General features: G+C 36.6%; 6 protein-coding genes, 2 long non-coding RNA genes and 2 pseudogenes across 15 annotated transcripts; 2 read left to right on the forward strand and 8 right to left on the reverse strand.

Moving 5' to 3' along the window:
* Window positions 1-14,557: 14,557 nt before the first annotated feature.
* LOC147474536 (small ribosomal subunit protein eS8 pseudogene) lies at window positions 14,558-16,912 on the reverse strand (annotated as a pseudogene).
* A 4,171-nt stretch (window positions 16,913-21,083) lies between these two features.
* Window positions 21,084-21,953, reverse strand: LOC147474537 (uncharacterized). The gene is made up of 3 exons (XM_086585110.1): window positions 21,364-21,953; window positions 21,194-21,287; window positions 21,084-21,095 (listed from the first exon to the last, which is right to left on the reverse strand). The coding sequence occupies exons 1-3, from the start codon at window positions 21,951-21,953 to the stop codon at window positions 21,084-21,086; spliced, it is 696 nt and encodes a 231-aa protein (XP_086441236.1).
* Window positions 21,954-23,545: 1,592 nt separating this feature from the next.
* Window positions 23,546-24,483, reverse strand: LOC147474538 (uncharacterized). The gene is made up of 3 exons (XR_015208607.1): window positions 24,267-24,483; window positions 24,125-24,173; window positions 23,546-24,033 (listed from the first exon to the last, which is right to left on the reverse strand). It is a non-coding gene; the product is annotated as an uncharacterized LOC147474538 (long non-coding RNA).
* A 116-nt stretch (window positions 24,484-24,599) lies between these two features.
* Window positions 24,600-27,523, reverse strand: LOC147474539 (uncharacterized). Its single transcript, XR_015208295.1, has 6 exons — window positions 27,442-27,523; window positions 27,043-27,109; window positions 26,698-26,769; window positions 25,718-26,576; window positions 25,490-25,598; window positions 24,600-25,152 (listed from the first exon to the last, which is right to left on the reverse strand). It is a non-coding gene; the product is annotated as an uncharacterized LOC147474539 (long non-coding RNA).
* Window positions 27,524-27,988: 465 nt separating this feature from the next.
* LOC147474540 (uncharacterized) lies at window positions 27,989-29,270 on the reverse strand. The gene is made up of 4 exons (XM_086585111.1): window positions 29,106-29,270; window positions 28,916-29,058; window positions 28,157-28,804; window positions 27,989-28,049 (listed from the first exon to the last, which is right to left on the reverse strand). The coding sequence occupies exons 1-4, from the start codon at window positions 29,268-29,270 to the stop codon at window positions 27,989-27,991; spliced, it is 1,017 nt and encodes a 338-aa protein (XP_086441237.1).
* Window positions 29,271-33,419: 4,149 nt separating this feature from the next.
* Window positions 33,420-35,354, reverse strand: LOC147474541 (Galactose oxidase/kelch repeat superfamily protein). Its single transcript, XM_086583775.1, has 2 exons — window positions 34,984-35,354; window positions 33,420-34,495 (listed from the first exon to the last, which is right to left on the reverse strand). The coding sequence occupies exons 1-2, from the start codon at window positions 35,011-35,013 to the stop codon at window positions 33,539-33,541; spliced, it is 987 nt and encodes a 328-aa protein (XP_086439901.1). The 5' UTR covers window positions 35,014-35,354; the 3' UTR covers window positions 33,420-33,538.
* Window positions 35,355-36,096: 742 nt separating this feature from the next.
* On the reverse strand, window positions 36,097-41,876 carry LOC147474542 (nudix hydrolase 2-like). 2 transcript variants are annotated; one of them, XM_086583776.1, is made up of 8 exons: window positions 41,724-41,876; window positions 40,608-40,673; window positions 40,314-40,451; window positions 38,573-38,650; window positions 38,435-38,485; window positions 38,273-38,307; window positions 37,048-37,156; window positions 36,097-36,504 (listed from the first exon to the last, which is right to left on the reverse strand). In XM_086583776.1, the coding sequence occupies exons 1-8, from the start codon at window positions 41,874-41,876 to the stop codon at window positions 36,316-36,318; spliced, it is 819 nt and encodes a 272-aa protein (XP_086439902.1). In that variant the 3' UTR covers window positions 36,097-36,315. The 2 variants fall into 2 exon arrangements, with proteins under 2 accessions (XP_086439902.1, XP_086439903.1); XM_086583777.1 differs by lacking the exon at window positions 40,314-40,451.
* Window positions 41,877-42,184: 308 nt separating this feature from the next.
* On the forward strand, window positions 42,185-46,446 carry LOC147474543 (uncharacterized). Of its 4 annotated transcripts, none has more exons than XR_015208579.1 (4): window positions 42,185-42,462; window positions 42,526-43,597; window positions 45,341-45,403; window positions 45,787-46,446. XR_015208579.1 is itself a non-coding variant. In XM_086583773.1 (3 exons), the coding sequence occupies exons 1-2, from the start codon at window positions 42,185-42,187 to the stop codon at window positions 43,583-43,585; spliced, it is 1,338 nt and encodes a 445-aa protein (XP_086439899.1). In that variant the 3' UTR covers window positions 43,586-43,597; window positions 45,787-46,446. The 4 variants fall into 4 exon arrangements, 2 of the variants coding, with proteins under 2 accessions (XP_086439899.1, XP_086439900.1); XR_015208580.1 differs by having other exon boundaries at window positions 45,844-45,984; XM_086583773.1 differs by lacking the exon at window positions 45,341-45,403.
* A 790-nt stretch (window positions 46,447-47,236) lies between these two features.
* LOC147474544 (PR5-like receptor kinase) lies at window positions 47,237-50,288 on the reverse strand. 3 transcript variants are annotated; one of them, XM_086584820.1, is made up of 4 exons: window positions 49,882-50,140; window positions 49,644-49,713; window positions 47,732-48,849; window positions 47,237-47,296 (listed from the first exon to the last, which is right to left on the reverse strand). In XM_086584820.1, exon 3 carries the CDS (start codon window positions 48,778-48,780, stop codon window positions 47,791-47,793), a length of 990 nt encoding a protein of 329 aa, XP_086440946.1. In that variant the 5' UTR covers window positions 48,781-48,849; window positions 49,644-49,713; window positions 49,882-50,140; the 3' UTR covers window positions 47,237-47,296; window positions 47,732-47,790. The 3 variants fall into 3 exon arrangements, with proteins under 3 accessions (XP_086440946.1, XP_086440944.1, XP_086440945.1); XM_086584818.1 differs by lacking the exons at window positions 49,644-49,713; window positions 49,882-50,140 and adding an exon at window positions 49,058-49,632; XM_086584819.1 differs by lacking the exons at window positions 47,237-47,296; window positions 49,644-49,713 and having other exon boundaries at window positions 47,745-48,849; window positions 49,882-50,288.
* A 9,631-nt stretch (window positions 50,289-59,919) lies between these two features.
* LOC147474545 (cell division protein FtsZ homolog 2-1, chloroplastic-like) lies at window positions 59,920-66,986 on the forward strand (annotated as a pseudogene). The gene is made up of 6 exons (XR_015207717.1): window positions 59,920-60,596; window positions 60,635-60,977; window positions 61,908-62,209; window positions 63,427-63,501; window positions 65,147-65,201; window positions 66,911-66,986. The product of XR_015207717.1 is annotated as a cell division protein FtsZ homolog 2-1, chloroplastic-like (transcript).
* Window positions 66,987-70,597: the final 3,611 nt, after the last annotated feature.

Genomic DNA, 70,597 nt, shown 5'->3' on the forward strand with positions numbered 1-70,597 from the left:
TTATAAGAAGTAAATTGCTTAGGACATAAGCAGAATCTAACTGAAATAAAAACTTACCTTAACTCCAGCGTTTAAGCATCATCCTCATCCTCTTCAAAGAGATGAGGTTCCTTCGCGTCTTGCCATGCCATGATAATTTGCCAGGCTTCTCGCCATTTATCATCTACAATCGGTAACCTGTCTAGTGCCACTTGGTCGGATGGGGTGTAGGGTGCAACCTGATGAGGTTGTATCCTCCACCCTTGCCAAGTCATTGCATGGAAAGATCGAATAATACAATTGGTGGGTCTCATATTGTCTACCCCAACCCAATCCGTGAAACGGGCACAAAAAATAGGGAAGAAACATAGCATAATATGGCAAACTAACACAGACATAAGTAGGTACTTATGCCTCAGACTCTGGGCTCGTGCTAAACTAGACATTAATGTTTTAGGAAGGTCATATAGTAGGCGTCCCTCAGCTTGAGCAAGGAAAACGTCGCAAGTGGCGTCATTCGCAGAAGAAAAACGCCACACCCTTAATATGTTTAGCATGATAAGGAACATGACCGTGCCCACGTTAAGGGACAAGCTACAATGGGCTACGTTATATGTCCCTTGGTCCTCTACACAGAAAATGCCGGCCCCATAATTCTCATGCAAAAGCTCATAGTTATAGGCAGAGAAATTATCAACTATGTAGCCCCATGGGTCTTGAATCTCAGCAGGCATAGGAAGCTCAACAACAAAAGCCAACAAGAACTTGGTTATTTCCATTGTATCGTCATCAATGTTGATGGAGAACACGTGTTCTTCATCCATCCGATAAAAGAATTTACAATGGTCATAAAAATACGATGTAAGTGCAGGAGAGTAAAGTTCATCAGAACTTACCAGTAAAGATTGTCATCCTGCTTGTATGATTACTTTGCGAAACCACGCACCATAGGTGTCACTTTGGAACAAGTCTTCAAAAGACTATTCCGGTATGATACGAGGGGATGTCATCACAAAATTACTCTCTAGAACAGCTGCAAACGATCCTGGAACAACCTACAAAAAACCAGAATTTTTCGTGCCTACGGATGTCGGAGCGGGGGTGCTCAACTATGCCTTGTATGGGCGCAGGGTGTGCTCTGGCTATGATCGAGTTCCAGGCACTTGGGTGCAGGGTGTGCTCACTTTTAGCCTGGGATGGGCGCGGGGTGCGCTCTGGTCTAAGTTGAGTAACAGGCAGTTCAAGCGCAGGGTGCGCTCACTGAGGCGCGGGGTGCGCTCCGGGTAGCTGGAGTGCTGAAGTGAAGAAGAAAAAAGATAAAAAGTGAGAGTGAAAGGTGAGAGTGCAAGGTTTTTAGTGTGGGTTGTGATTGTAGAATGAAGGAAGTATATATAGGGTTTTGGTTTCTAAAACGGATTAACAAGTTGCCAAAAAGCTTTAAGGCAATTGTCGGAAACAAAATATTTTCAAAACTTAAAACGGAAACAACCCATATTCATTATTCTAAAACAAACCTGGTAGTTTTTAGATTGAATTTAGAATAATAACTTACTAACTCTTTGAAATTTCATCCTACCACAACATCTAATCATAGGCATGCCAATATCGGCAATATTCCTAACAATCACCACAAAACTACTTCTAAAATTGTGGATCATATAAAAATCGTGCTAGAAGAAATAATACCACCCCCAAACAATTCGGGAAGGTGGGATTAACAATAAAATCAACGCACAATTTGAAAAGAACCAAATTAAATTCAAATTCAAATTCAAATACAATTAACTACCAAATTCAAATTTAACTACTGAATTCAACAATTTATCATCCAAACTAATAATAAAAAAATAAAAACAAAAACAAAAACACATCAATTAATAAACTCCCTAAACCACCCACTACCGATTGAAGATGGAGCATGAGATGAAGATGGGTCCTGAGATCCCGATGGGCTCGAGCCATCCGTCTGTCGGCGACGACGCTCGTGCCTTACAGACGCCTCCTCAGAAGAAGAACCCCCATGGGGTGGGAAGCGTTCAAGCATTTCTTCTCAGAACTTGCGCTGTGCTTCCACCTCTGCCTTCATCTTTTCCCAACGCTCATCCTCGCGCTGGGTGATAAGCACCTAAAACTGTGATATTATACCCCATAGAGACATAACAATTTGGTTAATTATGTGTTTAATAATCAGGAAATAATTGTATTTTTGTGCTTTTGTAGGTTAGAGCAACTAACGTAAAAATGATGATAAAGCCAGCATTTAAGCACGAAATAGGGAGTATACAAAAGCTTTCCGATTAAGCCCATGTGAAGCCCAACAAAATCCAGACTAAAGCCCAAAGACTCAAACAGTACATAATCCAGTCAGAAACGGGATTACGTACACAGAAGCGTCAAACTTCCGAAGCTCATATCTCTTGAACCAGGACTCCGAATATGACGAGTGAGCTGCCCTGAAGATCAGTGCGGCGAACTCTACGCATAGGTGGGAAGTTATAAAAATATCAAAAGATCGGACCGCCACTGGACATTGCACATGGACCTACTAGGCGGGCCCACAAGATTTGATGAGTCATCATGCAAGTCAAGACAAAGGTGCAAATAATTGGTGCAAATTTGACACCTTGCATGAAGTTAATGAGTTGGTTGGATTTAGGTGATGATTATTTTAAAAAATAAAAGGTGTCAAATGGGGGTAAGTTGTGGATAAGGCTAAGTCCAATGGTGCGGCAAAACACCAAATTTCACGTAAAATGTGATCCAATGGTACGTTAAAACATTATACCGCCAACGCTATCTTTATAAATTTCTCTATTTATGCAGTCAATTTTAACATTATAGCGTATGCTCTGTACACCATAGCCAGTGGCGGCTAGCAAAAAAAATCCAAATAACTCTGCACGCCATAGCTAGTGGCGGTTAGAAATTTGATTTAATTCAATTAATAACCTACACGCCACTCCCAATGGCGGTTAGAATTCAATTATTATTTTCCACCCGCCACTCCCAATAGCGGTTAGAATTGATTCCTATTTTTTTAATTTTTTTTAATAATTTAATTTATGCAATTACCATTCTATCCTACCCTTTTAAATAATAAAAGTGGATATTATTGTTGCACGCCAGTATCACTGGCGGGTGAAAAACCAAACCATTGGGTTTGATTTCGCTATCCCAATAACGGTATCCACTGTGCTATTGTAGTTTGGTGTTTTGGTGCACCAAACCATTGGACTTAGCCTAAAAGAGAAAAATAAATGAGAGGAGAGTGTTTCATGTGGGAGAAGAGAAAAAGGCTCTCTTATGTAAAGGGGGGCTGATTTTTGGGAGTTGGCTAGCTTTTATTTCATTGACTTTTACTTTTCATTTACTTCCATGTCTTTACTTTTGGTTTTTTAGTTTTTAGTGTTAAGAAAAAAAAAAAAAACTTGTAACTTGTTAATGGGGAACTCTCTTTAGTTTTTAATAAACTCTTTTTCATTTAGGTAAACAGGTTGTAGTTTCTTGTTTCTTGTTTCATTCTCTTTCTCTTTCATTTCACATATCATGAGCTAAAACTCTCCCAATGGGAGGGTTAATGATGCTCATGTGAGGATCAGGCTACAAATTTAGGATTCCAAAAATCACTACTTAAAGACTTAGGTTCTATTTTTCATCCTGTCCCAAAATGACAGAGATTGACCAATATCTGATCAAGTGTTGTAAAATAGAACTAGGAGTTGGAATGATATTTTAGAGATGAAATATCATTTCAATTCCACATGCTAGCATGATATGTTTAGAGATAGATATATTGTATTTGAGAAGAGTTTCTAAAAGACTTGTAGCTAGGCCATGATGAATTCCTTATCTTTTCTCTCTTTATTTAACTATAAAACAACTTACAATTTTTAGATAACTGAGTAGCAAAATCTATCTATCAAAACATCCAAGGTGTGTCCTCCTTATGATCATCATCGAATCTCATAGTTATGATATATAGTACTCCGGAGATCTTCACAAATAGTATTAAGAGAACGCATGCCATGATGAAGCACTCGACATGCGTTATCTCGGCATCAAAACATGTTGTGTCCTCCTCATCATCATCCGAATCAGTCTCTTCTACTACCCTCTCTCCAGGCAAACTCCAAACCTTCTGAACACAGTCCGTATATGCTATGACATTCGTATGCAACTTAATCATAGTACGCTCAGTTCTAGGAATAGCTCTAAAATTCCTCATGATCTTAGTGATCAATACAGGGAAAGGTGCAATACTTTTTCCAACTCCTCTAATCATATTTAATATAAAATCGAGGATGAAGAATTTATACCTCTTCCCCTGCAAAATCCAGAGAATGTGCAGACAGTTCAGACTGATATCGCTGAACTTCTCTTTCCCGATGATGTTCTTACCAACCCACTGAGCTACAACCACCTGGTTGGTTCTCAATGACCGTTGTCAAACGCAATGCGAGGCCGCATTATACTCTCCCTCCATAACAGTGTCTTTCATCAATGCGGGAACTCCAGCATACTGGGATTCCTGCAAGGTGGCTTCGAGACAGCATTCTGGTGTAACGCCTAGAATATAAGCCAACACATCTCTAGAAACTTCGCTCCTCATCCCATTTACCGTCACAAAAATTCTCTGATCTTCCAACTCCCTTTTCTTGTAGAATTGTTGGACCAAATCATCGTGATAAAAGTCATTCGTCGTATACCACAACCCTTTCCACTACCGGTGAATCATCTTGTCACTGTAAAACGGTGCGAAGTGGTCGGCAGTAAAAGCTTGTTCCGTCAAAATTCATCATTTTTAGCCATTGACGATTGTAGACGATTTGTGTAATGAAGACAATGTATGGAGCAAGTTTGAAACCAAACTTACTAAAAATAATGGGAGGTGGCGCGGTGGCTCGAGTTTTTTTCAAAAATTTTACTATTTTAGTGGTTGAAATTGTTGGAGATGGTGGTGGAGGTTTTGTGGATAGTGTTTGGGGTGGGGGAATCCTAACTTGCGTGGTAGTATTTAGGTTTTTTTAATTTTGTTTTATATTTTGGTTAGGGTTTAAAGTTTGATAATGGCAGAAGTTGGAGTGAGGAAGAAGAAGAACACGATGCGTTCGTGGTTCGTATTATTGACTTGGGCCCAAGCCCAATTCGATTTCTGAAATTTTCCGATTTTTCGCACAACTTCAAACTAAAATTGCTGATTCGTTACCGGTCCGATTTTCTCGAATCAGATATGAAAACGATCAGGAGAGAATTTCAAATCCAATGATCCATAAAACACGCTAGTCTAAACGTGGGTGGCATATAAGAAAATGGAAAACGCATCAAAGTGCGTGCGTGACGTAAGTTATGCGAACGAATGAAATCTAAATTGATAGATAATGTCAACCTGAATCGAAATACGATTAAACGGCATAAGCAACATAAATGGAAAGTTTAGCAATTACGGATGGAAAACCCAACACCCCACCCCCAAACAAATTTTTGGCAACGAAGTTTGAAAACTTGTTTTAAAACATGGGTCTTTAAAAGTCAGATTCCCGAGACTTCCTAGATTACTATTTTTATGGTTTTGGTATTTTTTTTTTTTTTCTGAATAAGAGTTAATATAAGAAAAACGAAAAGCAATAAAGACATAATTCACACCATAGATAAACATGACTCAAAAATCGAGAAAACATGCTAGAGTGGAATACGTGAATTATGTTAAACGTGGACTTAGGATCCGGTACTTATAGCCACACACTCCATAGGGAGGTCCCGGTTACCTGAATGGTGCACTTATCACTATATGGAAGTGAAAGGAAGTATACCAACAACAAAGGTCAGTCCTCATAGACAAGGTCCTGTAAAAGGACTTCCTCCACATCAGGGGACATTAACTCATGAAAATATTTTAACCTTTAGCCATTGACTTGAAAGGTACTGTTGTCCTTGGGATTTACCAAGGTGATTGCCCCATAAGGGGTGACTTCAGTAACCAGAAAAGGACCAGACCAACGGGTTTTTAATTTCTCGAGGAAAATATGTAGACGGGAGTTGTAAAGTAAGACCTTTTGACCTTCCACAAACTCTTTACGTAAGATTTGCTTATCATTAACACGTTTCATGTTAGCTTTATAATCCTTTGCGAGATCATAACAATCGCTAAATTTCTTCAAGCTCATTCAATTGCAACTTGCGCTTGACACCCGCCTCATCAAAATTGAAGTTAAGGTTTTTTATAGCCCACATAGCACGGTGCTCCAATTCAACGGGCAAATGACAAGGTTTCCCAAATACAAGTCTAAAGGGTGACATACCTATAGGAGTTTTGAAAGCAGTCATATTCGCCCATAAGGTATCAGTTAGACGCTTCGACCAATCTTTCCTATCATGATTTACAGTTGTTTTAAAGATTTTTCTGATTTTCCTATTAGAAACTTCTACTTGTCCGCTAGTTTGTGGATGATACGAAGTTACTACCTTATGTGTAACTCCATATTTTTTTACTAAGGACGCAACAACTCTGTTGCAAAAGTGTGTTCCACTATCACTAATGATGGCTTTAGGAATGCCAAAACGACAGAAAATGTACTCCTTAACAAAAAAACACCACTGTCTTATGGTCATTGCTACGGCAAGCCATGGCCTCTATCCATTTTGACACGTAGTCCACGACAACTAGAATATATATAAAATCGTGGGAAACAAGAAAAAGATCCATGAAATTAATGCCCCATACGTCAAAAACTTCTACCACCATGATTGGATTTAATGGCATCATATTACACTTCGTGATTTGCCCAAGTTGTTGGCAACGAACACACGTCTTACAATGCACTTGGGCATCTTTAAAGATAGTAGGCCAATAAAACCCACATTGAAGAATTTTAGCAGTTGTTTTCATACCACTAAAATGGCCACCACACTTTTTGTCATGGTAGAATGAGAGAACCTCATTATATTCCCACTGGGGAATACAATGACGAATAATCTAATCTGCATAATACTTAAAAAGGTAGGGCTCATCCTAGTAGTATAGCTTAACTCTGGCCAAGAACTTCTTACGTTCATTTCTTGACCAATCATCAGGAATAGTATCAGATGCTAAATAATTCACAATATCAGCATACCATGGTGCGGAAAAAATAGCATATAGATGCTCATCAGGAAAAGAGTCAGGTATGGACTCGGAATCACTGTCATCGTCATTCGTAAGTCTAGATAAGTGGTCGGCAACAACGTTTTCGACCCCTTTTGTCCTTTATTTCTAATATGAATTCTTGCAGGAGAAGAATCCATCGGATTAATCTCTACTTAGCATCCTTCTTTACGAGAAGGTACCTAAGGGCTGCATGGTCCGTGTAAACTATAATCTTAGAACTAACCAAATAAGGACGAAACTTATCTAAAGCATAAACGACAGCTAAGAATTCTTTTTCAGTAGTTGTATAATTCTTTTGAGCATCGTTTAAAGTTTTACTAGCATAATAAATAACAGTGAACTTATTATCTAGTTTCTTTCCCAAGAAAGCACCAACTGCATAATCACTAGCATCACACATGAGTTCGAAAGGTTTAGACCAATCGGGAAGCTGTAGAATGGGTGCAGAGGTTAAAGCGGCTTTTAAAGTTTCGAAAGCCTGTTTACATATAAAATTAAAATCAAAGATGACATCCTTTAAAAGCAGATTAGTTAAAGGCCTAGCTATTTTTGAAAAATCTTTGATAAAGCGCCTATAAAAACCTATATGGCTAGAAAGGCTCTAATATCATGGACAGTCATTGGTATAGGTAGAGTCGCTATCTTATCTAGTTTGGCCTTATCTACTTCGATGCCATCACTAGATACAATGTGACCTAGCACTATTCCCTTTTTCACCATGAAATGACATTTTTTCCAATTCAAAACCAGACTCTTCTCTTCACACCGTGTCAAAACCTTAGACAGGTTAGATAGGCAGTCAGTGAAAGAGTCTCCATAGATAAAAAAAAATCATCCATGAAAACTTTCATGAAGCGTTCTACCATGTCACTAAATATATGAAGCATACACCATTGGAAGGTACCAGGAGCATTATAAAGGCCAAAAGGCATTCGTTTATAGGCGTATGTTCCAAAAGGACATGTGAAGGTAGTCTTTTCTTGGTCATCAATATCAATAATAATTTGAAAATAGCCATAGTAGTCATCCAAAAAAGTAAAAAACATGACCAGCTAGACGTTCGAGCATCTGATCTATAAAGGGTAAAGGAAAATAATCATTTCATGTCATGGCATTTAAACGTCTATAATCAATATAGATCCTCCATTTCATAGGACCATGCATGGCAACATATTCACCCTTGGCATTACGTACCATGGTAATCCCTGATTTCTTAGGAACCATATGAATGGGACTTACCCATTTGCTATCAGAGATTGGGTATATGATACCCGCATCGAGTAACCATAAAACTTCTTCCCTTACCACCTCTTTCATGGCAGGGTTCAAGTGACGCTGAGGTTCGCGAGAAGTCTTTGCGTTATCCTCCAAATGGATACGATGAGTGCAAACATTATGGTCAATTCCTTTAATGTCGGCTGGGGACCAACCAATCACAGAACGATGTTCCCTAATCACCCTAATCAAACGTGCCTCTTCATCCTTATATAACAGAGAAGATATTATTACCGGGTGACTACCATCCGGATCAAGTTGAATATACTTTAACTCAGAAGGAAGAGATTTAAGCACCGGGGTGGTGGGAATGTCGATAAATGCTTCTGGAGGGTCCTCATCCTGAGTAATGAAGACTTGCTTAGGCAGCAGGTCTTCAAACTCAGTAGATGGAGCAACAAAAGGGTCTACGATAGGTGTAGACTCGAAGATGGTGTTGACTTCCTTTAAGTAGGAGTCATCAGCGAAATCTGAACTTTCAAAAGAAAGGAATTTATGCATCTAGTTTTCTAAAAATGTGTTATTAAAATAATCTTGAGCTAAGCTCTCAATCATGCTAACATCCCCATCTACAGACGAATCTGGTAACTGTTTCATAATTTTAAAAACATTTACCTCAACAAAAGATGGCCAAAAGACAAGGACATCGAACCATTGCGGCAGTTTATGAGCGCGTTGGCAGTAGCCAAGAAGGGACACCCTAAAATGATCGAAAAAGAGTCGTTAGCGACTTCTGTATCAAGGATAACAAAATCAGCAGGATAATAGAAATCTTAAACCTTAACAAGCACATTTTCAACCACCCCTTAGGATACTTAATAAATCGATCCGCTAATTGCAACGTTACTTTAGTAGGTTGCATCTCGTGTAGACCTATTTGTTTGTATAGATAATATGGGAGTAAGTTCACACTTGCCCCCAGGTTTAATAAAGCGGTGGTCGTGTGGGAATCTCTTAAGGTGCATTATACAGTAGGACGACCAGGGTTCTTGTACTTAACAATTCCATTATGTTCTGATAAAGTTGGAAACTGTTCAGTTAGAAAGACATCTTTAGGAATATTTGTCTTATGCCTAGTAGTGCACAACTCTTTAAGAAACTTAGCGTGGTGAGGTAACTTTTTAATCGCTTCAAGAAAAGGAAGGTTTATTGTTAGATTTTTGAAAACTTCCCTAATCTCATCATAATTTGTATCCTTGTTCAACATAGCTAATATCTGGAGAAACGGTGGTTTCTCTCTATATTTAGCGTATGGATCAACTGGATGTCTAACCTTGGCTTTCTATTTCTTAGGTTATGGTTTAACTGGTACCTCTACAGGGGAAGGATCTTTAGTTTCTACATCGGTATCTAGTACAATATCTGGTGTAGGAACCACTGGTGGGGTAACTATAGGCATAGTTACGTTGTTATCAACCACTCTGCTAGTAACAAAGAGTGGTGATGGAATTTAGCTCACCTACGTTTGCATTTTTAGTACTAATATTATCGTTTACCTCAAAGGTTGTGTTTGTTGTTTTAGGATTAGGTATCGCTTGACCTAGAAACACACCTTTGGGTTGTACTTTCTCTTGTGCTAACTGCTGTAAGGAAAGTTGGATAGCTTGTAAAATCTGTTGTTGGGTTTGCATAAAGGCGTCGAAATGATCCGGTTGTGGAGGAGTGTTAGCTATAGATTGTGTGACAGGAACCATGTCACGTTGATTATTAATGGGTAGATTTTGATAGTTATTATTTACCGGAATGATGCCTCTATTAGCATTATAATTATTATTGTTATAATTATTATAATTATTATAATTCCCCTAACCTTGTCCTTGTCGTGGTGGAGCTTGGTTGTTATAATTATTATAATTACCCTAACCTTGTCCTTGACGTGGTGGAGCTTGGTTGTTATAATTAATGGGTGGATTGTAATTGTTTGTTGGCCTAACATTTTGATTATTATACCCTGGAGGTGTTACTTGTTGATTATTTCTCCAACTGAAGTTGGGATGTTGTCTCCAAGGGGCGTTAGGAATAGGGTAACTATTAATTGAGCAAACGTTATCTTGTTGTGATGTTTGTTGTTCATAAGTGAGAGGACAATAGGCGTCGAGATGCTCTGGACTCAAACAAAAATTACATGGATTGGAGTTGACATTCATGATGGGGGTAGGCTTTTGTTGAACAGAAATAGCATCTACCTTTTTAGTGAGAGATTCGATTAAATTTTTAAGCTCAGGATCGGGTTTCATTTCAAACATACCGGTGGCCTTAACTGTTGAAGAAGAACTAGCGGAGAGGGAGATATCGTCACTACCCCCCCCCCCCCCCAGTTATTACGCTTTGTTTGATCTTCTAAAAATTTATAAGCCTCTAAGGCTCCCTTACTGAGGAAAATACCCCCATTCATTATGTCAAGCACCTCTTTGTGGTGTGTAACAGTTCCTTGAAAAAGGCACGAACTAACGTGTCTTTCGTGAGGTTATGGTGTGGACACTCTATAAGAAGATCAGTGAAATGATTCCAAGCCTCTGAAAATGATTCATAAGGATTCTGTCGAAAGAAATGAATCTTGAAAAGCATTTCATCTGTCTTCAGTGGTGGGTAAAAATGTTCCATAAATAGTTGAACAAGTTTGGCCCATGAGTCCATTGTAATTAGGCTTGGCAGCTTAACAAAGGCGCCTTTATCGGCTAAGGTGAAAGGAAACACCCTCGGTTTAATTTGTTCAAGACCAACCGTAGGATGGTGGAATGTAGTAAGGACTTGGTCAATCCTACGCGATAATGCCGATAAGGTTTTTCATGGTCTAACCTATGAAAAGCGGGTAACAAATTAAATATATTTGTGGGATTTGGAAATCCCCCCCGGTCCGATAGAACGATGCAAGATTTTGGGCTATCGTCAAGGCTTTGTAAAAGTCGAGAGAGGAGACTCTCTTTCTTCACCATTATATCGGTGTGGTGTGTGGTATGCTAGCTAGAGGTGTAGTGAGTGGTATACTAGAAACGTGTTTGAAAGCGCTTTGGTTTGTTAGGCATTTTTCTTGACGTTTTAATCTCATGCAAGGCTAAGACCAATCTTTAACGTTAGGCAAAACAATCATGATATGCGAGTTTAAATCTCATGGAGAGGAGGAGTGGAAAACCAATCTGAATAACTAATCACGGCTTATGAACACTCAAAACAATGTTTTAACATAGGTAGAAACACTGAATAAAATGGAAATTTGAACTAATAGGAGATGAAAGGAGTGGAAAAAGAAGTACATGAATGCCTCCTTGCAGGGTGCGCTTTATGAATAGTGTCTTTAGGCACTTTGAGCTCAGTGTGTTTAACAAGGTAGAAACACTGAATAACTTGAAGAAATGAAAATTTGAACTAAATCCGACCCGATCCAAAATCGGGCGGGTTTGGAAGAAAATGGGTGGGATATGGATTATCCATTTTAAGATTCAAATAGCCTAGATATGGATTAGATCCATTTTAAAATTTTGTTAATATATCTTCCAAAAATATGGTTTTCTTGTTTGTCCGACGTGGGGATCCGAGCACTTTGGGCGGTGGGTGTCCGATTAAATTTTAAATGGTTAATATATCTTGCCATTTTGGATAAGAGTCTCCTTGTTGGATGTGCCGTGGTTTTGTATTGAAAAATGGATGTCCGTCGGACCGAATTATCCATTTCAGCCCTGGTCGACTTAGCTGGGTGCACCTTGATTTGGCCTAGGATGGGGCTGGGTGCACTCGTGTGCACCTTGATTTTAGGATCGATGTCCGTGCACGATGTCGTGCACTTCGGTGAGGGGTGTGCTTTCGGTGCATTCTGTGAAAAAAATCAGTTCCGAAGCAAACAGCCATAGTTAGAATCAAACGAGGGTGGGTGGGTTTAATGGGACTTTGGGAAGACTAACAATACTAACAAAAATAATTCTAAAGGGAACTAGGATGGCAGCACGCCATTTGATAACAGTAAAATGATAGTTTTACCTACGAATAAGTAACGAGACTCGAATGCAAGTAAAACTAAACTCTTTTGTGTGCTAATTATCAAAGTTTTCTACACTCTCGATGTTATTGCACTAAGTGGAGTAGAGAATTCGTTCCACTCCTAGTTCTTTAGAATTAGCATTTACTAAGATTATCGGTCCTACTAAAGTCAATGAGAGTAACACGAAAATTATACTACGATGGCAATTCGAATACTAAAATATTAACTACGATAATTCAAACTACGGAAATACTAAGGTTTGAATCTAGATAAAGAATTAGGGAATTTGATTCCACCTTAAATCCAACTTAATAAAATAGCATAGATTGTTGTAATCCAATTCCTACGTTTTTACGATAAGAATTGGTCGTTCTAATCCCTAATCATTCATGGCAATCTCTACCAAATAATAACTAGCATGTGAGGAACTTCAACCCATTCTCATGGCGAATCAACTACCTTCTAGAGTGGAATAGAATCTTACAACCATTTCTACACTACTCAATCAAGTTTCATCAAGGCTTCCTCAAACCCCTCTAATGGAGGTTTAGCCTTGATTCATAAAACTATCATTTCTATATGAATTTAAGCAAGACATGATATAAAGATTATAACTTGACTATATTGATCTAATCAAGAATTCAAATCTAACTTAACAACTAAGAAATGATTAACAACTAAACTGAATTTAGATCTAAGTAATTTAATAAACCAAAACTGAAATTATGAATAACTAACTACTTTTATTGAACTAATGAATAAATAACAATACTGATTCTAGAAATAATAATCTACTTTGTTCTAACTAATTAATTGAATGTAAAGAAAACTAGATCTAAAACTATTGGCTAATGGCTACCTAAAAACTAGAATGCTTAAAAGCTAAGTCTTGTCTCTTCAAATGGAGGAGACCAGATCCACATTTTCGTGCATGGGCTGAGGAGCCATGTTTTGGGCCGGAAATTCGAGCCCAAAACCCAATCTCTTCAGTCCACAGAGCCCTTTTCAGTTAGATTTGACTTCAACAAACTTTTTGTCCACTTTTGCTTCTTTTATTGGGTCAAGGCTTGTACCATTGGAAAGCTCTTTCTGAGCCGGTCGTTTTGACATAAGGTAGGCCCAATTCCGAGGTCTAAGTCCAAATATACGCGGAGGAAGTTTCGCTAACTTTTTGTCTTACTTGTTTCTGCCCGCATTGACTTTGACTTTTCAGCTTTGACCGGGATTTAAAAAGGCTTTTTCTCCTTGAATCTTGGCCTTTAATCACAGAACTTCTTAGCAACCAACTCTTGCTCCTTTATCTCGCAAAAGTAACACATTTCTGCACATAATTGACTCCAATGCCTGAAATACATAAAAGCACGTAATCATCATTAACTCTTATTTATTACTCACATAATTGGTCTAAAAGTATTATTGTTAAAGGGTTAAAACTACAATTTTGGGCTCTTATTATAACTCTTAACCAATAAATATCAACATCCATGTATGTACCTTTATGGAAAATAACAATTTATACTATATAAAATCACATACAATAAGTTTGAAATACTCCCACAATCATATACATAAAGTTTCATACCCAGAGATACAATATGAACTTTTAAATCCAAAAACTCACAAATTGATATTTATCTACTTTTGATTCTCAAAAAAAAATAATCTTAGGAACCATGTCGGTTCCAAATAAAACTACAATCTAAAAGTATGCTACAAACACTATATAAAACACCCAAAAAGAGTTTAAGAGACTCTTAGTTCATTACTATACATATTTCCCAAAACAGGTTCATGCACATAAAGGATAACCCAGTAGGTTTTCTAGGCAACTTGTCAAAGCAATAACTTTTTGAGTTTATGACTATTTAGTATTACATACTTTCATTTTTTTTCCTAAATGGTACCCGTACTTTTTTTCTCGCCTATTAGTACCCCGAACTCTCAATTTGTTTCAATTTAGTACCTCAATCACTTTTCCGTCTCATTCCGTCCAATTTCGCTAACAAATTTACTATTCAAATTAACTATTTTTTTTTAAAGCAGAATGTTGAAAATATCCATAGAATGATTATGTATCAACCATAATATCCGCTACGCAAAAGAAAAACAAAACCATTGCCTAAACATTATGTTGTTGAAATCTTATAGGAAATTAAATGATAACAAAAAACATAATTCTCTGCTTATGTAGCACCAGCACTGCCCTTCTTCCTCTGGAGCTTTTTCATGTAGAATTCCAGCTCTTTTCCCTCTAAGATGTATCCATCAACTCTGCCACACTGACCAGGGCGGGAAGAGATACAGGCCAGCAGCCTCCCACCACCAAACTGCTTTTCAATGTGAGAATCCAGTTTCTGCTCTTTCTTGCACTTCTCTAGTTTCCTAAGCACATGCTGACTCTTCTTAACTTCTTCTACAGCAGCCTCACCCTCCTCGGCACCTTCCTTCATGGCAGTGGATTTCTTATTCCTGCCAATTTCTACCCCATAGTGCTAAAGATACCACTGCCTAAATGGTGTAGCATCTACTTGACTGATGGCGCTCTTCACCAAAGTCTGAGTCCTGACAAGCTCATTGTTGGAGGCATTGTAAGCCACATCAAGAAGACGGGTCTTCCTAGTGACAGCCTCACTACCCCATGAGAAGTTTCGGTGTCAATCGAGAGCCCCTCCACTTAACATTGCCTCCCCTGACATGAATTCTTGTCACAGTTTTGTTGCTGGAGAGCTTAGTGTTAGCAGGTGGTTGACTGAGCTCATACTTTCGTTTCTTCCTCCAACTCGATCTTCTTCTTTCCACCAGTTGCACATCTCTTGTGCAGTGAATCATGAGACGTCTGAAAATGGTGAAATTTCTAAAACCAAACAAAACTGTGATTGTTCTACAAGGCCGATATGCCGGTCGTAAGGCAGCGATTCCTATTGGCAGGAGGAATATGTTGATTGTTTGGTCTGCTTCTTGTGCTTACCATCTTGATTGCTTCACGTGATAATAGATTCTAAAAAACCCACAGACGGCGCCAATTATGTTTCGACAATAACCTGCTTCAACACAACGAGAGCAAATGATAAATAACGCACTAAGAAACAAAAAAAAATTTGATGTTGGGAGAGATGAAACTAAACTAAGATAAATGTTGCTTACGTACCCAAGATCTATTATCTATGGATCAAATTTCAACGTAGTTCACATTATGAGAAAAAATAGTTTTTATATAAATGAATAGATTGAGTCCTAGGAGGACTGTGTTTGTTTGTGTCAAAAGAATTGTTATTACTTTGAACTTCTATCATTATCTTCTACAATAATGAACCTGGACATATTCATAAATAGACCAGTAATTGGATGGGTTAGCAGTCAACATGTGGGCTTAACTGCTGGACAGTACCAGGCCTAGTATTGGGTTAGATTCGTGGGCTTAATGAGCCACAAAGTGGGGGTTTATACATGTAGCATTGAAAAAAAATCTAAACTCAAAATGGCAATAATATTGACAAAACAAAACTTGAATTTGTATCATGTTCCAATTCACATCCTTACCTAGTACAAGCGTTTGCGACAACCCTTAGCTCCACAAAAGCATTGCATGGTTTTTACTTTGCCATCTGGACTTATCACGCTGTCAATAACATAAGCACAATCGTAGGTAAGCTGCTACAATGGAGAAATGCTATCTGCTGAGAAAAGAACTACTCGAGCAAAATGGATATCGTCGGTGGAGCTCAACTATGGTTTATGAACCTGGCTACGCCTCCAACTGTGCCACTATCTATGTAAAACTCAGCATCATTTTCTTTGTTATACGTTTTGTCAATATGAGTACGTAAATGTTTAAGGACCACACCTGACCTGCTCTCTCTCCCACCAAGTCCCTTGATTGTTTGAACACAATCAATTCAAAAATGAACACATTTCCAGCTACCTCATCCACGTCACTGGTCCGCATAAGTGTCCCTGTGTACTCGCAAATAGGTACTCCAGCGGGGATAGAATCCCTTGACCTTATCAGAGGTACGAAACACCTCAAGCCGGTAATTGAGCCCTTCTTGTGATGTTTTGTTTAGACACCGAGTTCCACATCCACCCACATTCATAAACGACATGTTTTGGTTCTATCAGCCTATTAATACCACTAACACGAACATATAGGAAGACAGGGCCATTGAGCCTTGCACAAGCACAAATATTTGGATCAGTGCAAGTGCCATTGCATTAGCAGCGGGCCGGGTGGTAACTTCTGAGTAGCCGGAATCGGAAACTTTTCTTGACCTCCACTTATGTCATCACAGACCTTCCCTTTTAGTTCCGCCAAAGGTCGATCTGCTCTTGCTCGAACATACTGAACCTTCTTTTCGCTTCAGCTTATACTTATAAACAATGAACCCAGATTCTTCTTTCTCGGGCCAACACTTAAGAACATCGTACAAACCATCATATGTGTACAAAATTTCAGTACAGTTAACTTTATGGCCCCTAATAACTCTCATAGGCTGAAACTTGCACACATTGTTTTGGAGAGCTAAATTAGCTCCGGCCATCTTTTGGTCACGCACAAAGTACGACTTACTTGTTTTAAGCACTTTCACCAACAGTGAGACAAGGAAGGCACTGAAGACAATCTCTGTGGTGACATCGTACCATCAATCTTATGGAGATGTTAGGTCCCCATGAGTTCAATGGGGAAGTTAGGGAAACAAATCGTGACATATATTAGGACAATACTTCCGGAATAATCTTGGAAGTGTACGACTGACATCTAGATTAAGGCCAATTACTGATCTGACATAACAAGTGTAATTTGAATAGGATTTGTTTCCTTATAATCAGACTCGCTCTAATCTACAAATTATTATCAATAACATAAACAAATTAAAGATTAAATGATGAAAGCAAAGGGAGTCAAGGAAGAAAGAAGAAATAAAATCAACATTTGCTGTTTCTTAGGGCTACAAATACAGAGTTGTTCCACGTTGTCATATTGTTGTAATTGAAAAATGTCCGGAAGAGTATCTAGTCAGAAGCAGTCTGTTTACGGAAACAGGTTGCATGTCTAGTATATCTGCAACATGATTACATGAGATACACTATAAGAACTAAGATATATAGTATTGATGGCAATGAAAATAGGAACAGCAAAAGTTAATTTTTTGTAACCTCAAATAAAGGTAGTTCAGAAGCTAGGATTAATCCAATATAATCGCCCTGAATGATAATCCACACAGTGGTTGTTCAGCTGCAGAAACCAAATACTTGTCATGTCAGCCTTCTTATTTTTATGGGATATTTAGACTTTGGTACCACTTCTTAGTACGATATCAGGAAATAGTACCACTTTTCAAAAAAATTAGGAAAAAGTACCACTTGTAAGTTGACTATCAGTTGACCGAGTTGACTGAAGTCAAACTGTTTCAATTTGTTTGTATTTTCATAATGCCCACAATACCCTCAATGTGGTTATCACGTGAGTAGGCAAAATATTGTTGAAAAAAACAAAAACACGTGTCAAAATCACAATTTAATCCAACGGTTCAAAGAATAGAGTCGTTGGGGGGGTTTTATGACCCATATAACATCGAGTTCTCCTGCAGGTCATATTCACCCTTCTTCCCTTTTCCTACAAGTCATCTTCTTCCCTTTCTGCAAATCATCTTTAAACAGTATTTTGCCAAATAAACTTATAAACGAAGCCAAATAAACGAAGCCATGGGTGGAGCTCCTATAAGAAGTTTTGTTGCACTTGAGGTATTTGTTAAACTAACTAAACTGTAATGGCAGAATAGTGGTACTAAAGCCTAATTTTCAGTAATACATTGGTACTAAAGCCTAATTCATTTTGATGGTTTCTAATTCATTTTTGGGTTCATTTTTTTCACAGATATGTTAGCTGTGTGAGCAAGAAGGCCACACAGCTCTAGCTTGTGCCTATCTTTATAAGAGATGCAACAGCAGCTCCCCTTATTCTCCCAATAGGTGCAGAGGCATTATGAAATTAAACAAAGGTTCTGATGATTCTGGCAAAATAGTTCAAATGTGGCTTTCATGTGACTGGGTAGGGTGCTTCCATAAGGAAATGATTTACAATGCTCCCAACCAGCCAATGGTGCCTACTGAGAAGAATACTACTCTTGTACTAGATTGTGAAGTGTGTGGTAATCAGCTGTATGTTGTTGATTATCCTAAGTGATGGTGTGTGTTTATGTAAGACCCTTTATGTAATGGTCTCTTTTTTCTAATAATATAAAAGTGAAGTTCCTGCAAACCCTAACAAGATATATCTGCAACAAATTAGAATGCAACATTAACCCCTCAACAGTACCACTACAACACACTGCAACACTGCAACAAATTCAAACACTTCAAACCAATCATATCAACAGCTCAACAGTACCACTGCAACACTAACTATCTTAAACAAACCATAATACTTCAAACCAAACCATAATACTACAACACTAACCATAATACTTCAACGACACATAAACAAACCTAATCATAGGAGTAGCAAACCTGAACCTAGACACATAAACAAACTGGACCTAGCTAGATAACAAAGTAGCAAACCACATAACCAAACCTAATCATTGGACCAAAAGACAGAAACAAGGAACCCCAGAAACAAGCTAATAAACATAGAAGTCCCTACAATTTAAGCTGAAGCATCCCTTAAACCTTGCACCACGACTCTAATTGCAGCCTTCTTGTTCTTCTCCAGCAAAGCAGCCTTGCTCTTCTTATTCTTCTCCAAAGCAATCTTGCTTTTCTCCAATGCAGCTTTGCTTTTCTCTAAAACAGCTTTACTCTTCTCTAAAGCCTTACTCCCTTCCACAGCACTTAAATATTGGTGGACCTCATCTTGTGTGCAGCCTGGATGTTCATCTATGAAGTCCTTGCAGATCTTTCTTCCTTGAGCCCCAAAGTTGTTATACCCACTTTTATATAAATGAGGATAAGGTGTAGGTGACTCTACTGCAATTTCTTTTCCCTTCCACATGGATGTTTGCTTTCTCCTAGCCATTTTAGTCTTCAGTATTGATGCTTTGTACTTGAGTCTTGTGTCTGGAAGACTAAGTGTTTAGGGCTGTGATTTTATAGGCTAAATCATTTAATGAGTTGGTTGAAGAAGGTTTAACTAGGGTAACTTAAATACTGGGTCTTAAAGACTAGGGTACCCTAAAGACTACAACTAGGCAGACTTAAAGACTACAACTACCAAGACATAAGAGGATATACTGCTAGAATCCAAGGTGTACTTTTCAAACAAATAAGGACTTCAAAGTACAAGGACTGGATATTCAAACAAGTGCATATGTAAACAAAAAGTAGTAATTTTCATGCTATGTATCACATAAAACTCTAGCTTCTTTAGCACAGAAAGTAGGAGTTATAAAAATAATGTGAAGTTTACTCATAAAAACTCCATTTTGATGCTACAGAAAACCCCCCATTAAAACAACTAGATATTAACAACTACAATGGTTATATTACTTTTATATAGGTCCCTCCACAGTATATAAAAACCCCCCATTTCATATCATCACATTATATCATATATATCAAGTACAGTAGAACATTAGAAATAAATCAATTCAAATAATAATATTTACCACTTTAGTCCATGGGTAGTATCAAGTTGGTTATGTTCTTAACCTTCCTAGCTATATAATAATGCATTTTAAAGTAACAAGCAAAATTAAATGAAATGAGTTAAGCATTTGTTACCAGGCGTCCATCTCGTATACAGGACAGAAGTATAATCACTACGAAATGTGTCCCTTTTTTCTCTACTTGCATTCTTCTTGTTTTCTCTTTGGTTTCTTCATTGTGTCTTAAATACTGGATTCCATTAAAATAGATGGGGACACACAAACACAAGTACTGGATTCCATAACACATAAGGGACATAAACACATAACACAAGTACTGGATTACAATAACACATAAGGTACACATAACACAACCATTTGTTTCTGACATCATATCCCATTTGTTTTTGACATCATAAGCATAACCATGATCCAAAACAAGCAAAACATGCAAAAAACACCAAAATATGTAAGCAATAACTGACCAACTACTGTGTCTGGCTAAGTGGCTCTTGTGCTGATGCTGATGTACTTGCATTTATTGGAGGAGTTGAAGGTGTTTCTCCTCCTCCTCTAACTCCTATCTCTCCCCTAATCCTTGCTCCTCTCTCTTTTCCCTGGTCCTTGCTCCTCCTCTCCCTCTTTGCACTGGGGCTGCTACTTGCTCTTGAACTAGTTCTTGTTGCTGTTGTGCTACTCTTCCTCCTCTGACCTTACCTCTTGATCCTCTTCTCCCTATTTGCACTGGGGCTGCTGCTTGCTCTTGAACTTGTTCTTGTTGCTATTGTGTTGCTCTTCCTCTGGGACTTGGAGGTTGTTGTTGCACTGGGGCTTCTTGTTGTTGCACTGGTACTTGATGTCCAGATGTTGCTTCATCTTGCACTGAGACAGTTCAATTAATATAACATATACATCCACAAAACATTGAATTAAACTTACCCTTCCTTTTCTTAGAGTTCTTTCCATATTGGCCATTCTGTCTTAGTGCACATGTGATTGCATTGTGACCAAGTTCTCCACATTTTTTGCATTTCCTTTTTGTTTTGGTTGGTTCATCTTCTCCCCTGATTCTCTATTTTCTTGGCCTTCCTGACTTTCTAGTTAGTTCAGGAGGTAGGACCAACTCTTAAGGATCCTCCTGTTAAGAGAAATAGTACCAACATCAATATTAAGTTATCAAGTGTACTTATAATAAAGGGTAAAGAGTACATAAATTAGGGAATCTAGTTGACTTACTATTTCTGGCCATTCCTCAATGTTATCAAGTGGGTAAACATAATTTGAATAAGTTTGTCTAAAAGCCTCAACACTGAAGTATGGACTACAATATCTGCCAACATAGTAAATAGTAAATTAATGTAAACATTGTAAATAGTAAATTATTTAATTAAAAGAGAAAAACTTACCTAGCCCACTTATCCCCTCTCCTTTGTCTGATGACAACAATTCCATATACACAAGGTACTCCAGACAGTTGCCACTCAATACATGTGCATTCAAGCTTCACTAAGTCAACTGAGTACCTTGACCCTTTCTTGGTATTCACTACTAAGTATTCAATATCACTTACAACCCTTACCTCATACCAATTGTACCTCATCTCCCTTTTCTTTATCATGAATAATACATTTGGAACAATATCACCCTCAAGTAACTCCATAGAAAGCTCTCTTCTGGTATACATCAAATTCAATAAATCTAGGTTGTATTGGTCAATAAAAGCGGAATGGGGTTTATCTCTTATGTGAAGTATCCATGAATTGAAAGACTCACTAAAATTGTTTGTCAATTGATCACACTTTGCTGTCCAATCAAAGTGTGCCCTAGCCCAACAACTCCTTGGCTCCCTATCCAACCAATCCAAAGCTTTGCTATCAGTTTTGTTAATGACACCCAATATCCTTGTAAATTCTTGTACCTTGTATGCCTCTGCTGCTCCCCAAGCCAGATTATCCCACAACTCACCACGGAAAGTTTTTTTAAAGTTCTGGTACATGTGTCTAAAGCAGTATCTACAACAACATATGCACCAATCAGTCAAACTTCACATCATATGTATTAAGACATCAGCCACATCATAAAACTATGTATCAAACTCCATATATGTATCAAACTTCACATCAGTCAAACTAGGGGTGGGCAATGGGCCGGGTCAGGCTAGCCCGGCCCTAAAGTCCCCATAGGGCTGGGTCGGACCGGGTCATACGTCTAAATTTCAAGCCCTGACCCTACCCTAAGCCCTCTTTAGCAATTTAGGGCCGGATCGGGCCGGGCCTATATATTTTCTTCTTTTTACTGCATCAGCTTTAAAACTCATTTATATTACAAAAAAAATTCAAAGATTTGCAAACTCAAAGTCCCACCACTTTGAAATTTGAATAACAACCAATCTAGTAATAATTCTTGATAAGTCCAACAATTTAAAATGCATATCCACAATCTAATAAACTGAAGTACATAGAGACTCATATTTATATTTCAAAATTACAGTTAAAATGCACAAGACACATTTTGGAATGAGTTTTCACTGATATAAATCCGTTATTTCTTGTACTCAAATCTCACCAAAATTATATTTAATATTGAAGAACGCAAAGACAATTCAAATAAGAGTATGGAATATAATAAGTTTTTACTGACGTCAACCTATTTTTCATTAGGCTAGTGCCCAGTGCTCATTATTGTTCTTGGCGACTAGGTTAGACGGGGAGTTGTGAGGTGTACGTGAGTTGTGAGATATAAACAATTAGGTTTACAAGTTTTTATGATATAAGACAAGTTATTAGAAGTACTCATACGGTAAGTGATAAATTACAAAGGATAGTGTTATTTTAATTGAAAATATGTAACAAGGAGTTGGATAGTTTTAGTTGTGTATTTTATAGTGAAATTATAACTAGGGCTTGGTTAGGGCTTAGTTAGGGTCGGGCCTATGTTTCAGAACCTTAGCCCTGACCCTGCCTTAGAAGGCATTAGGGCCGGGTCGGCCCTGCCCTAAACTCTGTGAGGGCTTTATAGGGCTTAGGGTCGGGTCGGTCAGGGCCGGGTTAGGGTCGTTAGGGCCAAATTCCCACCCCTAAGTCAAACTATGTCAATATTATAAAACTTTACATCATAAAACATCACTACACCAAAACAGCTTTTTTGTGACGCCTATTTGGCGTCCCAAATATTATTTGTGTTGCCAATGTGACGTCACAATTTAGGCGTCTCAATTTGCATCACAAAAATTTCTGACGGCATTATGGCGTCAGTAATTTGTGACGGCATTATGGCGTCAGTAATTTTGTGATGGTATTTTGAATTTGTGACAGCATTGTGGCGTCAGTAATTTTGTGACGGTATTTTGAATTTGTAACGGCATTTTGGCGTCAGTAATGTTGTAACGGCATTATGGCGTCAGTAATGTTGTGACGGTATTTTGAATTTGTGACGGTATTATGGCGTCACTAATCATATTTTTGTTTTGCTTTTTAAAAAAACATAATAATGCACCTGCTGCCATATATTTAGAAACTACCCCAAGTGCTCTAATCACTACTATACAATTGTTTCCATTCATCCATCCACATCTGATTACCACACAAATAAAATAAGAAATCTTGTATTAAAAATATTTAATATATATAACATTGTATTCTCAACAAACAATATAATTGTAACCCTGCTACATGCGTAGTCCCACATAGTAAATTTCACTCAACAATTGTATTAACACGCCTACACTTACAAAGAACCAGTTCTAACACTTACAAGGAACCAATGGACAACAACTTATAAAATGACAAGAAAGACCAGCCCACCATAGTTTGTCTTCATAGCCTTCTTTTGAACTTCTCTCAGCCAAGCTTAATGCAGACTCACTGCAGAATCTAACATTAAAGAATTGACTCTATACATACTTCCTTGTAACAAACTTGAATTGCTCCTTGTAACAAACTTGAATTAATTGCAGAAGAAGCTTTACAGATCGAAGCTTCTCTCTTTTACGGTTGATGAATGAGACTGCATCAAAATGGTGATATCTCTCGAACTTCCCATGAAAGCATATATGAGCAATGGAACAAAGCTAGAATCTGTAATCCTCAGACAACAAAAGCAAAATTTCTATCAGACTATGGTATATAATACAATGATGTAAGATGTTGATAAAGAATAGTAACTCACATAGACCGTATTGTGCAGGCAAATTTGCAAGCGTTGCGTACCCAATGTCCTAATACAATAGAGAATATGTAGATTTTAGTTTCGGACATGGGGAGGAATGGATCTCAATTGACTATTTTCTATTCTGAATTATATTATCTACCTGAGGAATGTAGAGACTTGCAATTGTGAGGCCTACTATGAGATCTCCCTTAAATTTACTAAAGTTATAGTTTCGCCCCTACATTGTGCTTCAGATCCACATCGCATACTCTGCAGAAACGGTTGCCAGAAACAATAAGGCCATCATGACTTAAGTACCAAAGGATTTTGATACTTAGCCTTTCATAGAACTAAACACCAAGGGCACCAGCAGGTCCATGGCAAAGCAAAGCAGCAGCACCACCGGCAGGAAGAACAACACCCAAAGAAGAAGCTAGGCACCAAGAGGGCACCGATTGGCTAAAGAACAACCCAAAGAAGAACAAGCGGTATTAATGTAGTTTCCCAGTCATTGCATAGTACATATTAGGAAATATATATATGAAGGGTTAAAAGTCCAAAATACTAACTTCGAAAAGTCATAATGTTTTGTATTGGTATATTTGCTCGAGGCAGAAAGACATGACACACAATTTCTAATCTTTTTCTTGGTTTTTTCTCTCCAAAATCCCAAACCAAAAAAAGGTGAAACTCATACAGTTCAGCTACTCATTATTTAAAACTCAGCATTATAGCTTAAACTCACCCTTGCACCAACTTTCCTCCAAAATCCCATAAGGTAATATTGATAATTTGCTTCACCATATATATATGATCAACCACACACAGTTATTTCTCATGGTAACTGATTATCATTTTAAGCATTTCAAAAATAGTATAAATGTGATAATACTGACATGTATGCACAGTACGATGCAAAAGTCCATGATGAAACCCACTTGGGAATGATAAAGGTCTTGTAGCCAACATGCTTACAGAATTCCTCCCCAAGTCATCTAGAGCAATGGCTAATTTTGGGTATCTTTGCAAGAGATCCAAAGCAATATCTGTACAAAATTAAGCCTTACTCGTGAGTATCCCAAAGTAGCAGCTTCATAATGCAAAACATAAGCCAAAGTACAAATGTAAAAATATCCAACTTTTAGTGAATATCAACTTCTACATAAAGCAACTACTTGTAGTATCCCATATATCCAATCCCCACCAATTCAAGATAAATCATTAGATCCGCCAATATCTACTGACAAATCAAACATCAACCACATCCTGAGGCAATTCATGGATGAACTATCTGTTTTCTTTTCCTGTTTTCTATTCTTTTTTTTTTCTCCTTACTGCAACTAAAATAGACTTCTATAAATGCAATGAAAAAAAAGGCCTCACCAAATACCTCAAACTGCAATTCCTTAGAATGGATCCCAGTTCACCAGAATCTTCTAGTCACTGCTCGTTTCATCCCAGACACACGACGCAAAAGCAAGGGGACTTTAGTCTGCAATCAAGAAAAGGATAAGTTGAGGTATCACAATTCACAAACCAAAATCAATGTGCTATCTAGAATTGAAATACATACAACACTTAATTAAGTAAAATTAACTGAAAATTACTGACCTGCCTATGTTGAGCTTGTGAAATTTAGCTTCATGGTCATCTGATCACTTGGTTGCACAAGAATAGTGATAGTTTGCAAGCAAGTCAATGACTATATCAAGAAAAAGGTATAGGTACTAGAAATAGGTGGTCCGTGGTGGACTGATATGTTTCCTTCCCTCACTATCACCTTATACTAAATTTGTGTGGTTCAAAATGCCTAAGCTTCATGGTTGTTGTTTTTTTGGTTTCACATTAACGATTATAAAGTAGTTGTGGTGGGCTTTGTCCTTTTCGTTCAAAAGTGACTATCTGAGCAGCCACTTGTTAGAGAATGTTTATTTACTGATGTAGTGGGGTTGGTGATCAGTCCACGTAACCTATCTATGTCTTGTGGCCTTGCACATAATATTTAGAAACACTGATACATGATGACCAATGCATATCACTGTGCTTGATTGTACCCGACGGAATACTCAAAAATGGTAACACATAGGAAGAGACTGATACTAGTGGCATTTTTTGCAGAACCAAACACCCTACACATATCCCCCCTTTTTTTTTTCTAGTACTTAATTAAATGAAAGTCCATAAATCTTCATCACTACTATAAGGCAAAAGAAAATGTATGCACAACACGGCTTTGTTAATTTGTGCTAAGCCAATTATGCGATATTGCTTGGAATAATTCAATGTTGAATTATCTAACCAAATATTAAAAAAGATTTAGTAATTATTAAAAAACATACCTCAAAAAATCCAACATAGATCGCATAATGAGGGTTTAGCGAACCAAAGATGGAGCCAAGAATAATTCAACGTTGTGCAACCCTAACACGAAAATCAATTTCTCAGTACCGCTCAACCATGTTTTTGAACTCTAACCCACAAAAAAAAATAAAAAAATAAAATAAAATAAACTAGTACATAGAATGAACATCCATCCATATCCCATATTTAAATACAATAACAAAATCAAGTTTTAATGCAAGAATGACTACCTTGGTCGAGGGCTGCGACTTCTTGACCTGCCTCTTGGGTTTGGAGAGGTTTCTATCACTCTTCCTTTCTTACTATTGAAAGAAAAAACACAAAAAGTAAAATTTAGAGTGCTACTTATGACATAAAAGTAAAGATTATAGATATCTATGCAGTCACAGTGACACTTGGCACCAGGGTTAAGCCTTAGGAGCATAGCGTGAGCCTAGGCATGCCCTGGTGTGTAGACACGCCATACACAAGTACACTATTCACGAGATGACTCAACTTAATAGTTTAGCTTTGGATTGGTTATCATGAATTTAAATTCAATTACGAAAATAATCAAGCATAAATCAGTAACTTACATTGGTTCGGCATTTGGACCGTACTTAGCAAATTGAACCATGATATCTCTACCATCAACATTCCTTCCTGAAACAATAACACCAAAATATATATATATATATATATATACAAGAAATATATTTGTACATAAATGCTTACTAAAACAACGCAAACAAATTAAACTCCCAGAATCCCTCGCTACTTTACAAAGTGAGCAAGGCAAGTGTTTTTATCCGTCTCCCTATAAACAATAAATGAGACCTTAGTTGTTCCTCACCATTGTGGTTAAATAAGAAGTGATCCTAACATGTAATTTAAACCTGCTTTGTCCTAACTAAGGCACAGTGCACAATATAATACTTGTAAAAAAATCTAAACTTTAAGCAACAAAAGCTATTTAATGATAATAAGAAGATTACCATCAAGCCTTTCAACAACTTTTTGAGCCTCTTTGCCATACTTGTACTGAACAAACGCAAATCCACGTGAATCTCCAGTCCTAATTCTCACAAAAAACAAAATTAAATTAACAACAAATTCAGAAAAGGAAAAAAGAGTAAAGAAAAATCGTACCTTAAAGCCTTAGGAAGGAGATGAAGAACACTGATCCAAGGTGAGGAAGAGATATGGAGCAAGATTGAATATTTTGGTGAAGACAAGGGTTTCTGGAGCTGGTCGAATTGAAATGTTTTTTCGAATAGATCGAAATATCAAATAACAGGTGGAATTCGAATAGATCGAGAAAGGTGGAGAAGAAGGGTTTCTCATTTGGTGTTCTTAGTTCTTGCATTGAGGGTTGAGGTTGAGAAGAAATCGAAGTCTTTAAATTTGGACATTGTTTTGTGTTGACGCCTCGTCCTGTCGCACATGCCCAACACGTGTGTTGGTAAATTAAATTCTTTAACACCACCTTGCCGTTAGTATATTTTCTAAAAATTTCTTAAAGAAATTAAATGAATTATTTGATTAATTGTGACAGCAAAACCCACACAATGACGCCATAATGGCATCACGAATTTTCTGACGCCTATTTGGTGTCATAAAACGAAAAAAGCCCCTGTCACAAAAAAAGCTGTTATGGTGTAGTGCATGTATTAAAACTTCACATCATATGTATTAAGAGCATGTACGTACCTGTGATTTGAGTCTGGAAAGTACTCAGCCACACTAGCTAATAATCCCTTTTGTCTGTCACTCATGAATGTCAGCTTGTCCTTATGCATGTCTAAATGTGACTTCATCTCACATAAAAATTGCCTCCATATATCATTGTTCTCTGCTTTGCATATGTAGATACCAAGAGGGAAAATTTCATTCATGGCATCAAGTCCTATAGTTGTCAAACAATACCCTCCATACTTGTCTTTGAGAAAACAACCATCAAGACCAACTATTGGCCTACACCCATTCCTCCACCCATCTAGTGAAGCCTTGAATGTAACCAGAACACCAATCAAATTATGATTGTCTTGGTTCACAAAATATTTGGAAATACTACCTGGGTTTCTTCTCATAATCTGCTTACACATTTCTGGGACTAGTTTGTAACCATTCTCATAATTTCCATGGATTGCTTCAAGCATTTGCATTCTAGCATTCCAAGCATTCCAGTAGGATATGTTAATTCCAAACTGTGAAAACATCTCCTTCATTATATCCTTTGGCCTGTAATCAAGATGGTCTCTCATTCTTTCTAAAAGTGCTTTAGCAACCCATGGTGCTCTAGCCTGTGTGTTCAGGTTCTTCTCATCTGCTTGACATGTATGTTCATCATTATAACTCCTGAGGATGAATGTGTGATTATCTTTTTTAGTAACACTAGCTATTATAGCTCAATCATAGTCAGGAACTTTGCACTTCAACTCAAGTCTAAGTCCGTCATTTCTCACTTGCTTGGTACTAAACTTATGCTTGATTGCCATTGTTTTGAAGAAGTCCCTACAAACCTCAACAGTAGCCCATGACATCCTAGGCTTCAACTCACATATCCCAAACTCTTCCACCACTGGGTCTGCAACCTTTGCCATCTCCTCTACCTCATAAATGTTTCTATTTAACTTCACAACATTGCCCAACTCAGTACCTTGTATTTTTCTTCCAAATTCTTAACTTCTTCATCCACCACAATTTGATCAATGTCTTTATCTAACTCATTATCTGAGCAATCACTACCTGTAGGAATGTAATCATAATCTGCACCATCACTTTCACAACTATTATAGTCTGTATCCTTCTTATTGCCAAACATAGGTCCAAACCTATCACCATACTCATACTAATCATCTTCAGTGTCACTTCCCCTATCACCATACTCATACTGATCATCTTTAGTATCACTTCCCCTATCACCACCAACATCCAGGTTCTTTAGTATATCATTTCCCCCATCACCAACATTTAAATCCTCAATTACATCACTATTATCAAGGGTATTATCAACCATATGATCTTCTACATGAGCCTCCAATTCTTCAATATAGGCATGAATATTCTGAGTACAGAAGTCATGATCTATGGGATCTAACTGAGACTCTATCACATTACTATCTGGCATCACAACATCTTCTTCACTATTGCCTTCATGAACAACATCTTCTAAGATAGGGTCCTCTGAGATATTTACTTCATCATGAGCATCTTCTTCACTCTTGTCATCATCAGAAATCTCAAGGACCATTGGCTTTCCATTAGGTCCTAACACTGGTTTAGTAATTAGTATGTTAAGGCTTGCAGACCTTCTTACAGGTTTAGGTTTTATTTTCTGAGTGCCAACTGGTTTAGTCTTTTGAGTGGGAGTTGATTTATGGTTTTGAGAGGGAACTGAAGTAGTGGGAATTGATTTGGGGTTTACGGATTTCTGTTTTGGGTGTTGGAGGTTGAGACACATATAAATGGTATTTCTTGTCTTTCTCAGGCTGAAGCTCATCTCATACATGCGTCATATGTGTATCATGTGTTATCCTACATATAAACCCATCAATTATACAATCAATCAGGTATATAACTCCTTCACCAACCAATTCTTCCACATCCGTCTTCAAATATTCCAAACAAAATTCATGCCCATCCATTTCGATTTCCACTTTCTCACCACCATTGTAATCACTGCCCCTAATTTCACCAGTTTTGAGTTTTCCCCAACCACCATCATAATGAATGACAAATTCTTTCAAGCCTAACACCAATTTAGGATCACCCATAGTTCACTGCAAAACAAAGGGTTATACACATACAATCACAAACAGAACCCCCAAATTCCAAATGCTGCTAATTATCAATTAGGTTATAGTCATACTTTTTAATGTAAATTTAGTTTTTAATACAAATTTATGAAGCATGCAACAAGAGTGCAACAACATGCATGCAACAAACAAGGAAAGTTGTGGAAGCATTGATTAACAAACAAAGGGAAGTAATGTGTCCCTTTACTTTATACATGTGTAGGAGTTTTAGTGAATGAAATGAAATCTAACATACGTGATTCAAATAAAAATGCGATTTTTCATCTTACATTATGCAATTTCATATAAAAACATGATTTTTTTTACCAAAACAACTAAAAAGCTAAGCATTAAAACTAACCTAACCTTTAACAACGACAAATAATGGATATCCAACGATCAAGACCCACGATCAGTTCAAATATCACCATGATTAGTTATGTTCAACGGTTTGTGAAGCCCACGATAACCATCCTCAAAATTGACGACGAAATTGAAATTTGAAGAGGGATAATGATGGGAGACTAAGTGTTAGAGAGTGAATGAATGAGAAGTGTTATAGACTAAATGTTAGAGAGTGAGTGAATGAGTGAGAGAGAGACGACGAAGATGTTTACTGATAGAGTGGTACCAAAGCCTAACTAACACATTTTATGTCCAGTGGGAGTTTCCCTCCTTAATTCATCGGGATCAATGAAAAACCAAATTAACGGTCAAGATTACAATACATCGCGCAACCACTAAAATTGTAACACGTGGTGTCTGGGACACCTTCAAAAGTGGTACCAAAACCTAATTACATCAAACATGTGAGAGGCACGAGAGGGATAATATCGCCATATTGAAAATACTACTAGTTTGACCGTGGTCAACTTGGTCAACTAACGGTCAAGAAAAAAAGTGGTACTATTTCCTAATTTTTTTGAAAAATGGTACTATTTCCTAATATCGTACTAAGAAGTGGTACCAAAGTCTAAATTTCCCTATTTTTTTTCCTTCACCGCTCACCTACCATCCATAATTCAGTTGTCAACTGAAGAGTAGTTTTAGCAGCTCAATTGTCAACACTAGGCATACACAAAACTCATCATTGTGCTAGAACAACATTCTATAGAATTCCTATTTGGTGCACACATGAAGATCCATCTGGACCAAAAATCTAATATTGCAATATCACTTGCATTGTTAGAATTTCCCAAGAATTTAAATTTTGTTTTGGAACGCAAGAAGATATTCATATTGGAACAAATCAAGCATAGAAAACTCTTGTTTCAGAAGAGATGCATAACACCCAGAAACTGCCATCACTTCCCAAAAAAAATAGATAAACCTGCTCCAACAAATTCCATAAACAAGGAGTTCCTTCCACATATAGTTGAAGAATATTTGTGGCGTAAGGCATGATTTATACTACTAGTCTGTCAGTCTAGTTAAGCCGTGCCGAAGGTTAACATCATGGGAGCTGGAAACTGTTTGCTGCATGGATCAACAAGCAGCTGCGGTGGTTGATGCTTATTATACATACCCAATGCAAATTTTGTAGTTTGCAGTTGGGTCAAACCTGGTTTTTCATTTCCCACTTATTACCCGTTTATGTTAGCCTTGTAAACGAATAACTGTACGCTACTTTTAGGTGTGAGCATAAGGAGGACTTAATGGAAACACAAAAAATATCCAAGTGATCTGCAGTTGTCTGACTGATGAAACTTCAGTTAATATTCAACCATATATTTCGAACCCAAAGGCTGTAAATTCTCAAATGGAACTCGGACATGAAGATGCAATCAAAAGTTAAAGTAGTGCATTATAAAGTGATGGCGATGGCGATAGTAAAAGAATGGGTCCAGACCAAGCTGTTCTCAAGTAGATGGAGAACTTAAAAACTCCTACCTTGTAATATGTAAGACCAAATTAAATTTCTTAGTGCATGACTAGGAACCCTCCTCCACCTGGAGTGCATAACAACAAATTCCCGTTACTTCGTTAGTAATAACCAGCAAATAGATGTCCTGGGCTCTTGGCAAATAGCGAACGAAATTGTTTTACATAAGGTTTGCCTAGTTGTAAGTATGTTATATTAAATTTCATTTGTTCTGCACACAGTAGGTCAGTAGGAGCATTCAGACCGATTGCAATTCAATTTAAAGCTACAGTAAATCCTGGAAAAGCAGAACATATATACAGCAAGGAAAAGAAATCTGTCAGAGGACCGTCCCCTGTCAAATCCAATGTGATTATTTAGCACCATGGCACAATATTGTGTATTTCTACTTAATTAATTTTCTGAAACGGTCGTGTCCTTGCGTTGTTATAATGAAGGGTTGGATAGTTTACTTGAGCAATTCATTCATTCAGAGTTTTTAGTCTGGTTCTCAATTTTTATTGCCATATGTTGCATTTTTAATACTGTTTTCTCATTTTTGGGTTTCTTTGTACATCTTTGCCCGGCTATAAATTAACTATTTTTGCTACTAAAAGCACAAACTTTTGTATCAGTAATTCTGTATCATATTTGGCTCCTTAGCCGAGTCAAGTTAAAATAGAATAAGAACAACATCAAGCACTGTCATCCAGTTTTGAGGTCCATCTTATAATTCACGAAGAGCCACCAACATGAACAGAGGGGAGGTACTTAGTAGCACAATTCATGACTAGTAAGACTGCATGTATCCTGACCCCGATGTATGGTAGTAAAATGAATCAGGTAGCATAAAAGGAAGGAAGGGTCATGGATACAGTGTGATCTAAGATATTTATCTAGATTGGCACCTATAAGCTAGCTTACTAGTCATCTTTGAGGGTCATACAGGTACGCACTAGGTAGTTTTTCAAATCAGGGGAGACAAAAACAGCACACAAGAAGGGTGATCGCACTGCCATCCAGTTTTGATCTCCAACAAGGGTTGTAGCATATCTAGCAAGACTATCTGCTGCAAAATTAGCCTCACAATAGATCCATTTTACTCTGACATGCCTAGAGTCGCTCTTGGATGTCTTGTAAAATCATGCTAATCGATGCAGGAATCACCTTATAAACTTCCGTTGTTGTTTCATTAAGAGGGTACTAAACAAAGTAGTCTTGAGCATGACTTTTTTAGTATCTTGCAAACTGAAATTTAAGCAACATTTTCCTAAAAACTGATCAGCATGTATACTAAAAGGTACACTGCGTACAATTGCTAAGAAGAAGAAATTTTTATCACTGTCAGCACCAAACAAAGCAAGTTTACTCAGCCACATTATGCCAGGATTGTTATTTATTTCCATAATACACATCATTCAGCATCAAACCTGACTAATTTCCATCAAAGTAGGGAGTGAAGAAGAAAATATCATCAAGCCTATCGTTGCTGGGTGAATTCCCACCGTACACCAACAGTCCATCTTTTCCATTTAAGTAACCACTTGAATAAGCACACCATCCACGCGGCCCAGGGTGATCAGCCAGATCATCAGATGTATCTTCAAATCGTCGCCATACACCAGTCTCTGTATCCAATGCGTATCCATCCCCAGCAAATTTCCCAGCACCAAGATGTCCCAGATCACTTGGGTCAATTTCTCCACCATACACTATTATGTATCGTCCGATCCCAACCGTTGAGAATACACTCCTTGGTGTCGGCTTGTCACCACTTGTGTCTACCTGAGTCCACACCCCATTGACCGGGTCAAAACAATGTACATCATCCGTCTCTTGACCCGCAAACCCATAAACGACCCAGACTTTTCCGTTCAAGGATGAAACTGTTAGTCCTGGCCCACCTCTACCTTTGAGGTTGTCACCAGGTAAAGGATATTGTACCCAAGTATGATCCACAACGTCAAAAGACCACAGATCATTCAAACGGCCGTTGACGCCACAGCCACCAAAGACATAGATTTTCTTGTCGTCGGATGTCATTGAGTGGTAGCTCCGGTTGGCGGGACCGGAAGGCAGTAGTGTCCACTTGTTTGTAGACGTGTCGAAAGAGTAGAACTCATTTAGTTCCTTGTGTGTACTATCTCTTCCACCAAATGAGTAGATAGTGTCCTTAACAGCAGCCAATGTGACACCAACACGTGGTGGAGGGATATCACCAGTGGCATCAGCAACCGCCCACGTGTGAGCCTCAAGGTCATAGACATGAAGATTGTTGTCAACGGGGACACGTGGAGAGAATTCACCACCGAAGACGTAAGCTTTGTGTCCAACCACAGCTATGGCGTGTGAGCTTCGAGCACCAGGTCCAGTTCCTTTCTTCTGTCCAAGCTGAAAACAAAAGTAAAAACAAGATGCAGTTGGGAGCAACAGACATTTTTAGTCAAGATCAACACAAGAAGTTTCATATCTTCCTTAAATTTTTATACATGAATCATACAATTCTTGGGTGGTTTTGTTACAGTCTTGTACCCTTCCTCAATCTATGCCTTCAATCAGTTAATCACAAAATTTTATATTACGTACTTGCTACTACCTTAAATTAGTTTGTTAGTACTACTTGTTACTTGATCATTTTATTAAAAGTTAACGGAAATACATAATATCTGTGAGTATTTCTGCCGAAATACAACCCCCATTTCTACAAAAAAATAACATCAATAACAACAACAACTAGAGGAATAAGGACATACAAATAACTTATCCCTTCATCAATAACAGCAACTAGAGTAATGAAAAATATGCTAAAAAATTCAAGAAAATCAAAAGTACTGTGCAGAAGACAATAGGTAAAATTAGCGGAAGGATAAGCATCAAACCTTGGCCCATTTGCCACCCGTGATAGCCATGATCCAAAGTTCGTGTTGAGTGTGATTATGAGGATACCTATGCTTATAACATGCCAAACGTTTGCATTTAAGTTTCTTTTTTAGTCAACTACATAAGGACATCCTTCTTACCTAATATATAAGCACCTATTAAAATTCTTTTGAGGTACCCAATAATTTGTCAACAAAGATTCTTTATTGGTTGATTGAAATTTTTTAAGTAACACAATTTTGGACAGGTCTTGGGTTTTATATTGCCCTGCCGAATCAAAATTTTGTGCATTTTCGAATTTTAATTAAGAATAATAGTTGGGGTGGTAGGCTAGCACCTGAGTTGATTGTTTATTAATTTTAGATGCCTCACACAAGGCATGGTTTGTGCCATTCTGTTAGCAGAAGTTTGCATGGGGTTTGGCCCGGGGAAGGTAGATTCCTGGGAAGGCATGGTTTGTGCGGTATTTCACAGTTCCCACTTAAGAGTGTGCCTAAACAAGGAGTAAACCATATGCCACCGTTTCAAATGAAAGTTGGAATGATACTTGAGCAAACATGAAAACTAAACAGAAAATTATGATTTGGGACATTCCTGCATCCTCTTCTTTACCACTGTCCAACTCTCATCTAACTATAAGCTTAAGTCGAAATGGTATGGGTACTGTTTAAATTTGGAGAACTAAACCGACAAGGCTACAACTAGGAACATGTTTCAACTAGCAGGGGTATATGATCGCCACCATACCAACCCTACAGATCAAGTGGTTCTGAACTTCTGATCACCTGATTCTGACAGTAGACCAGTATTAATGTAGTATATTATCTCCAAGTCTTCAACTCTTAATTTGGAGCCAGACGTTTTAAAAACTTCTTGTTTATAATCCTTCCATGTTACAGGATATCTTGCACAAACCAAAATCATCACAAAAGTTAAGGCCCCTAACATGAAACTAGTTCCTGACAATATAAAGGACTGCAGATTAATATTTTTCATCCATTATTCATCTCCTCTCTGACACTGTCAGAAATCGAACTATAGTTATTCTCATGCAGTACAGTACTACAGTACATGCGTATAACACATATTCAAGTACTTATTTTACCCAGATGAAGCACTAAATGCTGATACATATCACGAGAACTCAAATGTGATGATAACAACTAATACAAATATAACAAAAGAATTAAATAATAACACAAGCTCAAGCTTGCATTCTAAAAAATAATTAACTTCCGTATCTACATATATTCTTGCGATATCTGAGACACGAATCTGGCTTATTAAAAATAACCAATTTTCTTTAATAGGGGTGCTTTACCAGAACTTTGTTACTTGCTCAAATCCTTGCAGTTCAAGTACAAGTAGCTCTGGTTGCTAGAAAAGGCTGATGAAGTAGGAACTGGTGAGAATCCTGCATACCCTTTATCTACTTTTGCTAACCCAATGTCAATGATGTACTTTAACAACTCGTGTTTTTGGACAATAGGTTGGGCTGCATATTCTTCAATTGGCATCCACTGAAGAAAAAAAAAACAGAAAGTGCACCAATGTAAGGATTTAATTATAACTTGCGACCCCTATGCTTTTAGAAATATACCTATGAGTCAGAATGCATAGCCTAATGAATATTTGAAATAAATCAGTTAAGGAATTCTAGCTAATTTTTATGACAAACTCCTCGAAATAAAAATCACCCCAACAAATGATCAGTCGTTCTAAACTTTCTCACCCTAACAGAAATGGTCTAATACTTAAAGAATATCATACAATCATTAGCAGCTAACATGAGGATCACATTAAAGTAAGGGTTGAAATTTTAGATTCAACTGGTCTTTGTAGGGGTATATATCTGGTATCAGTTTAAATCAAGGGGGAGTTTGCCTCCCTCCCAGTGATTGAAAGAATCCCTTGCTATGTTAATAATCAGATAGAAATATCCCACGCCTAAAAGGATTCACTCTGTCACAAATATTTTGAAGTTATCTCATTTGAGATAAACTATTTTTTGCGTGAACTCTGAACATTATGATTCATAAACCATCAATGCTACCAAAGATTACCTCGGCTGCCTCAATCTCTAATTCTTGCTTCTGAATTTCAAAAGTAAGGGGCCGCAACATGCACACAAAGAACAAATCTGACTTGCCGAAGAATGCTTTATGACTCTGCCTGTAATTTAAGTTGGTTTAGAGTTTGAGGAGTGCAAAGGAGATAATGTACACTATGATAACTAGAACATGAGTACAGACAGAATCATCATAAATTGTGGTGAAATGAGCAGTTGAGGACATCTTATCGCATTAATTTTGACCAAAAAAGTTTCTTCCAAACCGTTGAATATTAATACAAACATGAGGCATTATTGTTTGGTAATGACAAAAAAATCACATAATTTCTAGATTGTAATTCAGTATCTTTAATGTAAGGGTTCTCAGATTTTACGTTCATAATATGAGAGTATCTAATTGATTTTTTATAGATGGTACTAACTCTATACAAACACACCAAAATTTAAGATTGTAACTCAAAATAAACTTAAAACTTTCTAGGAACAGCATGTAATTCCAATAACTATGAATTTAGAATTTAGAAATTCCAATAACTAAGAATTTTGGATTTACAATATCAATAAAAGTAGAAATATAATAGTCAAAATCCATCGTGGTCATTGCCCACATTCCTCTTGTCAAATTTCTTTTTTTAGCACCTTTGTATATCTACATCTTTTAAGAAAGTAGAGATGTGCCCAGTAACTTCTATAATGGCATCTTTGGAACTTCAATCTATATAACATTTAGTAACGTAAGATAAAAAGAAACTCCTTTAACAAAATATGAGATAGCCTGTAACTAAAATGAAAAACATAAAGGTATGCGGCCTAAAATTATTATATTTTGAAAAGTTGTGTAACAACATTTCAAATGGCGACAATATGAATTTGGTATTAAGAAACATCAAGATCGTATGCCTAATTCTTTTCTCGTTTAAATTCAGTTTATTTTCTTTCTTTCACTGAGTCTTGTGCTAATTATAGGATCCTCCTTTCTACATTTTGCTCCTTTACTTTCTCTGCCTACTATGTACATACTACGTAAGGCAATTGTAGAAAATACTGTGTCTAGAGGGTCCCATACACAAGACTGAAACTAATGCAGTTAAGTTTGATTCAAAGGCTAAGATTCAAATCGTAATACAGTGATATTAACAGCACTAGCAGAGTAGCAGTATATGCATACACAACACAACTATCTGCATATAGATGGTACTGTTGAGCAGATTTCATACCTGAATGCGAGAACTTGAACAAATTCTGTGTCAATCTGCCACATGAGAAAAGTAGAGACTATGGTTATCTACACAATAGCTATATATAAAGATATACAATAAGCCTTAGGCATGCAAAATTGCAGCTTGGTTTCAACTGTAAGCAGAAAACTTATCACATACTCCAGTCTCTTCTTTGACTTCCCTTACTGCCCCTATACATATATCCTCACCCTGCACATGAAAGAGTTTAGTGGACAGTGACAAGCTCCAACATAGTTTTTGACAAATGAAGTCTTTCCTCAATCAGGTGGCAATTACCTCGTTAACTACTCCAGTAGGGATCTTCCAGAAACCTGTTCCCCGAAACTTTCCACTCTTTTCCTGAACTAGTAGAATCTACGAAGTAGTAATTTGGATATCAATACCATTGACACAGGTTAAAACCAAAGAGAGAGATATGTTACCGAAAAAACAATAGAGATCTATGCCATACAAGTATACAACCAGTCTAATGATACCAAGCCAAAGCTTCCATGAGAATATGTTATAGTCTGTACTTCTGTTAACAAGTTCAAAGCAGAAAAAATAAAATAAATAAATAATGTAGTAGGGAACGATATAGACCAATGTTTTAAACAGGTAAGCGACATATATAACTATATAAGAACAAACCTAAAACATATATAAGCTCTGGCAGTTTTCTAGGCTCCAAGGACGTTTAGATCCTTTCCACCCCTCTTTCTCTCTTCAATCAATTTTTTTTTTTAATTAGTCTCTTCCTGCAGGCAACCACCATATACTCCCCAACAGGGAGAGGTCACTTTACAACCAGATTTAGGTGGTTTGGTTTAAAACCCTTCTCCTCTGAACCAAAAGCTGGAGCAGCAGGGAAGGCATCCAAGCTCCAAAACAAGGGAATTTCTGTCCCATAGAGCTCAAGGAGATGGTGTTATAGCAGATTCACAGTCAAGGAGCTCCCTCTTTAAGTAGAGCAAGTCCAAATTAAAACCTAATCTTAATTTATATTGCCCTGATGTTATGGATAGGGTTGCTGAAATTTCCTTGAGTAACAGAGTGGAGGAACTACCTTGTGGGGTTTTTCTTTGGGAGAAGGCTTTCTTTGCCCCTCACTTAAGGAAACTCTCCTCAAGGAATGGAGAACCAAGGGACTACCTACACAGATCTCTTCTATTTGATGTTAATTAATGGGGAAGAAAGATTGTTAACAGCGATGTACTTTGTGTAGGTGCATGTAGTAAGTAGAGGGGTGTAACTGTTTAAGCTGGTTTAATTAAAACCACTACTATAATATTTTGTATACATTAACATAGTATTACTAATTAGTAATTATGTGCACGAGTTGCACATGGTTACACAGATAGTATATAAATGCTAACATAGGCAAACGGTTCTTGAAGGTGAACCTCTTTCCATAGCAGTGAGTGTCTTTGTACTCAGACCTTGGTCTGAAGAGGTAGACTTTAAAGTATGGATATCATGTATGACGTTACCTAAGGGTTAAGGGTCATGACTCAGCGAGCCACTCGACTTTTCACTTTATAATATAAGCACATATACAAAGCTTTATTATTTATCTGTCACTAATCATTATTGATTCTATGCTATATCTATTGGAGACAGGGCCATATTTATGTGTGGCAAAGTTATACCACTAGAGCTTTCCTTCAAATAAATTTTCAAGATACGATGGACAGAAAAAATTGAGCACCTTGCCATTTGTAACCACGGTTAGAATAAAATATCATATGTTTAAACCCAATCTAGATGGTTAATAGTTCACTATATTTGCTTACCGTCAGATATAAGACAAAAGATCAGATGCTTAAGATTATCTGAGCAGGACTTTCTCTACATTAACTTCTGTAATTAACACCAGCTGAAGATGGCAATACATTGTCATTTTTATTAGTAATCCCATTACTTTGCCGAGAAGTATATGTGAATTGGATGAAAGGTGGGATTGTTTGTCTACTGTGATTGTTTCACTTAGTCTGTGGTTTATAGTAGCCAGAATTACATCAAACAGCAATGGTAGTACCTCTCTTTTATCATTCATCACAAAAGCACCAATGCCCACACGGTGGGTAGCATTTGCAGGAATTGTGTTAACAGTTTCAGGAATCCAATATACGAGCATCAAGTATTTTGGTTCCGCATGGTGGTACCCAAATCCTTCCTAAAAATAAAAATAACACATTATGACTCATAATCAGAGGCCAATACGAAAGATCGACTGGAAGCAATGGAAAGACATGTTGTAGAGTTTAATTACTCGATTCCATTGACATCCAAAGTCTACAAACGATTCTATGGATATGGAAAATAAAGTTACCTTCACAGCAGCTTCAACAAGATTTACAAGTTCAATTGGCAATTTGATCCAAACGCCCTTCTTTCCCTGCAAGACATAATTAGTGCAATGAAAAGGTTAGAAGCTACATAAGAAAAGGGACACATCAGGACTTTTAAAGGACAAACTCTTTGAAAACTCACAAGAAACATCCTTAAATTGCCTTGATGGTTTAAGTTCAACATGATTGATCTACAGTAATTAGTACAAGTTTTTGTCTTTGGAAACAATAACATTGAACTTAACCTTAGTTGAACTGTTGTCCCTATTATTTTTTTTAGCATCACAACGCTTACCCTGCCGTCAAACTTTGTTCAGATGCACCAAACCTTTTACCAAATTCCGGAAGCATATAAAGATATTGCCGTGGTGGTGGGGTACTCTTGAGCATGCAGGTTTTCCATTTTCCCAAGGAAACCAAAGGCCCAAAGTTCTTGGACCATTCGTCGCATACTGAGCGGAATATAAAGTAATTATATTCCTAAGGTTAAGTTGCACACTGTAGCTACTTGGAGGAAAACCTACGGGTATATGGTTAAACCTTTATACTGACGGGGTTTTCCTAAGGGATACCGACCCAAGAACGAATGGAGGAAATCTATAAGAGACATGTTAGCCACTTACAAATTATCTTTCCGTGTTGCGTGGAGGAGAGATTTGCTTTGTTGGAAGCAAAGTAACACTGACAGGGTAGGTACTTCAGTGACCTAAGCTGCAGCGAGTACAAAGTGTCCAACACGGCATCATGAAGTACTTGGCCACATCTGCCTTAATAATCTATGTTCAGGCTAGCTGATCCGAGTTCCTGTTATCCATTTTTATAAAGTTGTTTACGTCTCCAGACAAGTTTCCCACAGTTTTCTCTATATTAAACCCAAACAATTTTCTCTATATGTGAGAATTTCCTATGTTTTCTTTCACTCTATCTCCTCTCTACTTCCAAACGTAACTATACCAAGGAAAAGGTGTCTTTCTCGTGTCCCTCCTAGTTTCTCACTTGTTTGTCTTTGTTTTTAGGGTTAAAAATCGAACCTGAAATACTAAACATAAGAATAAGGAATGAAAAGAAAAAGAAAAAGAAAAATTAGGAAGATATACTTGCAACCTCCAGTGAGATAGTGATGCTCTAAGTGAGGAAGCAAATTGTTGAGTATTCATAGGCTCCTTGAGATCTAGTACAGTTACACCTCCATGGTCATCTTCAATTCCAGTAAGTAATTCAACTTGACAACTTAATGACGACACCGACATGGAACTATGTATACCTCAATCAATCAAATATATATTATTATGACCATAGTAATAATATGTCATCTATTTCATTCATTTATATCAAAAAAACAAATCATTATGATCTACACTTGGAATCCCCTTAAAATTACACAAAACACGCTGGACATAGAACACATTCAGGGTAGTTCTGTCTTTGCCAAAAACTGTCTAGTGAGGTTAAAAAATCGACACGTAACCATAATTCCATACATAGATAAGGTCAACTGACAGTAATAAATAAAAAAATTTATCTTTTTCTCTTATTACTGCCGGCGAGGAAAAAAAAAATGACCCTAGCTGATTTCAGTGACCAAATTATCTCCCCATTTCCAGATACCACCTCAAATATGATGTTGTACAGTGAACAAGAAGTTGACACGTCATCATCATCACCTGCCCGTAAACTTCGGCCTATTAGAGGAGCTGGCAGCAGCACTACTACTTCAGACAATAATAATAATTCTCAAGTGGCCCCACCTCCTCCTCCTCTACAAAACCCGTGGCCAGTTGAAAACCCTTACCTTAGTAGTCAAACTCCTCTTCTTGATTGGGACATTGTGGCCAAGTAAGTTGTTTTTTTTTTATGTTGGTTAATTGGTAAATTATTAACTGTTAAAATAATTTACAGGAAACTTGAAGAAATGGGATACCAATGTAGTAAAGAAAGTATCAAGGAGATATGTAAAGAGAACAAGGATGGGATTCCTACACCGGATTCTGTTGAGCTTGCCAATACGCTGGTTGCGCTACAGACTAGTTCCACTGACTTCGCAGCGTCTTCTGGCCATTATAATGACGACAATGATGAGGTTAACAATCCTACTCATAAGAATAATGGACTACTAGACAAGGAGGAGGAGGAGGAGCTGGGAGACAAGGTTGGGTTTGTGGAACGTTTGAGTAAGAAGAGGAAGAGGAATACTTGTACGGAGATCGAGCTTTTTTTGTTGAGTATGGTGGATAAAGTTATGGAGAAACAAGAGGAAATGCATAGGAAGTTGATTGAGGTGGTGGATAGGCACGAGAGGGAAAGGATTGCGAGGGAGGAAGCTTGGAGGAAATGTGAGATGGAGAGGCAGAAAAGAGATAAGGAAATGAGGGAACAAGAAGCTTCTCGACATCTAGCTCTTATTTCTTACCTTGAGAAGATGCTTGGGCAGGCAATTAAAGCTCCTCTGTTTCCGGAAACCCCGCACCCGCACGTGGAAAAGGACAAGGGAGGGAAACGTGTGAAAACAGAATATGTGTTTGATTCGATGACAAAGAGGTGGCCGATGCCTGAAGTACAAGCCCTTATCAGACTCCGAATGGAAATGGCTAATAGATTTCGCACTTCAGACTCCAAAATTTCTATATGGGAAGAGATATCACAGCAAATGGCTTCCATGGGATATACTCGGGATGCAAAAAAATGTAAAGAGAAATGGGAGAATATGAACAAGTACTACAAAACAAAGCTCGCAAGTGGTAACAAACAGCCCAAAGGCGCAAAGGGATGCCCATACTACCAAGAGTTGGATAATTTGTACAGAAACCGATTGCTAGATTCTGGATGCACTCCTGTTGAAATGAAAAATGATGGTGGGTGCTGTCAGCAGATGGCAAATACGAAAGCTCACGTTGGTGACTGCTTCTCAATGTCAGAGACCTTAAAGCTAGAAGAAAGTTCAGTTTTGTATTCCCGCTAACCCCTTCCAAAGGTAGCCATTCAACCAGTCGCTCCCAAAGTATATATTTTAGTTTCCTTTTGCATCGTTTTGACTAATTTTGTCATCATAAGCTTCTTGTCCTTGTTATATGTTTTGGTGAGTAGCGAGATCTAGAGGACAAATTATGTCTTGCAATAGAGTGGACATGTTTTTTATGCTGAAACTTTTGAAATACAGCCGTTCTAGCCAACCCAAAAGTATAATTTATTTAGCTAGGTCTTAGATGGAGACATGGAGTATTGTGTACGAAGTCGTATTCTCATTTTCTTGACTCAACAGCATCCCATCATTTCTTTTTGTAGTTGGAATGTAATCGTCTGTGTGAGTGATACTGGAAATACAATGGAGTCAGATGAGGGACCATATGTAAACAGATGATTTTTATTTTTATTTTTATTTTGCTATGTAAAACATATGAAAATTAGTATTAAATGTTTTCCATTTCAGCTCCTTTTTTTTCATTTTTCCTTTCCCATTTGTTTTGATATAAGTTTCAAGCACACAAAAATGAGAAAAACGTTTATTTAGAAGAGTAAACTCTTATTGAAATTATTCTCGATGCCTCAGGTTACTTTTTTTCTTTTGGTTTCTTTTTTCACTCACAGTGGGAGAACCGCTGTGTTTTAGCTGTAATTAAGGAACACTGTAGACGGGGGGGGTGCGTGCTATACAATATAAATTAAGAAACACTGCAGACTCACACCTGCATGTACAAGTATTTCTTATGTGGGCAGCTGTTTTTATGCTCGTCTAGAACAAGTGCAACTCCAAGGAGACTCAATTGGAGATCTTATGGACCATAGTTCTTGGTGGTTGTTTTTGTTGCACATGTACAGCATGGGAATAAGACCAGCCTGTCCGTATTAGTTGATGTAAAAGAAGTTGTCTCTAGACTGCTTTGCAGCCTCCAGATTTCCATTTGGCCAAGGATATCAAATGAAAGATCACGATGTATAAACAGTGAAAATTGGTCCATTGTTTCATGTGCTTTTTTATCTACTAAATCTCCTAAGCTAGGATACCTTTTATCTTCTTTAGTTTAGGAGCTAAGACCATAACAGGGTTTTCTATAACTTGTTCTCCCCATGCTTCTTCTACTATAATCTTAAAAGAAGGGTGTAGTGTCCATGCATTGTGTAATCTAAAAGTGTGAGTGAGTCTTAAGATATTGATGAACCAAGTTAAGATCATAGGTGCGTGATCAGACACTCCATTTGCTTCTCGTAATTGACTGAAAAAATAAAACATTCTTCGTTTTTGCTTCTGTTTTACAGGGAAGAAAAGTAGACTTTATATTTAATTTAATTGAACATTTTACACAACATAGAGTTATTCGGTACGAATGCAATTTCAGCCCATTGCCAATCTTCAAGAGTACACATTTTGGTGACTCGACAAAGCATGATAACCCCTATCGACTCAACATTGGTCTCACAGAGTAGTTACTGTTCATCGGATTAGTTTTGAACAAGCTTGTATCACAACGATCTAAATATTAAATTCATTTACGTGATTATTTATCTTTGACATTGTATAAGTATTCTCACGCACATTTAGTTAACATAAAGCTGCTTATCAATTATTGGCTTTGTTAATTCTACAGAGTATTGCAATGGGATTGATGATTCCGTCCCCACTATTGTTATGTCCAATTCTTACGTTATTTTTCCTTAGTAGTGCATATTCCATAACTTTCACATGAGGTTCAATTTATTCATGTCACTAACTGTGCAGCGGTGGCAGCGCTTTACATGTGGGCTTTTGGGTTCTTGAAACAGACAGAACTGTCTCATTTGGGTGAGATACAACTTTTGGGAATCTCTTTTTTGGGTGTATAACAGTAAATATCCCCTAGTAATAAAATTGAATGCCAGTTTTCTTCCAATTTCCACTTAGACAGTACTACAGTACACACTTTGGGATACTTAAGACTTAAGAGGCTCATGTACTAGGTTTAGCTAGCAAGTCTAACTAGATTATGGATATGGCTTCATTAGAGGTTAAAGTTGTTTGAAGTTGTTTAAAGTATGTTCCTTGGTTTTCCGTCTTTCCCACCTGATGCCGCACATAACTGCTCCTGCTACACTATCTTATACCAGGGTTTTGGCATGATATGTGTTGCTCAGTATCTCCTGAATGGTTTTGAACTTATTTGCGAATTATTTCCAATGGTCCGACAGGGACTTTTGAGCTTTTGGACTTTTGGTGGTGACAGATTCTTCATTCTATAATGGCAGTTGGCAAAGGTCACAAACTCCAAATGCTTGTCAGTTGTCAAAGTTTTTCTTCACTCTCCTTTGACAGGAGGATGGCTTCATTTTTCTTTATAAAGAAAAGCAGCGCTCTATTCTCACTCGGCTGGCATTGGGTGCGGATTTGGCTGTTGGAAAGCTAAAACCTTCATCATTTGCAGTATTTTCAAGGAGTCCAGCCTCCACCACGGTCGAATGTAGCTGTCGGGTGGGGGGGATTAAGAACTTAAATGTCGCAAAGGACAGTTTGTATAACTTACTGGCTCTTTGGATCCTGTTTTTCAGACTGGGACTATTGTTCTCAGTACGGTAATGTTGTCTGATCCAAGTTTGAGTGCCTTATTTAATATGCCTAGCCACCAAGTAATATTGCAGCCGATCATCTTGCAGAGTTGGGGCTTTTGAGGAATCATGTTTTTTGGGTGGGGAGGTTCGTCAATCATTTTAGGCCTATGTAACAACTAACAGATGACTGAATCAGTTTTGTATTCTCCACTGATGGCCTTTAGCCCCGTTGCATATTTCTGATTGATCCACCCTTTATTTTTTGTTGCTAAATGATTATTGAACTGCAGATTATTCTAGAAATTTGCATTGTTTTTAATAACTGATAATTTGGGTTTAAGCCAAATTCAGGCATACATCTCTAGGCGCAAGTTTGGAAAGTCATTCGTATATATTTTGAGCTAAACAGTAATTTGAGGCTGATCACCATCGTCGTAGAACCAATGTAGAACAGTAGAAGTGCTCTTGAGCTGAAAGTATATGAGGCGTCAGGTGAGTGGTGGATACGGTAGGGGTTCCAAATTTCCAATAGATTGGCTCCTCACTTGGCTTCATCTCTGCAAATTTCTAGAAGCCAATGATTGTGTCTGGAAACGTTAAACAAAACTAATAAATTCCAGACTAAATTAAAATTCCAAATCAATTTTTTTTCGAATGAACTGAGTTTTACGATCCTACCAAAAGAATAACTTGAGCTGACGCGTCACTGATGGTTCCTTCAGCACTTATAGACGCATTTCCTTCGTGCAAACTGGCAAAAACAGAAAACGCTTCCCCACCTCTTTAAGTTTTAACTGTTGTCGAACACTCTTGCATGCCCCTCCCATTCCAAAAGAAAAACTGTAACACCATAATCAAAGAAGTTCCATAACGGAAAATTTCCCTCCATCTTCACTTCCCCAGTTTCTATATTCTCTTCATGAATCAGCAATTTAAGACAGTTTATTACTGTAAAGGGTGCGTTTGCAGAATTAGAATTAATCTGTCTACTCATATGTTGCTAATATACTAGAGGTCAAGATTGTTGGTAAAGATGATGTCACCCTAGATTTTGGAATCTAATAATTTGATGGTCTAGGAATCATGAAAAATATTTTAAATTCTGCCCGATGAATATTTAACAAAAAAATCACGCGAAATGCTTGCATGCACACTTACAGAGTAGAGGTCAAACGGATATGTTTGGTAAATCCAAAAATTTATGATATCGAACGAATCCGATGGATATTAAAAAATTATCCGAATCCGATTTTGGATATCGAAAACGGATATCCGATAATCTAGGATCATGAAAATAAAAATTAGTTAAAATTTTATTTGCTTTGAATAATTCATTTTACCACTATAAAAACTAGTATAAATATATATATTTGTCATTTATTATTATTATTTTGTTATTATAGTTTTATATTATTAGTTTATGATTTTATATAATATTTTATACAATAAAAATAAATAAATAAATTATATATAAAAATTATTAAATCGGATATTATCGGACGCGGATAAAGATCCAAACCGATTCGGAAAAAAAAATATTGCAATCCGAATGCAAATAATCTAATTTAATCGGACAATATTTGGATACTTACAGAGTAGCAGAGTTTAATGCACATTGTACATGATATATGAATAATTGCTAAATATTTAATCAAGTCGTGAATGGGAAGGTCCACTAATTTTCGTGGAACTACCTCCCCGTATGCTTGTGCTTGAAGAGACACTGCATAGATATTGCGGATCGGGAGGTGATGGAAGTTGTATTTTCTCCTTAAGTACCTGCACTACATCACTCATCGTTGGCCTGTCCTCAGGCCTATACTGAGTACACCATAACGCGGTCGTACATAATATCTTTGCTTTCACTTTATCCTCGTCCTTGATGACACAATACTCCATAACTTCATCTAGATGTCCTTTCTTGAATTTTTCCCAAACTATTCCAGGAAGCCAATCTTCACCATCAAAATTCCTCCTCCCCAAAACTTCAAATAACATCATTCCAAAACTGTAAGTATCGCTTTTAGGAGTAGGAGCCACTGGCATTTGCATACACATTTCTGGGGCAGCAAAGCTACGTGTCCCCCGAAACTCAATCGCAGAGATATGACTTGAGTCCCTCTGATAAATCTTAGCCACTCCAAAATCTGCAACTTTAGGAGAAAGTTTTGAGTTAAGGAGCACATTACCGGGCTTTACGTCGTAGTGAATTATTTCCTCATCGCAACCTTCATGCAAATAGGACAGCCCAATTGCAATTTCATATAGACTCTCCCACTGTAAATTAAGGTGATTCTCGTATAAAACCTTATCCAAAGATCCATTCTCTAAGCACTCATACACAAGTGCTTTCATATTGACCTCAAAACAATACCCAAAAAGCCTAACTAAGTGTCGATGCAAAGTACTACTCATTGTTCCCACTTCAGCCATGAATGTGTGTTCCATGACATTTACGGCGTTGTCTCTTAGTTTCTTCACGGCTACTTGCACACCATTAGGAAATTTACCTTTAAAGACATCTCCATAAGCACCAGAGCCTACTTGACTAGTGAAATTTTCTGTAATTCTTGCAAGTTCGCCACTTGAATATTGTTGCATTTTCTTTCTTTCTAGTTCACCTAAAACCATTTTCATTGAACTTGGGCTACCATTGGCTCCTTCCACTGGAGATTTCTCCTGGGGCTCATCAGAACCTCTTGAAACCTGTAAGAAATATGCAACGTTTGTATAAGCATTAAGCTGAACATCTCATGGCAATTATTTAAATGATATCACCAAACACTAGAATTGACAGGGAAAAAAAAATGAGAGGAAAAAAAGATCAAACAGTCCAAAGGTCCTAAACAATTACAACAATATATAATCAGAAGCTCAAAACTACTCTAGGATAACGAAGCCCTTAGAAACGAACCTTCTCCAGATCCTTGGGAGGTTGAGGTGAAGACACATAAACATCGTTCAACTTCCATTCCTCAATTATATTCCCAACCTCCTTATTGAACTGATCAAAACCCGACTTCTGTAAACTAAAGATTTTATGAATACTAGTAAAATCACAATCGAATCCCACCTCCATTATTAAACAAATTATTACAATGTACAATTAATCCCATATGGCATATGACTGTACAAACAAATTACTACCATTTCTTTTGCAGTAGAAGCCTAAATGACCAGCCAACTTCAACTTGTCCAGGACTTACACCAAAAGAGCACTAAATTGAATTCCATCACCCATCCAAAATGGCTCTTTCATTTGAAACAACAATATAAACTGATACTTAACATCAAGGGACTACTGCCCTTTAGATCAACCCTGCGGAGCTTCTTCATCTCTCTTTGGTGACATAAGGGATTTATATTATATTTTAAAGCGTTTGCGAATATGAATTATATGAACTGGCACTCTGAGAGAAACGAGGCATTATTGATTCTACTTAATCATTTAAATGTGAAATATTAAATATTAGACAATGTCTCAGAAAAGGAAATCATACATATTTGATTTATTTAGCTGCACGCCTCTTGGAGTCATATCTCCTATCCACGTACACGCTATCAACATTGCTGCAAAATGATACATTTTAAGAAAAAGGTGCACATGCTGGACGAAAAAGAAGTGTATCAGGTAATCTCTGTTGTTGAGGGTCCCAATATTTCAAAAACAGTTCCCTTGCACGCTGAAAACAAACAAAATGTAAACACTCCAAAATAGGATCTCAACAACTACTATACCTGATTACCACCTCTTTGTAGAGCTTCAACTTCTTGAGATGTAAACTTTGCCATAGATGCAGATTTTAATATATGACGCATTTTGCTTGAAAGAGAAGAGAAGGTAACGAATGTTTTTGAAAACAGCTCGATCACTTCTTAGTCTTCTTCTTCCATTATTGCTTTCTCTCTCGCTCTTTAATTCCAGCACAGAGCTCAACGGACTTGTTTTATTTTATTTTAATTCAGCCAGAGCCAAAAGTTGCCCAAGTCACCGAAAGTATACTTAATGTCGCCGAGGACAGTTTGTATATCTTTCTGGCTCTTTGAGTAATTGTTGAATTCTATATTACTGGTTAGTTGTGACATTGATATGTTAGAGAAATCAATAATAAGAACTGAGAAGACTAGAGATTAATTAGGGTTGGAATAGAGTCTGAGAGAAATTGTTCTCTACCCAGAGTTTACCTAGTTAGGGTCTTATAAGGCCATGTGTTATGTGTTATAAGATGGTCTTATATAGTGGTTTGTTTTTCATTTTAAGTTCCTCTTATAAGCACTTGTAAAAATAGAAAAAACAAATACATGACATCTTATAGATGTTTATTTGACAAATATAATCCTACTTTACATCACATTTAACTTGAATAGATTAATTTGAAACAAACGTATAGTTTGATTTTCAGTTTCAAATCAATTTTGATAATTAGAATATCGATTTTAAAAAACTATCTTAATTGGCGGTGGTGGTGGTAGTAGTGGAGGTGATGATATTAGTTTAATAGCGCGGTGGTGGTGGTGGTAGTAGAAGTGGTGGATGTCTTAATAGCACGGTGGTGGTAGTGGTGATAGTCTTAATAGTATGGTGGTGGTGGTAGTGGTAGTGGAGGTGATAATATTGGTCTTAATAACACGGTCGTAGTGATGGTGGTGGTGGTGGTAGTGGAAGTGGTGGTGATTTTAATAGCACGGTGGTGGTGGTGGTGATAGTCTTAATAGTACGGTAGTAGTGGAGGTGATGATGGTGGTGGTGGTGGTGGTGGTGGTGGTGGTGGTGGTGGTGGTGATGGTGATGGTGGTGGTGGTAGTGGCGGCAGCCGGTGGTGGCTAGGGCAATGAAGTTATTTGGAGAATAATATAATGAAAAGGGAAGAAAAGATAAATGAGGCTAGGAGTATATGGATGATGGCGTTTGAGTCATTTTTCAAGTTATAAGACTTATAGAATTTAAGTAGATCCAATTTTGGTACTTATAGAATTGGAGCCTCTTATAAGATATTTCTAGTAGAATGCCTCTTATAAGAGGCAAAAAACAAAAAAAAAATGTTCAAAATCACTGGGCCACATCTTATAAGAGGTTATAAGACCTCAAGGTCTTATAAGAGGCAAAAACAAATGGCCCCTTATACTAACCTAAAATATGATAATAAAAACTACTAGATATGGATGCCCACACTTATAGAAACGTGAGACTTTTCATATAGGACATATAGACATATACTAATACTAACATATTCTAACACTCCCCCTCAAGCTGTAATTACGCAAACTATGCAAATTATAACTTGGATTACAAAAGATAAAAGATAAGAATACTGCTCCCCCTTTCGCATAGAACTATCTTTAGTTGAAAAACTCGAACAACTATTGAAACGTTCTTGAGGTGAAACTGTCGGTGTAGGCAATGACCTAACTCGAATCATGAAGGTGTACCACGATCATCCAAACCGGAAATCATAAACACCGGTTTAGTGGCGTGCTACTTGGCTACTACTCACTTCATTTGTTGTTATGGATGTCATAATATAATTGAAAACAATAACACCGATTTGATGCGCTTCTTGGCTGCTACTATCAATATCACTGTTATTGTCAACAAAATACTATTATGGGTACTCCTGAATACTGAATACGGGTGCGGTTATAACTTGATTGCTACTGAAATATTCACTTGCAGTTTAGGCTTGACTGCTACCTAAAACATACTTGCCGTTTAGACGTGACTGCTACCTGAAACATACTAGCAGTTTAGGCTTGACTGCTACCTTAAACATACTGGCAGTTTTGGCATGATTGCTACCTAAAACATACTGGCAGTTTTGGCATGACTGCTACCTAAAACATACTGAAAACTTAATAGTGGAGATGTCATACTGAAGACTAAATAGTAGATATGCCTTGTCATGAAGAGTTCGTTAAGGCATGCTGGAATATGGAGACATGAATAGTCTTTCTCATAGTCTCCATATTCTCTTTCCCTCATATACTACTAAATGTCTTCATATCTCCATATTCCCCCTCTCAAGTTGGAATATACAAGGCTGAGTAAGAACATACAAAGGCTTGTCTATTCCGACTTGAACTTGAAATAGAGAAAACCAAATACTAACTTATACAACCAACCAATGCTCACTTCAAAAAACAATACTGCATACTCCAATATACAAAAAAAAAATCTAACAGAACATGCATCAAACAATACTCATTATAGAGGGTGGAGGGTGGGTCGCGTCTTTTTATAACTGCGAACTTCTGGAACAGTAGAAAATGGAAAGAATAATTCCTCATGAGATAGAGGTCATGTGCCCCTATAATACTTCAAACAAACAACTTAATCATGTTCTAGAAACTGAGACAGAAGACGGCATCAATACCAACTGCGCGGAAGCAAGAAACCCAAACATCCATAACGACATACAAACTATACTACCCCTCCAATCCTGAATGAGAGTGCAAACTACCTTCCAAAGGCTTGATACTTCAAAAATCTCGAAAACTGATGTGTGGAGGCATGGGCGCGGACGCGCTCAAACTGGTCTGTGGAAGGGCGCGGTCGCGCTCTTGTTTGATGAGAGTTCCAGTGTTTTGAGGGCAGGCACACTCAAACTTTAGGCAAAATAGGGCGTGGCGGTGCTTTCCGGCTTTTCCAACTTCCAACTTTCAGACGCCGACGCCTCGGGCAAGGTTATACTTGAGGATGCCTGCCTTCTCTCGAATACAAAACGAACAATACTAAAAACAACTTTTGGCATGCGGACTGAATGCGTGCGCGTCTCGTCCAATACTAACTTCAAAGACTCCGGGATACAGAGAGGTTGTGCCCCTCTTATCAGTACTAAGACAGAGAGATTGCAGAAGACATAGATTGCGGAAGCGAAACAATACTGATAAACCAATACTGAGAAACTTCGGATCTCTCTCCTAGCATTCTTCAAACAAACTTTAAACACTAGCAGAATCTTGAAAACTTACTTTAACATGACGCTGAACAGTACTGGTGAATAGTGACGATGAACAATACCGGTGAACAATACTTGTTAATAGGGCCGGTGAACAGTAAATCCTTCCAAAGAAAGATTGAAACTTGAATTGAGATATAAGAACTTCTTCTCATGAGAAATCATTTTTCTTCTTGAAACTTGACTTAAATACTATACTGAAAAAATTAAATAAACTTGATTTTTTTCGGTTAACAGTCAAAGGACTCAATCAGAAGACCAAAGATGGAGACTCTTATTTCAAATTATGAAGACTTATCCCTAAACCTACCTTGGTCAAGAAGGCACCCATAAAGCAAAAGCAAAAACAAAAGTGAAAGGGGTACGGTGAGGTGTCTAGTTTAGAATGGATGAAGTCAAATCTATAAATGGCAAAAGTAAGAGTATATAATCAAAAAGCAAAGGAGAGAGAACTCATCCATTGTCTTAGGATCCAAACCATTTGGTTTGTTTATTTTCTTGTCTTGTTTTTAATTTATTGTTATTTCATTTCCTTTATTTCAATCAACTTGTTATTTCATTTCTTTTATTTCAATCAACTTGTTACTTGCTCTTTATTTCAATCTTCATCTTGTTTGCTTGTTTCATTTCAATGTTTTAATCAATCTTCCTTTCATGTTTTCAAGTCATTTTAATATACAATCAAAGCTCTCAAGTTCATTAGCTTAGAACCATTCTAAGATTCAAGAGTCTACCTTTCTTCTTCTATCTCCCTCACTCAAACTCTAAACAATTTAGGATGAACTTCAACTTCTAAACTCTTTTGAAGTATACTTCCACCACTACTAAAGCTTCACATATCTATATTACTAACTAAAACCACGTATACAGGAATATAATTACCCCAAGGGTATATTACCTACACCTTGTGCCATAATTATTGATAAAAAAATGAAAATTTAAATTTAAACACACACACACACACACCTTATACTCTAATGAGATTTCAAACGACACCTTAGAGCAAATACTAAATATGAGCTCCGTAGTAGATAAACTAAACCCAACTATTCACATACCTGATACATGAATAATGCCAAGTGAAATTAATCTATTGACTAAAATAGTAAAGGAACCAATTCCAATAGATGAATAAGTAGAAACTAAAACTCAAAGGGCCATCTTAAATAAGATATTTTTCGTCATGCATTTGGGAATCAGACACATGTATGTAGTACCAGTATGGAAGGATGCCCTTTGCATAAAGATAGTTTACAGATGATCAGAGCTAAATCGTTGTTGATACCTTTAAGTTACATGTTTTGCAAGTCACACTTCAATCGGTGACGTGTTTTGCACATCAGGCTTCAATCTTATTTTCCTTCCATATATTTTACTGGTTGTAACTAAGAAGCCTGAACAAATAAAAGTAAATATTAGTTAGTTAAATTATATGCTTATGCATCACATCTTCAATGTGTTTTTCTAACATGGAAAGATACCAACTATACCAAATCTGAAAAGGAGATGACCCCATTTTTGTAACGCAAGAAAAAAATATAGCAAGACAAATAGTTCCTTTTTCATAATAAAAAAATATTGGAAAGTAACCTTATATAAATTACAATATTAGCAATCCACAATCCACATGATTAGTGAAAAAGCTTGAAGCAACTAAAACTAAAATAGTAGAGAGCTTTATCCATAAGAGGCGGAAAAAATAACAAAATCACACTATTATAAATTGCAAGCAAGACAACACATACAAAATAAATAAAAAATGGTGTCCTAAATGCAATCGGTCAAAAGTGTCACTCCAATTAATTATTTTGACTAGATATTATTATTACCTAAATTCTGAAGATAAGGGGTTGGAAATTGTGATTGTTAAAATTTCCCTCATACGTAACTCATCACAGCCTGTAATAATGCAGTTTTACATGAATGTTGCAGTAGCAAAGTTGGTAAAATATTTAGGTGATGATACCAGAGGTTTGGTTCGGACCCCACCGCATCAATGAGTTACTGATCTCGTTTAAAAACAGGTTTGCCAATAAAAAAAAATGTGGCAGTGTCGATGGTGGCCTTTAGCAATCGAATGAGCATACAATTTCGTGGTGTACAAACCATGGACCAAAATATCGCCGATATATATCGGTATTTTGGTACACCGACATCGATATTTCCGACATATATCCACCGAATATAGAACCTTTTTTTCCCGATATATATCGAAATTTCCGATATAAAACTTTATATCGCCGATATAATCGATATATCCGATATTTACGATATATATCGGTTGACTTTTTGACCATTTTTTAATATAAATCTGATATTTTACAATATATTTCCGATATTTCCGATATTATATGTCCGATATTTCTGATATTTCCGATATTTTAAATAGTTTGGAATAGTCACCAAAATAATGGATATATCCGATATATTCAATATATCCGATATATATCGGTTTTTGGGTACACCGATATATTGATCGATATCGATATTTTGGGCCTTGGTACAAACCACGAATTGATAGCTCAAAACAACAACGTTACGAACAAAACAGAGAAATAAAAGAGAACAATGCTTGTTTAAGCAACATTACGCCTTTAATTAATGGAATGCGATACGCTTATATGTACAAACTGATTCTTAAGAGTTAAATTTGTCGTGGTTCCTCTTAAAGGCAATTTTTAATAGGGCATAAAGCATGTTCTAATTACAAACATAAAATATATAAAAAAAAAAGTATGAAATCATATCAAGAAGTGAATTTTTACTTTGTTGATATGCAAAATGCCCAAAAATAGTAATTTGAGGTCACCTGGGATATTACAAAACATGTGTAATAAACTGATTAGATGATATGGAACTGTAAGAAAACAACTACATTGCATGTTTGGCGTAAATCGACCTTGGATTTAAGTTTTCTCAACACCTGTGCGAAAAATGTAAATAGTTTAAGATAACACACAAGTTGTAATCCCCTAAATGAATTGAGCCCAATAAGTTCCATACTTATATAAGTTCATCTCCTTTTCTTGACCTTGCAGTACTCTCTGCAGCATTTTTCTGGAAACATCCTATCTTCAAAATTACTCTTTGGTAAGTGATTATTGTTATGGATTATGTTTTTACTCGTCAATAAGCAATTTTCTTTGCTTTGAATGTTGCCTGATATTGTGGTTGTAGAAAGTCTTCCCATTAGGGTTTTATGCTGTTATAAGGTATGCCTATATTCTTTGTAATGTTTTCTATTCACCAAGATTGCTCATGAGTTACAACATCTGCTCATTTATATGAACTCACTTTCCAATGAATGACAATGCTGCAATGTTATGTTTCTATTCCTATGTTGTGGCATCGGGAGGAAACCCACCACCGAAAAAGTCAAAACTGGTTGCTAACCCATCCTCGTAGGTCCACACTCAAGCTTATGTTGTACTTCGACAGAAGGAAAAAAATGTGAAAAAAGGACCAAATGAGAGTTGGAGCAACAAGGGTTACTTCCTTTATGGAGTCCACTTATACTTATAGGACTAGTCATGTGAAGAGTTTGTATTTACACTGTGGCACTACACCAGAAAAGGGGTTTAATTAGTAACAGTTATTACGGTTATTAATATTTTTACTAACGGTTATGTCTGGGGTGTTACACTCATTTGCATCAAAATGAGTAACGGATATATATGTTACGAATACATATCTAACGGTTCTTAAATGGTTGTTGATTTGTCACCTGTAAGATTTGTAACGTCTATAATCATTACTAACTACGGATGAATCGGAAAAAAAAAATTAAATCGTTTTGGTCCCAATTTTTTTTTGGGATACCCGCACCAGCCTTTGCGTCTAGCATTATTTATGCCCCACGTATTACACAATCTATCCATCCCATTCAAGGCCTACGTACATACACTTGGTTACAAAAAAAAAACAAAACAAAAACAAAACAAAACTTGACCAAACGTATCCCATTCAAGGCCTACGTACATACACTTGGTTACAAAAAAAAACAAAACAAAACTTGACCAAACGTATTCCATTCACCCATTAGCTACCTATATATTAAAATTCATCCATAAGTTGCAAAAGTTGTAACCAAAATCACATTTTATTAAACCATGAGATAATATCCAATAATATAATAATAACTAGAAAATCATCTACTGTTAATTCTTAAAACCAAATACATCGAGTAAACAAGTCCTAGCTCTCAAACGAAAAATTTCATCTCTTATGTCGTCCTTGCTCTAGCAATCATGAAAGTCGTGTTGGGTTGTGGAACCGTCGAGCGAAGCTCCGGTGTCTCACCAGCAAGCTTGGACAACGTCGAAGCATCGATGTTACGAAGCCTCTACGACCTGCCAAGGTCATTTGAGAATGATGCTCTTGGAAATAGCTTGAACGACATGTGGGCATCGTGTGGGAAGAGAGCCAAACGACTTGGCGAAGTCGTTTGGGAAAAGCACTGAGCGGTCTACGTGCACCATTTGGCAGTAATGTTGCTGGCTTACCTCCCAACGACCTGATGGTGTCGTTTGAAACTAAAGTTCTGAAACTTTCCAGAATTTCGACAGTTTAACGAAATTTCAGCTCAAAGCCCATTTTCTCACCTTTTTTCTATGTACACCTATATAAAGGAAATAGATTAGGGTTTTGAGACAACTTTTGAGAGATTCATTTCTTGGGTATTGTGGGAGCTCTATTGAGCTAGGGTTTGAGTGAGGCCTCTTGTTCTTGATTCTTGATTCTTGATATCTCTTGTAAACTCTCAAATCTTTGCTATAAAGGAAACTCGGCTCTTGTGTGGATGTAGGTAACATTTACCGAACCACCTAAATCTTTGTGTCTCTTTGCATTATTTACTTCCTTATTTATTATTTGCTTATTATGGGTGATGATAAATTAGTGGTTTTGCTTATTTGAGTTTGTTGTGATAACTACCAAAGTCTTGGGTGTGTGATTTTCTTGGTGTGAGCTTCAAGTTGAAATCATTTGGGATAGAAAGTAGCTTGATTGAGGTGTGACTTTCTAGTGAAATCTCCCAACAAGTCGTAATGCGCGAACCAGCCCAATGACATCAAAAGAAAAGTAAGAAAAAGGGAAAGGCCGAGATACATAATAAGTAAAACTTGTCTATACGCTAGATTCAAAAAAATAGGAAATTAAGAAACTAAAAAGGAAGCCTAATTATAACCAAAATTGTCAAAGCTAGAATTACAAAAACTCAAAGAAATCTAAATTTATGAGTATGACCGACCGCACACATTATCACTACCTTGAAATTTGTTTGAGTACGAAAATATCATGGCAATGAAGCTATATGCCTATATCCTAGGAGTGAAAAAAGATGTAGTAAGATTTATCCTTCTTCAAAACAAATTTCAAAGGCTTTCACTTTTCAAGGAAGAGGAAGAGGTACGGAAGTTATCTCAATTAGTAGAGTATACCATAATTAACATGGACATTTAAATTGGACCAACTTTTTTTCTACCATGAAATACCCTTGGATAAAATATTAAAATCAATTATTCAATGCCTTTAAGAAGGACTACTTAGTCATTTCAAAATTTACTACCATCTATACCCTTAAGATTATATAGTAATTTAAGGACGTATGTGTGAATTCAGGTTGGAAATCCCCTATTCAATTGTTCACGACTTACCCTTCATTAATTGCCAAATAATTACCTTTTATACGGAAATTAAATTCAAGAAACCAACCGTCTCTCTCTTGTCTTCTTTTGTTTTATGTCCTTTTATTTTTATTTAAAAAATGTAAATAAATGATTTTTTTTTTAATTTTTAATGATAAATTAGAAAAAATATTTTTGAGAAATTGTTTGTTTGGGGTTTTGTTATTTGATGTAATAACTGTTAATTTGATATGGATTGTTTAGTTTAGTGAGTTGAATTGTGGTTAGGGTTTTATTTTTATTTAAATTGAATAGATAGGACTAATTTTGGGTATATGATGTGTTTTTTTGATAGGGTAGTATTGTGTTTTAGTGACTTGTGGATGTGAAGTTGAAGAAAAGTGGAAAAGGAAGTAAATTTATTGGATTTAGTGGTTAAATATATTGAAAAATGGGACTGTTATGTAATAACCCTACAATATAGGGACAATCATGTAATTACCGTAAAGATTAGGGAATGTTATGTAGTTTATATAAAATATAGGGACCTAAAAGTATATAAAAAAACAAAAAAAAACTAAGAAATGATGAAAATGCCCTTATGACGGATTTTCTATTCATCAACCCCACATTTTTCTAATATAGTAAGATATCTCAATTAGTAGAGTATACCATAATTAACATGGACATTTAAATTGGACCAACATTTTTTCTACCATGAAATACCCTTGGATAAAATATTAAAATTAATTATTCAATGCCTTTAAGAAGGACTACTTAGTCATTTCAAAATTTACTACTATCTATACCCTTAAGATTATATAGTAACTTAAGGATGTATGTGTAAATTCAGGTCGGAAATCAACTATACGCCTATATTCAATTGTTCGCGACTTACCCTTCATTAATTGCCAAATAATTACCTTTTATACGGAAATTAAATTAAAGAAACCAACCGTCTCTCTTCTTTTTCTCTTCCAATCAGGTATTTACTTCTCCCTCTTCGTCCTCTATTGATAAAAAAAGATAAACTCTTTGTTGCCTTCCTTTTCTCTTGATTTCTTCCAGTTTTGAAGAAAGCAAAGCAAGTAGGAGAATACCGACTTTAAGAAGGGTGGGAAGAGAATTGAAAGCAGGGAAAGGAGTGAGAGCGCGAACGATGATATCAAGGGCATTAGTCAGAATGGTGAGTTTTTTTCATTTGCAATAAAATTTAAATTTTGGAGTGCTTGGTCTGATTTCCTGATTTTAGTGGGTTGTATGTTGTTACTTTAAATGGGTTATGTTGTGAAAATGTTCATTTAGAGTTAACATGAACCCTCAAATCTCCCCTCAAATTTTTGAAAGTTGTCATGGCTCTGTCGTTTGGAGGTAGTGGTCTGCGCTGATAGCATTTACCAAAAAAAATTCGTCTCCTCCTAAGATCAGCTTTAAAGCATGAATTCTCTATCCAAACAGTTCATTATGTGGTATATCATTTCATTACAGACTTATTGACATATATTTAACACTCACAAGTAACAAAGTCATACTCTTATGTGGTCTAACGATTTTCCTAGTGGATGTAATCTGATCTTCATATCTACTATTAGTATTATGATCGCTTGTGTTTTTGAGTTTCCCCATTTTGTTGTCATGGCTACTACACCGCACAGTTCGGTGGGAGTGTTAACTGTTCTTGGAGGGAGACTTTCAATGGATAATCGTATGGGTGGTGTTAGTTCAGTGAAGATGTTTGATGAGAGGAATGGAGTTTTTCGTCACAGTGGACAATTTAGATGCATGGCTGGTGGTTCGCACAATGTTAAACAATATCACAGTAGTAAAGACTCTTTCTTGAATCTACATCCCGAAGTCTCGATGCTTAGAGGAAGTGAGGTGAATGACAAGATAGATATCGGTCCGAGAAAGGAGAGCTCGGCCCAAAGATTGTCACCGACAACTTAAAAGACCCATCCGGTTCCAACAGCTTATAACGAAACCAAAATTAAAGTGGTTGGGCTTGGGGTGGAGGTTCCAATGCTGTAAATAGAATGATTGAAAGTTCCATGAAGGACGCCGAAGTTCGGATAGTTAATAACGGATGTTCAAGCCTTGAGGATGTCACCAAGTATATTCAGAAAACCGATTGCAAATCGGGTCCGAAATGACTAAGGGGGCTTGGTGTGGTGGAAACCCGGATATTGGCATGAATCTTTGCCAAGGAAAGCAGAGAATCTATTGAGGAAGCAGTTGATGGTGCCGACATGGTTTTAAATCCGAAGTTTAGCCACCGTTATTTTAAATACAGGAAATCTTTATAGGGACATATTTTAAATTCAGCTGAGATAACCTCGCCACATTTTATATACATGCTCCTCTGTCTTACAGCAATTGTATTAGTTAGCAGCTTGGTTATAACATGGTTTTCACTGAGGATGTTGAATTTCCGTGTTTCTCAAATCTGTCCTCAGTTCGTACTACCTGAACTGTTAGATTTTTTTTTTTTTTTTCATTTTGCTTTGGTTTGTATTTTTTCTTTTATTTCTAAGTACTTGTAGGTTGATGGAAAATCTATTATACTTTGCAATAAACCATCTGATTAGTAAGTCACTTTCCTGTTTCCTTATGTGGGAACATTGTTGGGTGCTTATACTGATATACATTACGAGATAAACTTGAGACACTCTAGGTATAACATATAGATGTTTAGATTGACATGGTCATATACTATATCATTAATACTCATTTGTAAAATTTATTTTTAATCCTCCCTCTCATTTGTCTCAATATCCCAATATTGAAATACTGCTTTACTAATCTATGAAAATGTTCTTTCTTCATTTCCCAATATTTTATCTCATCAATCATAGCTGGCCAGATTGTTGTCTTAAAAATTCACCTTGAATATGACTCAAATGTATTGATCCCATGGCACACTCAAATCACACCTATATCCAGTCGTTGTTTTGTGGGCAACATGCTCCTTGATCTCCTCATCCTTACGATAATAAAACCAAACTATTGAAATGGTCATATCTAGGAGTTTAGATCAACTCTCACCAGAATATTATCTCTGGTAAGGGAGAATTTTTACATGTTTCTGTTTTTTTTAATGCATTTATGGGTAAACTAGGAACAACTTGCGACTGTATGTCATATATTGTTTCAACTTCCATATTTATTTCCCCCAAACTATCTCATATGTGCAGGCTGGAACGGGCGGAGGAACTGCACCGGTGGGGCCCCAATAATTGTCGGAGTTGCAAAGGCAATGGGTATCTTGATGTTGGTATTGTCACAACCCGTTATCTTCGAGGGGCGAGAAGGGCAGTTCAAGCCACGGAAGGTGTTTGCGGCTTTAAGAGAGAATGTTGACACACTAATTGTCATTCCAAATGACAAGTTGTTGACAGCTAGTTTCGATCTACCACATGAATCGATGCTTTTAACTTGGTCGATGATATACGCCGACAAGGTGTCCGTGGTATCTCCGATATAATTACGGTAAAAAATCACCCACAATGTCTTGTAGTGAGATTCCCAGTTCTATTTCGTATTTTTAGGTATTAATCGAAAAATTGTTGGCTGAGAGATCATTCAATTCAAATTAATATAGTTTCATTATTTAACCAATTCGATAATTAGTTAGTACATTTCTTTTTTTGAGAAATGAAAGAAAAATATAAATTAACTGTAAGGAAAACAAAGTGGGGTATACTACAATGCGACATACACCTACATCTGTTGCTGCTCATTGATGAGTAGTATGCAAACAAGATTTTTGGAGCTGAACCACCTTAATGTATATTACTTTTTTGGCCAGTACACCACAGTTTGATTTGAAGTTCATGCACATATACTCAGCTGAAGGCTCAGTAGCCATCAAATTTCTGTAGATCCTCTCCATCTACTACTCTAATTTTCTTTTAGATAAGTTTGATAATAAACCCCACCTTCTCCAGTGTTCACATAGATAAGATTAAAGATAATTAATGTCTTGCGCCTATATGCTATTTCTCTTGTGCTATTGTGCATGAACATATGGAAAGCATGTGATAAATGTAACCTATATGGCTATATCTATCACTCTTTTTTTCATACATATGTTAATGGCCATCAAAAAATTGTTCGACCTTAGGCATAGTGTAGAGGAAAGAGGGGGCATTCTGTGAGCAGTGAGCAGGGGCCGCTCAAGAAAACTTGAGGCCCTAGGCAAATTCCCATAGAAGGCCTTTATAATATGAGTTTTATCTGTGAAAGTAAAGATTTCTCTATATCTATGAGGTTTTTATTTTTTTGGTAAGATGGTCCATGATTCCTGTTTGGACCAACAACATGACATCTACGAGTAAATAATTATTATAAGAAAATGTGAACATTGAAAACAGAATCACAGAAAAAACTCATTTGGTTTAATTTAAAAAACAAACATAAGAAGGAACATTGGTCTGGCTCACCTGGCTATAGGGTGAGTTGGCCCTGTCTGAGTTGGGTTTCCTTTATTACTTTGGTTTTTTTCTATTCAAGTGAAATTACAAGAAAGTTAAGATTAGAACAGTACATCCGTGTCCTTACAGTTGTACAAATGGATGCCTGTTGATGTCCTTTGTCTATATATAAGTATATGAACAAACTGGAGTTTATATGCTTATATTGTTTTTGCGATGTTAGTGTTCTCCTCTCTTTTCGTTTTCTAATTGTGGTGGCTTAATCAATTGCAGGTTCCTGGTCTGGTTAATGTTTATTTTGCTGATGTCCGAGCTATTATGGCAAATGCAGGATCATTTGCAGAGAAGGTGTAGCTATTGTTTTTCGTTTCGGTCTCAATAAAAAGAAACACCAGGTGTGGCGTACCATTCGGTGTTTGTTGAATCTTTCATGTGTGGTGTAGTATTACTTTCTTCAATTGATTCTTTTTCCTTGCATAGTTCTTCAAGCTACACCTTTCTCGCAAATAGTTATTGTGGATGTTGGGTTGGGGAAGAATAGTCACTTTTTTGCCTAGCTTTGACATGTATGAAGTCATAAAAAAAAATGGAGTTGTAGGCATAATACGTGAGCTCACTGCTTCTACCCTGCTTAAGTTATCTGTTCTAAGTGTTGTGCACGAATGAAATTTTAAGGCTTAATTTATCTATTCTAAGTGTGATTTTAGTTATACAGCGTAATTGTTGTGCACTTGGCTGAATCATTTTTTTATTACGACTTAAAAAAAGTGATTGAGCATACTAAGCACTTGATTATGGTGTATGATATTAGTCTCTAAAGTAGTGACAGGTCTAGGTGTATATGGTATATTGTATATGAATTTCTCGGAAGGGTTTCTGCTTTATCTTGCCAATTCACTGCACATTCATTCTAAAAGGATTGTTGAGTACCTTTGAAAACAAAAGCGAGGATTAAGTGTCTTGGTATGCTTGATGAGAAATAGTTATATACTTGATATGTGGTGCACTAATTGTTATGTAGGAAAATTATCAATATCTCATACTCAAATGGGAGTTATTTTAGCATCATAAGATTGCGCCCATCAGCTTTATTACCTTAATGAAATTAGTCAAAAGGCATTGGGTTATGTACACCTTTGCTCTATTTGCACATGCAATTTCTAAATAATTTGCACATGCTCAACATTTTTGCACATGCTTGGTTTTTTGTTTTTTGATTTTACATATACTCTGAATGCCTAAATGGTCGTTTGCATGTTTGATCCTTTCTAAAAGATAGTATGTCTATTTTTTTTTCAATTCTCTAAATCAATAACTTTTTTTTTAATGGACTAGTTCTTCTAATTTGTTGTTTCATTATGTTCATTTTATGTAAATTCTCCGATTTTTTTTTTCTACATCGCTTTTGGGGTGCAGATTGAAAAGAAACATTATCATTCGATTTACATTCATTTTTGGTGTTTACCTTATGATAGTGATTGTTTGAGAAAAATGAGTACCTTAAATTTTAGCAACTTTCTATTTCAAAATCTTTTGTTATTATAATGTGTTTAATTAGGAGCATGAGTTGGGCTAAGGCATGGGACCATGCATTCAATTGGGATTACCTTACTGCAAATCTAGGCACCTCAAGACTATCCTCAAAAAAATGCAAGGTTTGTTTTAGCTAACCAGGTTACTACACCATACACTTTTAACTTGATATCCCGTAACCTTTTCCATTAGCTAACCAGGTTACTACATCGTACCGTACTAAAGCATCGCGTGTTCTAATTATATAGAAATCTACTAAAACACATAAATGATGCACTTCTGACGAACGTTGGAAATATATTTGATAGGAATTTCTGGATTTTCTAGATCTAGATATATCGATTCCATTTTTAAGTTTTATGATTTCCAAAAGTTTTTTGTCTTTGAGGCAGAGGTATTATGTAAAATTTCAATTATAGTTCTTTGACCTGCTAATATTTTTGTTGTCTTGATTGTCTAGAGGCCAATGTATTATATTTCAAAGACATGCTATTGCATGATGGACTTGAATAGAGGTAACTCTGATGTGCACCCTCAGAACTTTTATGCATTTCATGTGTCATTTTCATTTTTATTTCATGGTATTATATATAACATTTCTCTATTTCCTTTATAAGTTATCGATTAAACGTGTTTGCATCCACTTCTTTACACGAAATAGTGCAACAGAGAATAGTCCAACCAGACATGATTGGAGAAACAGAGTTTAGAAAGCGGTATATGATTTTGTTTGTTAAGTTTATGATTTTAAGCAATGCATGATAAAATGTAATATATTGGTCCATTCCCTCCCCCCCCCCCCGGGTAGTTTCTACATGTATAATTGATAGCCAAATAAAATGTGTATGCATGTATAAAGTCATTCTATTTTAACATTTTCCAGCATAGGTTGATGGATTGATGTCAAATCATTTTATTTTGGTAGTTATAATAAAGTGGCTTATATCAACACAAGTACACTCGGGTGTTTGAGCTCAAAACAAGCTTTACCCATCTACGCCACTTTGACTATTGGTTTGAAACAAGATTGATTGCAGAAGATTCAACACTCATTGTTCTTAGTTATGTCATTTTATGAGGGGCTTTACTTTTCATGGGGCTGTATTTACTCCTTCATATATTATTCCCCTTTTACCGCATTTGACGCTCTCGCGTTAGATAGATCTAAACCAACTATAGTTTCTTACCTCCCTATTTTTTAATCCAAACCAGGTTAGATAATTTATTATTAATTAAATCTAAGTTTTATGTTTATTGATTGGTCAGTGATTCATCTGATAATATTAGCATTGTTAGATTTGATTTGATTTGATATGAACAATTTAATTGAATCTCTGGTTGAAGGTCTTTTTGTTTATGAGTCGTTAGTTTTGCATGTTGTTGTGAGGAGGGAAGTGACTGTATTTTTTCAATTGAATATTGGTGACATTTGCAAAACGATATCAATTTCCTCATCACGATTAGGAGTCAAAGAAGAAACCAAAATCTTGGATATATGTTGGTAGTTGAAACATAAATGTTTTCCTGATCCTTTTCAAGCCGGTTGTGCTTTGGGGTAATATGGCTTACTTTATTATAACCAACAATTTATTCGTAGTGTACTCTTAATTTATTGTAAGATTCAGATCAGTGTTACCAGATTCACTACTTCCATTTTAAGGTGTTCCAGTTTGTACCTACCCTTTTAGGTTCTGTACGCGCATCGCCAAGTCTTATGCCCCCATGACCAAGAGAAGAATAACAAGGGAACATAATAGCAAAAAGGGAAAAAAAACACCGACCTAGAGACGCTATAGTACTATATATCTGCTCGGTCAAATCCGCTCTCCCTCATTCCCTCTATGTGGTGGTGAATATCAACTCCCATCCTACTACCTCCATCTTTAGCTGGCGGCTGACTTTTAGGGGTTTGGGTCAAAGAAAGGATGATGGTTTAGGTTATAGTTTTGAAGTTCGAGTAAACACTAGATTTTTGTTTTTTAAGTCATTATAAGCATATTTGAATAAAGCACCGGGTCTAAGCCCTTTAGTGTGCAAACCCACATATTTTAAGCCAAAAACTTCATAGATAATATTTGTAGAGCGAACTCTGATTGCATTCATGCTAAAATTGATTCAGTTTAATGATAGTTGTTTATGTTCTTCTCCTTTTGTCATTTGCATTGGTGTTCCACAACTTGAGAAAGTTACAACATTACAATTTTCTCATTTCTCTTTGATGCAGGTATGATGCAAGCAGGCTATTTAGCACTGAAAGGCTAAGAACCAAAGATATAACTCATAGGGTCAAATTGAAGAACTATTGGTAGGTATCCTATTTACAGTTATTATTACTAATTATTAATAATTATCGAGAACTGTGTCATACTGTCATTATAGCTGTAATATTAGCACCATATTAGTTATTGTTTTTTGAAAAAGCAGTAGGGTTTAGTAAAATGAATGTTAGTCTTTTGTGCATTTTAGCAAGTGTAATCCTGCTTTCATCCTGTTTTGCCAAATTAGATACCTCAACTTTTTACCTCATCTTTGCTAATCCTGCTCATCATCCATTTTGCGATAGGGATGACATTTTAACTTTAATATCTGGCCATGGAGAATAAGTGGTCTCTTTTGTTGAATGCAAGTATACTTTTTTGTTTTTTTCTTCTTCTTCCATTTTGTAATGTACATTCAGTTGTCTAATTTGGATAATAATGCAAGTCATTAGTGAATGTCTATCACACGATGACTCTGGAAATTCCTTTGAACTATGTCTGATTAGCTATAAATGTATTGGGGTTTATATGAGAAATAACAAAGAACCAGAGTCAGGTAATAGTTGTTGGATTTTAACCATCTTCTTGACCTTTTATGTATTTTTTTCCTATCTTCTCTAAAAGACATTATGGTATTCTAATGCATATTATGTTCTAAATTGCAGATTTGTTTGTTATTTAAAAAGGTCCGTACAGATGACGATGAGGAATTTCAGTGCTACTTGGCCAATGTTCAATATAAACTAAAAGATAGTGAAAAAACTATTGGAGAAGGATTTGTAAACATTGGCGGAATTGGTAAGCCAAATATGTTCATTCCAATTCTTAAAAAAGTATGACTTGAAGAGAAATGTCATAAATTGTCAAATACATGTGGTCAGGATTTGGTCTCTAGGGGCAAAATCGCTGAGATGTCTCTACCTAGAACTAGATCAGTTTATTAATTGGTAATAATAGATAAGTAACAATCAACAAAAGGGTCTTGAGGAATCTAACTTGGTAACTAAGACATCCCAGCTAGGTTCATACCTCTTAGCTCACTATATGCCATGTTTTTTAGCAAGGCAGTAAGGTAAACAATCAAATCCCAGTTATGATTGTTTCAACATATTGGAGCTCCTGTAAAAGACACTGCCTTGGGATTTCAATCCTCTAAACAGAGCACTTGCGGAAGCCCAATCAAGGAGAAATCTCTTGACATCTTGGATGCTATTTCTGAGCATGCACTATATCTTTGAACTTTCTTTTCTTTCAGAGTTTATTTTATATTTTTTGTCTTTATCTCATGATAAATGTGTAAGTGGACCTTCATATTGGGCAGAGACAACGAAAGAGTTCATTGCAAATTTGTATCTTAAACCCGGCCAGAAAGTTCTTGGTGGTGGTTGTTGCATTGGTGGAGGAGACTTTTACATGTATGAAAACTTCGATGTTGATTTCATGGGGATGGATCTTGAATGTGCCATTGGATGCAAATGCTTTGTTGAATTTAATGTTACTGAATGTATGCAAATGCTTCATTGAAGTTGATGTTGTTGACTGTATGAAAAAAACATACCCACATACAAATGTATTAATATTTGTACCAAAGTTTTTTTTCTAAAGATTTTGTAGAAGCAGCCCATACTAAGGACTTTATACTTTATGTTCTGTTAACTTTCTTCTTTGAGGAGATAATTACTTATAAGAATGTTCATTGAGAAGTAAAGAAAACAGCAGATTGTCTAGGAAGGGTAAGTGTTCACAATGATGATGGATTAAGTAGTATATAGCCCATATCTTGGTTGTAGTTTACTACGGTCCCGCCCTCTGATTAAACCGATGTAAAGACTGTAATTAAGGGAAGAATAATTGTGAACAATTGTGTTACTATTTAATGTGACATTAGTTTCTCAGTCCTTAAGTGTATTCTCACACCTAAATCAGCATCTATTTTTTTTATGGTTACTTTTTCTGTTCTAATTGTGTGAAAAAAACTGCATTTTTGTTTCTTTCACTAGATTATAGATATTGATTTCATCCGTGGGTTGGAGAAAGACGAATTGAAAAATACATTGAAATGAGTCATTGCATTTGTATTCGTTAGACTCTTATAATATAGATACATTTTCCGTAAGCTCAGACAATGTAGCCATATAAATGGATATATTTCGAAGTTCATCCTGTCTGTCTAAAGTGTATTTGGGGTGCCTTCGTTGGGGAACATTTGGGGTGCTTTCGTTGGCCAACACACATAATGTTCCCGTAGGCCCGGCCCTGAGCAGGTGCCATGTGGGCGACCACACAGGGCCCCCAATATATAAGGCCCAAAAAAATAGTTTTAGTGGAAAAAGCTTATTTCGCAAATCAAAAGCCCAAACCGATGAAAAACCCAAAAAACCAAAAATTTCACAGTAAACAGTCGATTCTCTCATATTCTCTTTCCTCATTAATTATGTTAATAAAAAAAGAAAATAACAATAGATATAATAAATGAGGAGATCTTCTCAATGACTAGATCTCTCTCTTCCTAATTAATAACGTTTTCTTTTGGAAAATCACTCCAATTAATTGCTTGAGTTGTCCTCAATTACTCAAATACAAAAAGAATTAGTAAAAAAAAAACCCCCCTCATTCACCTTATAACCATCTAGTATCATCTCATTCTCAATAATTTCTTTATTTACAATTGTGGATCCGTATTAATTTTCTCAATTACTTATTCACCTAAATTTTGATTATTTTTCAAGTAAGTTAGAGATTAAAATCAATTTTTCCTTTTCTTAAATATTATTTCAATAACTCAATTTAATTCCAAAGTAATCTAGTCTAATATTATTCACCTAACTTGATTTCTTGAAACGACACGATTGTTTTCCTAATGCATTCATAACTTATAGAATTTTGTTGATTGTTCCCATTACTGTCGCGTATGCAGAAAGAAGATTTTTAAAATTAAAATTATTGAAATCATACCTTAGATCGACTATGTCACACGAAAGTCTAAATGGGCTAGCATTAATATCTATTGAAAATGAATTTTTAAATAAAATTAACTTTGAAAGCTTTTGATGATTTTGCAGCCAAAAATGTGATAAGGAAAATATTTCGATGATCCAATTTGTGTTGATGGAAGACTGGAAGAGGGCCACATTTCGCCGTTTGCACATGGCCATTGAAAACTCAGGGACGGCCCTGTGTTCCCGCTATATGGTGCATGTATCATATAAGATGTGAAGAGGGTTGAAATGCATCATATTTCACATAAGACACTATGGTTAAATATGGAGCATCTTAACTCTCATCTTGCTAACTATGTTCACATTCCCTTCAATAAGTTTTGTGTATCGTTCATGTGCAGAGCACATGCATTTTGTTAGTTACTATTAAAACACTAGTGACAGGGTGCCACCAAACTTAACACAGCCACAAGAGAATTCAACACCACATCAAGAGAATACAACACTACTAATGTACTACTAAGCATAAAAAAATACAAATGCGCCACTGAATATGCACAACTGAAAATTCAGAACAAAGAAAAACAATTTTAAGTGCTCCTTATCAATCTAACTACACCAAACCAGATTGATTGAGTGCTTGGTTTTTATTGTTTTTCTTACTTGTAGTGCATGCATGGCTCGACCCAATTTAAAGAAGCACAAGCTTTAGAC

Source organism: Coptis chinensis, chromosome 9 (genome assembly GCF_015680905.1).
Source record: "Coptis chinensis isolate HL-2020 chromosome 9, ASM1568090v1, whole genome shotgun sequence".
Classification (NCBI taxonomy): Eukaryota; Viridiplantae; Streptophyta; class Magnoliopsida; order Ranunculales; family Ranunculaceae; genus Coptis; species Coptis chinensis.

Coding starts and splice junctions, on each gene's coding strand:
- LOC147474537 (XM_086585110.1), bottom strand. CDS start 21,953: ATGTACCAGAACTTTAAAAAAACTTTCCGTGGTGAGTTGTGGGATAAT. Junction 21,288..21,363: donor AGAGGGGATAAGTGGGCTAG/GTAAGTTTTTCT, acceptor CTATGTTGGCAG/ATATTGTAGTCCATACTTCA.
- LOC147474540 (XM_086585111.1), bottom strand. CDS start 29,270: ATGTTTGGCAATAAGAAGGATACAGACTATAATAGTTGTGAAAGTGAT. Junction 28,805..28,915: donor AAGCATAAGTTTAGTACCAA/GCAAGTGAGAAA, acceptor ATTCATCCTCAG/GAGTTATAATGATGAACATA. Junction 28,050..28,156: donor TTTCCAGACTCAAATCACAG/GTACGTACATGC, acceptor GACACCAAATAG/GCGTCAGAAAATTCGTGATG.
- LOC147474541 (XM_086583775.1), bottom strand. CDS start 35,013: ATGGCTATCACGGGTGGCAAATGGGCCAAG. Junction 34,496..34,983: donor CGGGTGGCAAATGGGCCAAG/GTTTGATGCTTA, acceptor TTTTGTTTTCAG/CTTGGACAGAAGAAAGGAAC.
- LOC147474542 (XM_086583776.1), bottom strand. CDS start 41,876: ATGTCGGTGTCGTCATTAAGTTGTCAAGTTGAATTACTTACTGGAATT. Junction 38,308..38,434: donor AAGTCAAAGAAGAGACTGGA/GTATGTGATAAG, acceptor CTCATGTGGCAG/ATTGACACAGAATTTGTTCA. Junction 37,157..38,272: donor GTTCAAGTTCTCGCATTCAG/GTATGAAATCTG, acceptor CTTAAATTACAG/GCAGAGTCATAAAGCATTCT.
- LOC147474543 (XM_086583773.1), top strand. CDS start 42,185: ATGACCCTAGCTGATTTCAGTGACCAAATTATCTCCCCATTTCCAGAT. Junction 42,463..42,525: donor GATTGGGACATTGTGGCCAA/GTAAGTTGTTTT, acceptor AATAATTTACAG/GAAACTTGAAGAAATGGGAT.
- LOC147474544 (XM_086584818.1), bottom strand. CDS start 49,222: ATGGAGGTGGGATTCGATTGTGATTTTACTAGTATTCATAAAATCTTT. Junction 48,850..49,057: donor CTCCCAAGGATCTGGAGAAG/GTTCGTTTCTAA, acceptor TATTTCTTACAG/GTTTCAAGAGGTTCTGATGA.